We start from the raw sequence: 72,089 nt of genomic DNA, 5'->3' as shown, positions 1-72,089 counted from the left end.
CTCTACACTCACACATTGCATCCACTATACACACACACACACATTGCACCCACTATGCACACACATACTGCATCCACTATACACATACATGCTCTGCATCCGCTATCCACACACTGCATCCATTACAAAATACACATACATTGCATCCACTATACACACACACACACACTGCATCCACTATATACACACGCACACATTGCATCCACTATACACACACACATTGCATCCACTATGCACACCCAAACTGCATCCACTATACAGATACACAATGCATTAATTACACATACTGCATACAATCCACAGCCACTGTACACGCTGCATCCACTACACAGACATTGCACTCACTACACACACTGCAAACCATATTGGATGTGGGCTTGTTTTGTTTGGTGTGGTTTTGTTGGGGATGGGAGGGGGAAGAGCAGAATTTCATCATTTGATCCAGGCAGCACAATGCCTTGGACTGGCCCTGCCTACAGGTGGAAGCACAGGTATAGCAAATAGAAATTACCAAGCACGGTAGTGGGGCTAGCCACAGAATGGTCCTCATCACAGCTACCTATTGGTAAAACCTGTATATCACTCCTAGATAACAGAGTTACAATCAGAAATATCGGGGCCCCTTACATAGCTATCGTCTGTTCCCTCACCCAGAATCACACTGTCAGATACACAGCCACATACACACCTTTAGACACATATACACATTATATAGAGCATTGGCTCTTTACAATTACTGAAATGCTTGATTTAAATAAATAATTTATTTAAATAATCATATATATATATATTTTTTTTACTTATTTAATATTTTATTCTTTTTCTTATTATATAAAACATATACAACATCATATGCATTACCATTTCCTCATATTGCATTACGTGATACAATTTTCAAGTGTATACATATCTGACATACAATACATTAACTATACATTAACAAAAATAAACAAAAAGTCCAGACTGAGGGCTCTCTTGAGTCAGAATAGATTTTAATTTAGTAATTTTACACTCCTATTATAGCATCTAGCTATCTTTATGTCAAATGTAAGCAGGGTTTATCTATAGACTAATTTTCCTGTATAATACCTACCCAGTTTTTCAAAGTACTTGGTTCTTTAACTAACCCTATCTCCATTTTCAGCTGATAGATTAATTGTGATTTTACTTCCTCCCATATTGGGGTTTCTCTGGTTTTCCATTTCCTAGCGATTGATATTTTAGCTGCTAACAATGTATGGATAATCAAGACAACATATTGATCAAAATTCTGAGACATATATAGTTGTAACAAAAATAACTGTGGTTTCTTGTCAACCTTAATTCCTGTCCATGATTCAATATTCATAGTTACCATATACCAAAATCTTTTTATCAAACCACATTCCCACCATATATGTAGCATTCCTGCCTTATGTTCCCCGCAGCGCCAGCATTTATCTGATGCATCAGGGTACATTTTAGCAAGTTTATCTGGCGTTAAATACCATCTATTCATGATTTTGTATTTGAGTTCCACTAGGTTCAGACAATGTACATTTTTTATGATCAAATTCAATGCTTTCGTCCAGTCATCGTAACTTATGTTATTGTCTATTTCCTTTTCCCATTTTGATATTACTAGACCAATAATTTCTTCCGGGTCAATTTCGATTAAATTAAAACACTTTGAAACTAACTTTTTAATAATAGTATGGTCTTTTAATAGTTGTTCCAGTATTAAATGTTTCGCTGAATAATTTTTTAATAAGTGCTCTTTAAGATACCCCTTTATTCTTATATAGGTAAATATCTCTTTAGAATGTAGCTTATATTCGTCTGTTAAAGTATTAAAATCTTTTATCTTACCATTATCTATTATATTGTTAATTTTGTTAACCCCTGCATTGATCCAGCTCTGGATGTTCAGGTCCATTATATTTTTTTGCAGCTGTCCAAAATCAATGCTAGTAAGCAGTTTGTCTTGTAAGTCTAGATCTTTTCTTAATTTATACCATATGGGGATTATATTGTTTAGGATCAAGCCCTTATCATAATTGCCCTGTCTAAGGTTTTTTCTATGATCTGTCTTCCAGAAAAGAGAATATATATCCTCCTTTATTTCATCGTTAAGTAGACTCTGTTCCATTTTAAACCAGATTTGTTCTTTTGCTAAATCGGATTGGGTTATTATTGCTTGTGCTATATTACAAACTCTCCAAGTATGATTTAATTGTGGAATTCCCAGTCCACCCGATTTTATCTTTAACCTTGAATGGTTTCGACTTAATCTAGGACGTTTTTGACCCCAAATAAATTTATTAATAATTGATTGTGCTAAAGATAGCCAGCTTTCTGAACAGTAAAGGGGTAGCATGCGGAAGAGATACACCCACTTTGGGTATATGTAGAATTTTATAATATTTATTCTCCCCCACCATGATACTTCAATTCCCTTCCAATTATTCAGGGTTTTTGCTGTATCTTTCATTAGCCTTAAAAAATTTTGTTCCATCATATTATTCGGTTCATTAGTAATTTCTATGCCCAAAACTTCCATGGTTTTTTTTTCACAATTAAATCCGAATTTGTCAAATAACTTTTGCTTAATATTTAACGTGAGATTGAATGAAAGTGCTGTAGACTTACTTAAGTTTAATTTATATCCTGAATAGAGTGAATATTCCTCTATAGAATCTATGACCTTTTCCATGGATTTCACGGGGTCTCTCAGAGTAAGTACCACATCGTCTGCATACATTGTGAGCTTTAATGATTCCTTCTCTAGTTCTATTCCTTTTATGGAGTCATCAGCTCTGATTTTGTGTGCTAATGGTTCAAGACTAATCAGGTATAAGAGTGGGGACAGGGGACAACCCTGTCTTGTTCCATTTGTTAACTGGAACCATTCGGAAGAAAATCCGCTTCCCACTACCCTAGCCGTTGGAGTTGTATATAAAGCCATGATAGCCCTGGTGATATTACCTTGAATTCCAAAGCCAGATAGGGCTTTCTCCAGAAACTCCCACCTTACCCTGTCAAAGGCCTTTTCGGCATCTAATGACAGGGCAAGGAGGGGGATCTTGTGTCTGGTTGCCAGATCTGCCACATCTATCAATCTCCTAATATTAGAAGTTGGGGCTCTACTGGATATAAACCCCACCTGGTCCTGATGAATAATACTTGTTATTACATTAGATAGCCTGTCTGCTAGAACAGAAGAGTAGATTTTAATATCACTGTTAAGTAATGAAATAGGTCTATAATTTATTACTAATTCCAAATTTTTCCCAGGCTTTGGAATTGGAACTATGTGGGCCTTTAACAGTTCGCTGGGGATATTTCCGTATGACATAAAGTCATTAAATAGTTTGGTAAGTGGTTCTATTATATTACCCCTAAAGGTTCTATAAAAGCAGTTACTGAACCCATCAGGTCCTGGTGCTTTATTTGATTTTAATTTTTTAATTGCAGATTCTACTTCATTTTGTAAGATAGGTTCATTTAATACTTTCAGTTGAGCCTCTGTTATGCACGGGAGTTTGAGTTCTGTAAAGAATTTGGAAATATCATCAGTACTATTTCCCCCGGGTAGATTATATAGTTCTGCGTAATACTTTTGAAATGCATTACCGATCTTCTCTGGCGACAAGACTACTTCTTCTCCGTTTATTTTTAATTTAGAAATAATTTTTTTAGTTTTTTCCTTTTTTAATCTATTTGTTAGTAGTTTATCTGCTTTATTCCCTTTATAGTACCAGTTTCTTCTTAAACGTTCTAACGCAAGATTGGATTTGTTTATCAATATATTATTAATACTCTCTTTTATTTTTTTTAATTCTTTACTTATTTCAAGCGATATTTTTTTTTTATTCTGTTTTTCCAATCTATCATGATCTATATAAAGTTGTGCCAAGTTTTGTAAGTTTCTTTTTTTTCCCTCTGTGCCCACTTTTATAAAGCTTCCCCTGATTGTACATTTAAACGCACACCAGAGCGTAGATAAGGAGATCTCAGAATTATTATTTTCTCTGAAATAATCTTCTATAGCTTTTTGTATTGTGTCCACATTTTGTTTTTTTTTTAACAAGTATTCATTCAATCTCCAGTTAGATCTAGTTTTAACAAATTCTTCTTTGATTTCTAGAATTAGAGCATTATGATCTGACCATGGGATATTAGTGATCAGAATTTTCTTGACCCTTCTAACAATGTTTATTTCTGTCAATATGTAATCTATTCTTGAATATACCTGATGCGGGAAGGAAAAACAAGTATAATCCCTTTCCATAGGATGCCATATGCGCCAAATATCCATAAGGCCTGCCTTTTTAATTACCTCGTTAAATTTTTGGGAGGATTGTTCTAACTGTCCCTTGTTCTCATTTTTTTTTTATTTATTTCTGTCCATATCAGGGTCTAGTATACAGTTGAAATCACCCATATATATTATTTTCCCTTGTTTAATTTTTTCGACTTTATTCACCAGTTTATTTAAAAACCTTATGGGAGCTTTATTGGGCGCATATAGATTTACAATTGTGTATCTCTGATTGTTTATCTCTCCAATTATTATGAGAGTCCTTCCTTCGTCATCTGGAACTTGGTGAATTAACTTAAAATCTATCTTCGCAGAAATTATAATTGCTACTCCTCTTTTCTTGTTCTTGGGCATAGAGGACCTAAAAATATGTGGAAATTCTTTGGAGCCAAACCTATCTTTGTCATTTTTTAGCCAGTGTGACTCTTGTATTCCACATATGTGTATTGACTCCTTCCTAATAAAATCGGTGAGGATAACTCTTTTCTGCGGTGTATTTAACCCCCTTACATTCAGAGATGCTATTCTAAGCATAACTTAATTCTATCTGACCCCTTTCCCCTCAGTCTGGACAACCAAAAAATAACATAACATACAAGACATTGCACCCCTACATTTAACATTAAAATATATGGTTCCTTTCCCATAGGAGCCATAAATATCCCTGCGTTCCTTCCCCCTGTGTGTCAGGAGGGAAGAAATTTACAAATTAACCACCCTATATGGTTAGGTGATGGGATATACTAACAATTCTGTCAAACGTATAAGAAATCTGCGAGTTACCCTGAGTTCAAGCGAGGATAATAATAAGAAAGAAGAAAAAAAAAAAAAAAAAACATTTGCTTTACATTCTTTACCTAGATTCCTTCTCTCTCCTCTCTCTTTTCCCCTGTATTATTTATCTTAAGTGCTCATGTCCAATATTATTTACTTAAAGTGTGATAAACTCTCTCTGTTTATTATTTATTTAATTTCCCTATCCTTCTCCCTTACTATTTATACTAATAATATCTGTTCTTTCAGTGCTCAAGTGCTCCACTCCCTTGAATTTCACTTCTCTTTACCTGGGACTACTATCATTTATTTGTGTGATATTCAAAAGTGTCTTATATTCCTTCACTTCTAACCCCCTTTGTCTTACTCATCCTCTTCCTCTCTATTTCCTTTCTTTCTATATATTCTTTTATATTTGTGTAAATTATTTAATCATGTGAAATTCTATTTCTATTTCTCTAACTTTGTTCACCTCGTGTTAGTTTCTATAAAAGGGATTATATTGACTACCCTACTTTCCTAAATTTCTTATTCTTTGTTTCAAAACACATCTTTAGATAAGCTGCTTATCAGTGTTACCATTATATTTCCTTCCAACCAAAGTCTCCCATCAAGGGAAAAAGATAGAGGGAAAGAGCTCACGCAGGAGAAAAAAAAACAAAAAAAAAAAACAGAAAAACAAAACATAGGGCTACACTAGAGTTACCTCCTCCCGTCCCCAGTTCCGGGGGAGGGGGGGGGGAGTCCAATGCAGACCCATGCATCAATTATTTAACAATTTCCGGAATCCGTTTCCACTTTTTCTCTATACCCTTTGTAGGGCTACTTAGAATTACCTCTTCCCGTCCCTTATTTAGGGGGAGGGGGAGGGGGAAGTCCAATGTAGACCCATACATCAATTATTTAAGAGTTTCGTGTATCCATTTTTGCAAACTCTGAACTTCTCTAAACACTTCCGCTTTTTCTCCATACATGAATCTTAATCCAACTGGGAACAACCAAATGTACTTAATTCCCATTTCTCTCAATTTAACAGTACATGAAATAAAATTTCTTCTAGCCATTCTGGTACTTCTAGATAGGTCGTTAAATATTTTAATGGATTCATATTTAGAGTCCTGTAGGGATTTGGATCTCATTGCCCTCATAATTTCTTGTTTAAGTCTATATGAGTTTAAAGCTGCAATGACGTCTCTTGGATGCTGAGCTGGAATATTGCTTGGGTTTGGGATTCTATGTATTCTTTCCGTGCAGTATTGACTGTTAGTCTGCTGGACCCCCAAAAATTTACAAAGCTCTTGTAGAAATTCCTCAAGTCCTCCTGAAGACACTTCTTCTTGGATTCCTCTTATTCTGATGTTGTTTCTCCTTGCTCTATCTTCGTTATCCGAAATCTTAGCCTCCATTAGCGCCATTTTTTTTTCCATCTGTATAATTCTTTCTTCATTTATACCTTGTTGTAATTTTATATGATCCATTTTATCTTCCATTAGATTTATCCTGCCCATTATTTTGGCTATCTCTGTTTTGAATTCCCCCATCATTAGGTGTATCTCTTTCTTTATGTTTTCCAGTTGCGCTTGTAGGCATTCGTTCAAGAGATCTTTTCCAATCAGGCCAGTGTCTTTACTTAGAAGGTCCAACGTTTCATGCTCGGGATTCATTTGTATTATAGGTTGCATTATGGGTTGGGCTACTCCGTTTATACTATTTCTTCTTTCTGCCCTCTCCTTGTCTTGGGGTGAGAAATAGTTTGAAAGTCTTTTTTCATTTCTTTGGTCGGACTTCTTTTCTCTTTTGTTTCCCAGCTTGAGTTCACCTTTTTTGTTTGCCATTCTTGCGCTTTATTGCGCATTCGTGTCAAAAGGTGATAGGGAAAAAAAAAAAAAAAAAAAGAGGAAAAAAAGAAAGTTTTTTGTTTTTTTTCCTATGTGTTATTCAGTCTTTCTTTCGCTTGATTTTATCCGATATCTTGGGTTCAGGGGCTAGTGACTAGGGTCTCACAGCGTTCCACGGCTTTCAATTTTTATCTGGCGTTTTATTCTTAAGCTCTAATTATCCAATTATCTTAACCTTCAATTAGTGAATATTAGAGCGTTTAGAAAGCAAAAAGAAATAATATTTTATCCAAACAATCCACAGGTCACCAGATGACTCCAGGACATTTACAAAATAGTACTTTTTCTTCTTGAAAGACTATTGAAAGTCTATTTTAACCATATGCAGTGAGGGTTAAAGATATTCCATATTATTCCATATATTCTGCATTATTCCATTTTTTTTTTCCGTCTTATATCCGTCTTAACTATTTATATATATCTATTAGCTTAACCGTGCTCATCCAGAAAATACAAATACAATCATATATATATTTAAAACAAAATATATGTATATATATTAAACTTCTCCTGACAGTGGGTGACAAAAAGTTTCACTTCTAATTAAAGTATTGCATATTACACTACACAGCTCAAAAATGGATCATTACCATTTTTGCTGTATCAAAAAAAAAATGTTTTTTTTTCGGGGCGGGGCCTGACTGTCATGGAGGACAGACGTGTTTCACAGGAGCTCCTCCGCAATCCTGGCATCGAAGGCGAAACACGGCCTCACTCAGACTAATTTAGGGACCACCTTGAGCCCACACCGAAGCCTGACACTGCAAGGCACGGTAGTAGGGGTCGGTGACCCGGTGAAAACTGAGCAGCCACACTTGCGACAGTAGACCTTGTGTGCACCGGACAGGGGAGGCGGGCTACCCAGCGACTGCAATTGCGGGGCAGGCATCCCGTTACCCCCCCCCCCCCCCCGGGACAGTTGGGGGTGAACACGGTCCAACCCAAGAGAGCTACACCCAGTAGGGGAGAGGTGGAGGTGCAGGCCGGCAAGCAAGCGACTAACATTACTGCCGACTCATTCCTAATGGCGGACACCTCGTGCCTCCCTCGCACCCACGCTCACAATGCAGAGATCACGCTCCAAACAAAGCTAGAGGCTATCCTGGCGGCATTCTGGCATAAGCTGGAGAGACGGGCACTGCAACAAGCCCCACCACAGGCAAGCAGCCCCTCACCAAAACGAAGCATGTCACGAACGAGGAAAACACCCGGGGCCCCCACAGGGAAGAGGATCCCATGGAGAAGGCGGACCAGGCCCCAAACATCACCCCGGCATAAGCAGCAGCACAATCAAAGTCAGTCACGCGTAAGACATACATCTGCACCTCGTCGAGGGTCTCCTGTTCTCCTGGCATTCAACATCCGAGGACCGTCCGGCCCCACAAGACGAGACCGGAGCCTGGAGGCTTGAAGTACTTCACCAAGCTGCCCAACAGCAGGATACCCGTGACGGGAGTCGGCTGATAACAGACCAGGAGTCAGGGGTACTGGGACTTCCTCTTAAATGTATGTGCCCCTCTCAAACACACAACACATAAGGATGACCTAAATCTTAATTTTGTTTTTTAGTTTTGCCATAGTAGCCTCCCTGCTTCCAGGACTTGATCTGAGAGGGAGCCTCCTGGGACATTTGAATCACCTGCTAGGCTAGGCTAAGAAACCTAACTTGAGCATACTCTATAAGCATATGACTGCATCACATTTTAATGTTAGTTAATGTAGCTCCTTGAAGTATATACAGCATGTTAATAATCCCATACATAATTCAATACGCCTGATTATAATGCCTACAAAATGTACACTAGCTTAGTAAATTAAGTCGCTCCTGGGTAGCTGTAAGGTCCCTGTGCAGATCCACGATGTCCTCTTCAGTAACACGGACTCGGTCTGTCACAGCCTGTACCTCCGTTTTTACCACTGCTGTCTCACTTACACTGATGACATACTCACTTAGACACGCCTGGCATATGTAGGGACATACTCTTTACCTTATTCTACTTGTATTCCTGTCTAGTATTGTTTTCAGGACAGCGACACACAATTTGTTATCTAATCTAGACATAACTGTACAGCATGAAGCACACATAAAACATAAAACTTGTGCACGCACTTTCAACGCCATGTTACTGTTACCACATGTATGAAACTGCATTGTTTGCCCCGCTGTTGTGGCGCTGCAAACTTAATATGTTCACTCTTTGTGCAACTAAAATAAAGAATTAAAAAAAAAAATGTTTTTCTTTGTGGGTGGGGGCGAAGTGGGGGGTTTGAGATGGAGTATGGTCTGTTCTCATCAGACTATCCCTAGGAGGTCATCCTCTCTTATTGACAAACATTGGTGGAGATTTAAAGGTGAGGAAAAAAAATACTTTTAGAAAAACATCATTTGGAACTCAACTGCAGGTGAAAGAATAAATGTAATACTGTCACTTGAGAAAGTTTGATTTATTGAAATAAGTTATATTTGCTTTAACAATCTTCTGTAGCAATATAAAATGACATGAATATTGCATTTAGCAATGTAATCTTGCTTAGATTGCTTAGCACAAATGAAATAAGATAACTCCTTGATTATAACAATTCATACTGTCCAGTAGACTTTAACCCCTTAAGGACGCATGACATGTCTGACATGTCATGATTCCCTTTTATTCCAGAAGTTTGGTCCTTAAGGGGTTAAACAGAAAGTAGGAGAAACAGGTCATTCCAGTTTTAGGAAAGTAACAGTCCTTAAATTGCAACAATAAATGTTGAATATAAATAGATCCTGAATTGGATAGTGGTTATAGTCCTTTAGAATGCAACAATTATAAATGAATCAAATTAGGAACGAGCAATCAGCTGTAATGGACTTTCAGTAGTGCAAATAGAAGAAGTAATTGAATCCCAGAGGGCAGACATTAGTATTCCCTTTATCCTTCAAAATAACTATAAGGTATGATCCAGTTGATAATCCTATTAACTGAAGAACTTATCCTGAATCCTTTGGATGCTGAGAATTGAAGTCCTTTCCAGTATGTTAATGAGGATTGTGGATCCCTGCAGTATACTGAGGAATAGAAGAATTTGTATTCAGGTCTATTCCGAGTCTGGGAGTGGAGAAGTCAGCGTAGTGAGGATCAGGTAGAAGATGTTCGGTACACAGGTAATCAAATAGAAGAGCTCTGTCGGCAATCAGCAACAAAGTAACAAGGTATGCGAGAGCAACAAATTGATTGAGCAATTCAGAGAAAATGCAGCGTCTACTTTACAGTCTAGTGATAACTCCACTGGCCACTCCACTGTGCACTACTGCCATTCAGTGTCTCCACCCTCTGCATGCAGACACTGAACTTTCCTCATAGAGACTTGTGCTGGCTCGGCCCCTGAACTTGAAACAAGTAAGATTTTAATATATTTAGGGAGGCAAGAGGAAGCCAGGGGGAGTAGATGGTGGAATACATGTTTGTGTTCCTATAGTGTTCCTTTAAATTCTTGAATGTGCAAGGTACCTTCTCATAAGATATGCCAATATATTCTAAATATTTGAATTAGTATAATGTGTGTCATATTTTGTAACAAAGGTTGTGCTTTCCACACTTGAATTGAGCTTTTGTGTTTGAAACAATTAAGAACAATTGAGAATGTGTCTCTTCAGGAATGTGCTAGGATAACCCCGGATAAGTCCCATTTCATGCAACCTACTTGCTCATGGCATTCATAACACACTCAAGTAGTCATTGGTGGCAATGGAGTCACAGCGAACAAAGCCCAAACAGGCATTCATAGATATGTGTAAATGCCCCATCATACTGTGCAGATCTTACTAATAGTGATCGCAGGAATATATTGTGGGTTGCGAGTAAAATGTGTTGTGTTCTGAAAAGTGACCTAAAGTGCTAAAAATTGGGCAGTCACCATGGAAACCACTGGAACCAGCAGGCACATTCCAGTGGTGACACCACCCTTTTTCCATGTTAGCACCACTTTTCAGAACAGAAAATTTGTATAGCTAACTCTCATAAGGAATATATATATATATATACATACCAGGTGTTGTTTATAAAAAGTGTCTGTGCAGAAAAATGGCACAAACATGGAAGCAGGGTTTCCATTGTGACTTCCTCAATTTTAGTACTATAGTTTTTCACACAACTGTACACAGAACTTGACTGGATTTAATTTTTTTTTTTAGTTAGCAGTGGTTTATAAGGAAAATTTACATCAAGGTAAACAGGAAAGGGCATTCGTTGACAATATGTTAATTGAAGGTCATGGACGTATAGGGAAATTAACTTTTATGATTCTTGCTGTTGCATAAAATCATTATCAACATATCTCAACAGAAGTATCAACTGAAGAATACAAATAATTTCTGAAGGGACAATTAACATTTCTTTTTTGTCAATGTGTATTTTTAATGCTTTGGTATGTTGGTTAAAAATATATCAAGTATTAAGAAACCTTGTTCAGCAAACTAATTTTTAACGTAAGTAAAAATGTATTTGTGCACAGTGTTTGTGAAATTACAATTAGGTCAAGCAACAAAGAATAAGCAAAACCATTCTATAAACTTCAGGTAGGCGATGTGGTACTCAGCTCTCTGTAAACAAAAGACTAGAGATCTATAAAACCAGGCTTATTGGATAGGTATAGAGTAAAGTGGCAGTGAAGTCCTCTAATAAAAAGTGGGAGATCGGGATATGTCCAGATGGACCACTGTAGCTGGGGATGATTGGAGGATGTAAATGTTTTGTTTGTTTTTTTAAATATATTTGCAGGAGAAGTACATGAAGTGGAATCACCTTTTCATTCCTTGTGATGTACAGAGCTGAAGGTCGCTTGGATACAACAAGACGTCATATCCTGATGGCCGACTTTCTGTGCATGATGGAGAGAAGGGCTGCAGGCCCAGTGCCGGCTCAAGACGTCATTCATATAGCTACTGGTAAAGAAAATATGTAATGTGATTGTCCAATGTGTGTATTAAAGAATTCGTAGTCCATGTGTTTGAGTATGTGTGTGTGTCAGTGTGCGTGTTAAAGAGTGTATAGTGTGTGAATGGGTCAGTGAGTTTGTATGTGTGTTAGTGAATATGTGTGTCAGAGTATGCAGTGTTTGTGTGTATGGGTCAGTTTTTGCCAGTGCATTTGTGTCTGTGTATTTGTCAGAGTATGCAGTGTTTTTTTTTTAATGAACATGTTTTTGTGTAGTCATAAGTGTGTGGGCTGTGAAAAGGGCAAAGTTTAATTAAAAATTCTATAATTTTACTTAATTTATGTGATGTCTGTGAGTATTATATATACAGGGGAGGGCTGTTGCAGGCTGCTGTAGTTACAAGGTGTCCCATCATATATTTATGCAGCATCAACCAGTATGACCTCCACAGTATGACAGGGCATTCACAGACATCAAATTGTTTTTCACTCCATTGCCCCCCATGATATCTGGCATGTATTGTGAATGTCATGATCACTGTCTCATTTTACAGTGTGGACACAGGAAAACACCTCCAGGGAAATCATACAAACTCATCACAGTCTGGCAGCCTGGTCAGCCTCAACTACCACAATCCAGTGGGCGAACTCAGGCCTGTAGAAGACTGAAAACACAGGGCACCAGCCTATACCCAAACCTACAGTGTCTAGCGAGCAAAGACCCTGCACAATTCCTGCCTGCTGCCTCATTCTTGCAGAACTGTGCAGACATCAGAGCACACCTCCCACTGTTTTAATTTTCAGAAGAATGATTTGAGAGTGCAGCCAACAACATACTTGCCAGCTCTCCCACACTTGTGACCCCTCACCAACCTTGCCAGCCCTGTAATCTATGCATATATATTTATGCAGTATATATACATATAGAAACGTATACTATTAATATTTACATGTATATGTGTGTGTGTGTGTGTTTATATAGATAGATAGTCAATACATTTGACACAGATCTGCACACACCAGTCAAGCCATAAGACTTGCTTTTCCCATAGAAATCTCAAATTTGCATTGTACTCGGCTGCTCAGACAGACCTTTAAGCAGGGCACATCCATCTAGCAGCGCTCCTTAGCCCCGCTGCCACTTGAGAAATTTTTAATATGATCAAGAGCCAAGATCATGCATTGACAATAAAGAATTACATCCGCTTGTTCAGTGGTAACAATATCTATAATAACAATGGTATATCAATGCATTTTATCACAAGGTCATGAGAAAAAAGAAACAAACATAACACAACTTAAAAGAAGCACTGCGACAGATGGAGGGACTTGGTGCTAAATTATTATGAACAAACATAGTCACAGTTCATACAAATAAAAATATTTTGCAGACAAGTTACACCAAAAAAAAAAGACAAGAAAACAATGCTACTCACAGTACTACCTAGCTACCTGTAAGTCCCCCTATAGCTTTTTATAAAGAAATGGCAATAAACTACACATTAGATTTGGTTCTCAAAATGGATTACAAAGTTTTCTAGGTTTCATCAGAGAATATATACACTTTTTGGGCTTAATATATAAAATCATATCAGCTACCCTGCATGTGTGGTACCAGCTATACTGGAAATCTTATTACAGTCAGGGCCGGCGCTACCATAAGGCGCACCGGCCCTGGGGGCGCAAAATCAGGCTGACCGGAAGGAGGGAAGCGCACTGCGCTCCCCTCCAGCCGGTTAATACTCGTAGCGTGGCCGATATGACATCATATATCCCTGCTCCCTGTGGATCACACAGTGCGGCTGGCGTCCAGTGATGAGGCTGGGCTGCAGGACAGGACTCCAAGGAGCCGGGCAGCATGCACCCCAGGGACACGCTTTAACAGATGTAAGTATGTAATTTTGTATGTTTGTATGTTGATGTGGAATTATTAAAAATTATTATTGTACTTGTATTGAATTATCGTACTAACTCCATTTTAACTTTACACTGTGACTTCTTCCTCCATTTTGTCCTCCTAACCTGACTTCTTCCTCCATTTTGTCCTCCTAACCTGACTTCTTCAGTCCTCCATTTTGTCCTCATGACTTAACTTGTTCATTTTAAAACTACCTTACGTGACTGAACTTCTCAACCCAATTAGTATAGTAGACAAAGACTGTGTTTCCTGCAAGGACAAGCACCAGGAGGTGCTGGCTACTCCTTAAACCTTGCCGGTTACTCCTTAGAACTTGTAAGATAATGTAGTTTGAAGGCCACGAGAACACAGTAGTAATGAAATGTTCTATTCATAAGAGACCTTGCACCTGGACATGAAGCCTGATATCATTGACCATGTAAAATGACGTTCAAGACCCCCTTATCCCCACCCGTGTCCAGAATAATCCCACCTCTGATGGGTGGGCACGGGACTAACCTCTTAATTTTTCGAACCAATAGGTAAGACACTAACCCCGACACTTAACAATTAATCCAATTGATGATGTTTATTTGCTGATATTCTAATAATCAATGATGACGCAAAATGCCTCTTAAAAGGGCCTGCGCGCCCGCTTTTACTCCACTTGCCAATAAACTTTCTCGAAGTTATTTTAACCTGAACCTTGTGTGTCAGACTTAATTACTTCAGCGTATATACGCAATTTAATTTTATTGATTTGGACAGGAACAGATAGACATTTGAACATTTTGGTTTACTTTCAAAAAGTACCATAACAACTTGGCGCCCAACGTGGGGCATCGGGCTATGTCCGGCCGGTGAGCCGTCCTAAGGAAGACAAGGGTGGACGGAGGAATCCGGGGGGAAGGAAAGGAGATTGATCACCTCCAGGTACACGGTAGAGACTTCTGCAGAGCCACCGGTATGTTCCGGCCCCTTTGATTGACCCGTCCACGTGTCTGTGACTGCTTCCCGGGAGGACATCAAAGACAGGTAATATCTTGCCCGGTGCCTCGTTACTCACTTGTTTACCTGCATTTTAGTCTATCTGTTGCCTGGGTGTGTCTGAATTGTTTGCCTGTTTTTCCCCATTTTGAGATAAAGGGGGGCGGACCTGAGGGGATTTGCCTGGGTCTTCTGTTGCCTGTTTACCCCTTTTAGGAACCACGGTGCTGTGGTTGTAGGGAAAGAGGGGGGTTGACCTGTGGATGTGTTCCTGGGGGTCATCTTTTCCTGTTTAACTCTTTTAGGAGCCTCGTGGCTGGGGCTGTAAGGAAAAAGAGGGGTGTTGGAACTGTGGATTTTGTGTAGACTCATAATTTCCTGTGATCCTTCTTTGTGTCACTTTGATAGCCTAGCTAGCTTCACTGTGCGCTTTGGAAACCTCCGGCTCTAGTTGAGTTGGGGGCTCCCTGACCGAAACCTCCGGCTCTAGTTGAGTTGGGGGCTTCCTGACCCGGAACCTCCGGCTCTAGTTGAGTTGGGGGCTTCCTGACCCGGAACCTCCGGCTCTAGTTGAGTTGGGGGCTCCCTGACCGAAACCTCCGGCTCTAGTTGAGTTGGGGGCTTCCTGACCCGAAACCTCCGGCTCTAGTTGAGTTGGGGGCTCCCTGATTATTTTAATTGTGGTAAGGGACTTAGTCTTGTGGCAGGAGACTTCGTTTCCTGGAGGGATTCAAGTAGGTATTGCTTGTTTTCCGTATCACGTGGTAGTGGGACTTATAAAGAATATAGGGACACTACGAGTTTGAGGGAGGTGACTTTGGAGTAAGCACATGTAGAAGGAAAGGGATTATTGTTGATTTCATTCGAACTGTAATGCATGCACTGTATTTCGACTGTATTGTTGTCTTGTTTGTTTAATAGGAGTCTCATGAACTCCTGTGTCTGTCTCTAAGGATTTTCCTTGCCTTTCATCTTTTCTGTACTTCCTATATTATTATACTATCCACTCCCATTCCTCTTAAAAGAGAAGTGATTGGTCACACACTTCTCACCTCGCTCCAATCCGTGTCTACCACCCCGGGTAGGCGGATTCAGTGACTAGTCTACGTTTTGGGAAGACGCACCTGAGAAAGTCCCACGGTTCTCAGGCGGCAGTCGAGCATTGTAGACGTTCTTGTTCAGTTTTCCCTCTCTCTCTCTATATCTAGGACGCTGGTATAGGGGTAGAGGGATTATGGGGCAGGATTTAGGTAAGCCCAGTAAGGGCTGGTTAGCATGTGATTTGGTAGAAAACAGAGAGGGTGAGGAGATGGTTAAAGGTGTTGTAAAGATTGCAAAAGTATGTAAAATTACTGTACCAACGGGTGGAAGATTGCAACCAGAAAGTTGGCGTAAGTTACTGGCAGAAATGAAAGGCAAGCTTACAGATAATGGTTTATTAAAGACTGCTGAAGCATGGTACAGAGTAGCGAAGGCTATTCAGCTAGAAGGTTGGGTTGAGGAAGAAATAAATCACAAAGGTGTGAAATTGTTTGTGTATCATAATAATTGTGTTACTGGGGTTTACCCTCAGCCAGCGCCCCAAAATGGCGCCCAGGGGACATCTATCCCCAAGGTTCAGTCAGCCATAAGTGATAGTCAGCTGACTATGTTCCCCACTCCCAATCCTCCCAATACCCTTCCCATCACCTCCCCTGTCTGCCCGGTCCTGAATTCTGACGGATCTTTCTTTTCCCCTTCCCCGTCTCTAACATTCCCATCATCCTCATCCATCCCTACGCTACCTACTGTACCTTCCCCTAACATTTCATCTGCCATTCCTTCCCTACGCTCCCTCTCCGTTCATGATCCCCTCCCCCCCTCATCCGCCCAGCTAATCACCTCTTCCACCCTCGCCCCGGCTCCTCCCTCTACACCCACCCCTACCAATCCCTCTCCGTCCCCGCCCATCTCCACCCCAGTCCAATACCCCACCTCCTTCCCCTCCCCTGCCTGGCCCTACCCCTTCCCGTATCCCATGGCCCTGCCCTATCCCGGATATCCACTACCCCTTCCCCAAGCCACTCCCCAGATTCCGGTCATGCCCAGTCCGACACAGTCTGCTCCGGATGTGCCCACATCCAACATGGCCGCCACTTCTTCCCTTAACCCTAATACAATACCCTTTCCGGCCACTAATATGGCGGCCCCCAGTACAGCCCTGATGCCGGTAATTCCCGGTGACTACCTGTCCCCCGGTTATGACTCGCTAGCCACCCCCGCATCTGGGACCCCCGCTCATCCTCCGGTCCTGTCACCTTACCCGGGCCCTGCACGAAAGAAAGCTCAGATCATAGAATTAGATGAGAGAGATGAGGATAGTTCATCCCAGGACTCGTCGGAGGCTGCAGGAGCCGCTGCAGGAGCCTCAACTCATCGTTCCATCGATGATCCCTTTGGACACAAGGGCCGGGGTGAACGGTCCCCTCCGAAATATGTCGCTTTTAACCCCACTCAAGCTAGCGCTTTAATGAAATCGCTCCCTGACCCAGAAAAACAGCCTATGCCTTTTTACCGAGGGATAGTTCAAATTCAAAATACCTATTCCGCCGCATGGCGTGATTTGCTGAGCATTTGTGCTATTAAAGCCGGGGATGCATACTGGCCGAGCATGGCCCGTCACCTCAGTACAGATCTGCTTTCCAGTGATGTTGATTACCCCTCCGGGGTAACCTTTTGCACCCAATTAAGAGAATGGGCTAAAGACAAACTTGCAGATCAGGCCGCTGGCCTTACTGATGTTATTCAAGATAAAGGAGAATCAGTGGAAAGGTTCCATGCAAGACTGTATCAAATGTTTACAGATTTAGGATTTGATCTTACTGACAAAATTCATTCACAAATGCTGTCAGGTGCGTTTGTCCAAGGAGTAAAAGACTCTATACGTAAGGGAATCATTGCTGCACGCCCTGAATATAAGGTTGTTCCCCTGGATACCCTGCTTTTAGTTGCTAGAGGTTTGGAATCTGTTCAGACCCCAAGAAGACCCAATCCAGCTCCCCTCATGGTGGCCCGCGCTATCCCCATCACCTCTGGCACCAAGGGAGTCAAGTTAGAGGATGTAATTTGTTTTAATTGTGGGGCTCAGGGACACTACAGAAGTGACTGTCCGGAACCTAAAAGGGAACCAGGGGCACCCAAAAAGTTCTCCAAGCCTGCCCCAGGCCCCAAGACCGAGAAAAAGGTTCCAATTGTTGAAGAACCAGATGATTAGGAAGCTGGCAAGCCTGTGTCTGTAACCCCTGTAATGGCAGTGTCTACAGGGGAAAAAGGGGGGCCACTTGCCACAGTGACTTTGCCCATTGAAGGCCACCCTACCACATTCCTTGTTGACACAGGTGCAGCCCGTAGTGTTCTGCGAGAACAAGACCTGCCAGACCCATCTTTTCTGTCAAATATCGATGTCTCTTGTGTTGGAGTGGATGGCCAGCCGAGACATAGCCCTCTAACGACTCCACTACGAGTTGGTTCTAGCCTGCTCGCTCGCTTTGTAATATCCTCCACATGCCCAATTAACCTGTTAGGTGCTGATGTTCTCTCACGCCTGCAAGCATCCATCACCTTTACCCCGGATGGGCAGGTAGAGATGTTTACACCTCTATCTGTATCGGACACTTCAGCCCTGTGCTCCTTGCCTCTGATGCTGCATTTAGAAAAGCCCCGTGAGGAAGCAGCAGAATTAAGGTCTAATTTCCCAGAGGAATTAAAAACACAGGTGCCCGCCAAGTTATGGTCCTCAGGCCCGGAGGACATAGGTCACCTAAATGTTCCCCCTGTGATGGTAAAGCTCATTCCAGGAGCTAAGCTACCAAGAAAACCACAATATCCCTTAAAACCAGCACAGACTGCTGCCATTTCTATTCACATCAAGGCACTCTTAGAGAAGGGTGCCCTGGTAAAATGTAAATCTGAATGCAACACCCCATTATTTCCTGTGAAAAAGAAAACTCCAAAGGGTGAGCCAGAGAAGTACAGGATGGTCCAGGATCTCCGTGCTGTCAATGAAGCTACCGTCCTGGATACCCCTCTTGTACCAAATCCCCATACTCTGCTCTCTGGAGTCCCACCATCTGCAAAATTCTTCACAGTCATTGACCTGGCCAATGCCTTTTTCAGTGTCCCACTGGACCCTTCCTGTCAATACATGTTTGCTTTCACTCATGAGATGCAACAGTATACCTGGACTGTCATGCCCCAAGGGGCACAAAATTCTCCAAGTCAATTTGCAAAGGCCATGGGTACCATCCTTGATCCATGGCAGGCCGAGCACCCAGAAGTTGTTCTGCTCCAGTATGTGGATGATTTGCTACTCTGTGGAGATGATATACCCACTACTGAAAAGTGTTCAATTAGTCTCCTTTACTATTTGGCAGAACAAGGATGCAAAGCTTCGCTCATCAAGCTGCAATTCTGCCAACCTTCAGTAATTTTCCTTGGACATTGCCTATCTCAAGGTACCAGACATCTTACTCGGGACCGGGTGAGAGCTGTGCTGGACATTCCGCCTCCAAGGACTTCAAAGTCTCTTCATGCCTTCCTAGGCCTCATTTCCTACTGCAGAGCATGGATCCCAGAAGCCTCTCTGCTTATGCAACCTCTCTATGATGCTCTTAAGTCTGACCCATTCTGTCTGACCGATGAAGCTCTGGACAATTTCAATGCTCTCAAACGTGCCATTGCTTCTGCTCCTGCCTTGGGCCTACCTGACTACTCCAAACCTTTCAAATTATTTGTCTCTGAAAGACAAGGCCATGCAACAGGAGTTCTCACCCAAACTAATGACTTAAGAGGCCGCCAGAGGCCTATTGGATATTTCTCATGTCAACTGGACATTGTGGCCAGAGGGACTCCTTCCTGTCTCAGGGCTGTTTTTGCTGCGAGAGAACTCATAGAAAGAACCTCAGACCTGGTCCTTGGCCACCCTCTGGTTGTTTTGGCCCCTCATGACATTTCTGCTATTATCAACCAAGTCCAGCTCAAGCACGTGTCTCCAGCCAGACACCTGCGCCTACAGTGTCATCTTCTTTTGCCTGACAACATTTCCATCCAAAGATGTCAAGTGCTTAATCCGTCCACTCTTCTTCCACTCCCTGAGGGGGGTATCTATTATGGATTTATCACAGATGAAACCTACATCTACCTGCTCTGTGGATGTATCAAGAAAGTCATGCATCCACATTTGTCATTTTATGAAGATGAGACACCTCTTTGTGAAGGCCCGGATTACGCCTTCTGCACCATGTGGTACAAGCCGAACATTACTCCTGAACCTTGCTATGAAGATGAGCTTTACCACTGGACCAATGTAAAGCTCACTGCACAAGACTTCTATTGTGACTCTGAAGGCAATAGCATGGTCTTGGTCCAGCTACCTCAACAACTTAACTACCTTTACCGTCATTGGGATACCGCTATCCCACATATTCCTGTTACCAAGTTGAAGACAAGGTCATGGAATGATCTTGGGCCCATGGCAAAACTATGGGCCACCATGAATGAAGAACAGCTACAGGAAAATGGTATTGCCAAATACCCAACAACTGACCTTCTAGAAGCATGGCCACGCCATTTCCTGGAAAAGGAATTTCCAAGATCTGGTCATAAAGAATGAATATGACCCAGAAACACCTCATGACTGTTTCGAACAGATGAAAATGGAAACAGTGCACTTACCAACTGTGCATGAGAATCCATTACCAGATCCGGATTTTACCCTGTTTGTGGACGGTTCAAGATATGCTGATGAAGAAGGAAGATACCATACAGGATATGCCGTAACCACAACAGATGAAGTTATCAAATCATCATCCTTACCGCCAGCAATGTCTGCGCAAGAAGCTGAATTACAGGCTCTGACTTCAGCATGCAAAATTTCCGAAGGAAAACGTGCCAACGTCTATACAGATTCAAGATATGCTCTGGGTGTGGCACATGACTTCGGCCTAATTTGGAAGACAAGAGGATTCCTTACCACCGCCGGTACACCAGTCAAACACAGCACTGCAATCAAGGAGCTAATGGATGCCCTCCTACTCCCCAAAGAAGTGGCCGTTTTAAAAGTCAAGGCCCATGGGAAATTGGATACAGATGAAGCAAAGGGCAACCATTTGGCTGATCAGGCTGCTAAGCTAGCGGCCAGGGATCTGCAGGAAGTGGACGAAGAAGTGTCCGGACAAGAAGAAGAAGAAGTTCCTATTTTTGCTCTGCAAACTCTTCCTACTGATTTACGAATTTTACGAGAACAGCAAGCTGCAGTCACTCCCGAGGAAATCCAGAAATGGAAAAAGAAAGGAGCTGTCCAAAAGGACGGAATATATTACAACAACTCCAAATTTTGTCTTCCCAGAAATTTATACCCAGCAGTGGTCCAATGGGCACATGGGCCTGCACACCTGTCAAAAGAACTGATGGCCGCCCTCATACAGAAGTATTATGAAGCACCTGGAATCACAACATTGATCAGCAACTTCTGTAAAGCCTGTGTCATTTGTGCAAAATGCAATCCAGGAAGACCAGTCAAGGTGCCTGCAAAACACCTGGCAAAGCCCATGTACCCCTTCCAGCGAATTCAAATTGACCACATCCAAATGCCCAAGAGTGGGCCCCATGAATATGCACTAGTCATAGTGGACATGTTCTCAGGATGGCCAGAAGCATACCCAGTGGCCAATATCACTGCAAAAACAACCGCAAGACGCCTACTTACCGAGATAGTATGTAGGTTCGGACTTCCAGAAGTCATTGAAAGTGACCAAGGCCCAGCCTTCACAGCAACAGTGACTAAAGAAATTTGGACTGCTCTAGGGGTGACTCTAGCCTTCCACACCCCTTACCACCCACAAAGTAGTGGTAAAGTGGAGCGCATGAATGGCACTCTAAAAACCAGAATGTTAAAAATGTCACAAGAAACAAAGATGCCCTGGCCAGAAAGCCTGCCAATAGCTTTATTTAGCGTTAGGCACACACCTAGAGGGAAGCATTCACTGTCCCCATATGAAGTTCTATTTGGGACAGCACCCAGACTAGGTTGTTATTATCCGCAACAGTTACAGCTCCAATCAGATGTTTTAGTAGATTATGTAACCGAACTTGCAAGTGCTTTAAACAAAATACATGCCCAAGTTTTCTCTTCAATTCCAGATCCCGAATTGGATACAGGTTCCCATAACCTGCTTCCCGGAGATTGGGTCCTGGTCAAGAAGTTTGTGCGGAAAAATACCCTGGAACCAAGATTTGACGGTCCATTCCAAGTTCTTCTGATTACCGCAACCTCCGTCAAACTGGCCGGTAGGCCAAATTGGATCCACGCTTCCCACTGCAAGAAATCTCCTGCCCCAGAGGAAGCGAATACCGCACAAACATGTATCTCTGGTACACCTTCTCCCTAATTAGCCTTATAAAGGCCCAGCAAGTAGCCATTACCAAAGATATTAGTGGGTACACCTTCTGGTATAATTCATCGTGCACCCAGGTGGCTACTTATACCTTTGATTACTGTGATATTGTAGAATGCCCATTTCCCACACCACAAATCCAGAGCATCTATAGAGATATTCCTCATTCGAAAGACCCATATGTTTGTGTAGTTGACAAGCAATGGGGGCACAATTGTGACCATTGGGGGGCGGCGGGATGGAATGCCGGGCCTGCCTGGGGTTACAAACCAAAAAGTGCCGTAGCTAAAGTAGATGATCATGGTAGATCTCTTCTCCAGAGAATGACTTTGAGAAAGCCTGGGGGGAGTACACCAATGAAATTAATCCTTAACATTGAGCATCCAAGCCCAACAGATGCAGACCAGTATGTGATGGGAATGTATTGGAAAAAGGGTTCCTACCAAAAATTAGGGCATTTCTACCTCAAAGATATGTGCAACTCTTCTGAGTGGCAAGGGGCCACCCATATGGTCCCTAACCCATTAAAACCTCATATTCAGACCTTTCAAGACATGATGGCCATTGCTAACCCCACCTTTGAAGATACCATGGCCGCAGAAACAGGTTTTAATGATGTAAATCTATGGTTAGAATGGATGAAATATAATGCTAATAAGCATAATAGAACTGCATGTTATGTGTGTGGCGGTGCCCGGCCTCACCTGGGTACCGTGCCTTTAATTCTACCAGTAGATATAGAAGAATGTGTTTTAAGCCTTTTTGCCTATCACTATAATTTTAACAGGTCCATATGTATTGCATGGACAAAGGAGTATCCTCTCCTAACCCAGGATGTCAAACCCCCAGATGGTATTACTGTGTATAAAGGTAATTACACCTGTTATGCTAATTACGATGGAATAGGTAAATTCTTGGGTAACTTCTCCAAGGGGTACTGTGCTACCTACAGAAATGTCTCTATGGACTTGTTGCAGTTTCACACCAGGTCATTAGGGGCAGAGGCGGCTCTAGACTTTATGAGGCCTTAGGCGAAACTCAAACATGAGGCCCCACTAACAAAAAAGTGTCAGTGTATGTGCCTGAGAGTGTCTGACAGAGTATCCTTGTGTGTGAATGTATGTTTTTGTCTGAGACCCTATGTGTATGGGGTAGCTGCTTGAAGTGTGTTGTGTGTATGGGGGGGTGATGGTGAGAAGGAGAGGCGGGTGAGGGTAACAGGGAGGTGATGGTGTGGGGGGTGATGTGAGAGGGGTGATGGTGATGGTAATGTGAGAAGGAGGGGGAGTTGATGGTGAGGGGGGGTAGATGGTGAGGGGGAGTTGATGGTGAGGGGGGGTAGATGGTGAGGGGGGGTAGATGGTGAGGGGGGGTAGATGGTGAGGGGGGGTAGATGGTGAGGGGGGGTAGATGGTGAGGGGGGTAGATGGTGAGGGGGGGTAGATGGTGAGGGGGGGTAGATGGTGAGGGGGGGTAGATGGTGAGGGGGGTAGATGGTGAGGGGGGGTTGATGGTGGGGGTGGTGAGGCAGAGGGTGGTGGGGTGGTGAGGCAGAGGGTGGTGGGGTGGTGAGGCTGAGGGTGGTGAGGCTGAGGGTGGTGGGGTATGGTGAGGCTGAGGGTGGTGGGGTGGTGGTGAGAGTGAGGCTGAGGGTGGTGGGGGTGATGTTGAGGGTGGTGGGGGGGTGATGTTGAGGGTGATGCTGGGGGTGGTGGTGAGGCTGAGGGTGGTGGGGTGGTGTGGTGGGGGTGGTGGTGAGGATGAGGGTGGTGGGGGTGAGGCTGAGGAGGGTGGTGAGGCTGAGGGTGGTGGGGGTGATGTTGAGGGTGATGCTGAGGGTGGTGGGGGTGATGCTGGGGGTGGTGCTGAGAGTGGTGGGGGTGATGCTGAGGGTGGTGGGGTGGTGAGGCTGAGGGGGGTGGTGAGGCTGAGGGGGTGGGGGTGATGTTGAGGGTGGGGGGGCGGTGAGGCTGAGGGTGGTGGTGAGGCAGAGGGTGGTGGGGGTGATATTGAGGGTGATGTTGAGGGTGGTGGTGGGGTGAGGCTAAGGGTGGGGGGTGGTGAGGCTGAGGGTGGTGGGGGGTGGTGATGCTGAGGGTGGTGGGGGGGGTAGTGAGGCTGAGGGTGATTGGGGGTGGTGATGCTGAGGGTGGTGTGGGGCTGAGGGTGGTGGGGGGGTAGTGGGGCTGAGGGTGGTGGGGGGGTAGTGAGGCTGAGGGTGGTGGGGGGTAGTGAGGCTGGGGGCAGGGTGAGGCTGAACCTACCTTAATTTCCCTGGTGGTCCAGTGGGCTCCCTGGTGGTCCGGTGGCCACTGCTTCCGGTCTGCAGCTCCGCTGAGCTGCAGACCATGTAATCTCGCGAGTGAATCAGAGCTTTGCCGTGGTAACCCGCGGCAACGCTCTGATTGGCCGGTTCTCGCGAGACACATGGTCTGCAGCTCTGCTCACTGCGGAGCTGCAGACCAGTGTCTGCGGTGGCTGGCCGGGCAGCCAGGAGGGGCCTCGCACCCGGCGGCATACCGGGCAAGCCGCCGGGCCCCCTCCTGGTGTCAGGTCCTCGGTCACTGACCGAGGACCTGACACACTCTGCCCACAGGCGGTTTAGGCGGCCGCGAGGCCCCAGCCAGCGCGAGGCCTTAGGCGGCCGCCTAAACCGCCTAATTAGAGAGCCGCCTCTGATTAGGGGATATTTACTGGTTGTGTGGGGATTTACAGCTAAGATCCAGAATGGACAAGCAGTGGTGGGGGGAGTGTACTCTGGCTAAAGCTATTATGACTATACATATCATTTCTGACACACACCTCGTCACCCATGGGTCCAAACACACTAAGGTTAAGCGTGACGCCCCAGTGAAAGGAAGTTTTGATCCTCATGTGTATATTGATGCCATTGGAGTGCCTAGGGGGGTGCCCAATGAGTTTAAAGCAAGGGATGAAGTTGCCGCAGGGTTTGAATCAATCTTTACCATAGTTACCGCAAACAAGAATTTAAATTGGATAAATTACATTTATTATAATCAACAGCGTTTTGTTAATTACACCAGAGACGCCCTCCAGGGGTTGGCCGAACAGCTGCAGGCCACATCCCAAATGGCTTTTCAGAATAGAATGGCCCTAGATATGATCTTAGCCGAAAAAGGAGGGGTTTGTAAAATTTTGCCCGACACCATGACATGTTGTACCTATATCCCAGAAAACACAGGCCCTAATGGTAAAGTTACATTAGCCATAGAAAAGTTAAATGACCTGTCTGAAGAATTAAAAAGGAATTCTGGGATAAAAGATCCCTGGGAAAGATGGTTTGGTTGGATGACAGGATGGCAAAAGGCTTTAATGCAGATTGGTATGGCTATACTAATTTTTCTTTTTATTTTTGCTCTTCTCTTTTGTTGTATCCTCCCATGTCTGAGAAAATCCCTCATGAAGACTGTTGACCAAGCGGCACCCACTTTCACCCATCTCGAAGTTGATGACCAAGATTTCCAAGACGTCAACTCACCCTGTCTGCCGCTGCAAACAATCCCTTTTGTTGATAAAGTGCAGGAATTCTAGGAAGGGACTAGCTTAGGGACAGCATCTGTCAGTGAATGGTAAAGGCCCCGTGCGGAGAAGTGGTGGGTTAGCTGCCATGGGACACCCATGGGTGTGAAGTGTTCGAGAGCCATACTGACGGATGAGTTAGCCTATTAGGGTCAGCTCTAGGGACAGACTTGCACTTTGCATTAACACCTAGCTAGCGGCCACGGGGTTTCTGTGCCTTTGGGTTAACACGTCTTCTGATACTAACATAATAAAGTTTTATCTCTTAGAATCTAACATTTCATAGGGGGGACTGATGTGGAATTATTAAAAATTATTATTGTACTTGTATTGAATTATCGTACTAACTCCATTTTAACTTTACACTGTGACTTCTTCCTCCATTTTGTCCTCCTAACCTGACTTCTTCCTCCATTTTGTCCTCCTAACCTGACTTCTTCAGTCCTCCATTTTGTCCTCATGACTTAACTTGTTCATTTTAAAACTACCTTACGTGACTGAACTTCTCAACCCAATTAGTATAGTAGACAAAGACTGTGTTTCCTGCAAGGACAAGCACCAGGAGGTGCTGGCTACTCCTTAAACCTTGCCGGTTACTCCTTAGAACTTGTAAGATAATGTAGTTTGAAGGCCACGAGAACACAGTAGTAATGAAATGTTCTATTCATAAGAGACCTTGCACCTGGACATGAAGCCTGATATCATTGACCATGTAAAATGACGTTCAAGACCCCCTTATCCCCACCCGTGTCCAGAATAATCCCACCTCTGATGGGTGGGCACGGGACTAACCTCTTAATTTTTCGAACCAATAGGTAAGACACTAACCCCGACACTTAACAATTAATCCAATTGATGATGTTTATTTGCTGATATTCTAATAATCAATGATGACGCAAAATGCCTCTTAAAAGGGCCTGCGCGCCCGCTTTTACTCCACTTGCCAATAAACTTTCTCGAAGTTATTTTGACCTGAACCTTGTGTGTCAGACTTAATTACTTCAGCGTATATACGCAATTTAATTTTATTGATTTGGACAGGAACAGATAGACATTTGAACATTTTGGTTTACTTTCAAAAAGTACCATAACAATGTCTCTGTATGTTTGTATGTAACTGGATGTATGTTTGTCTCTGAATGTCTGTGCATATGTCTCTGTATTCATGTATGTAACTGTATGCCTTTATGTCTCTGTATGTCTGTATGTATGTGTCTGTATGTCTTTGTATGCATGTTTCTGTGTGCCTGTCTGTATGTATGTATCTGTATGCCTCTGTATGTATGTATGTATGTGTCTGTATGCCTGTATGTCTTGTACATATGTTTCTGTATGTCTCTGTATGCATGTATGTAACTGGATGTATGTTTGTCTCTGAATGTCTGTATATATGTATCTGTATGCATGTATGTAACTGTATGCCTTTATGTCTCTGTATGTACGTATGTGTGTGTGTGTGTGTGTGTGTGTCTCTGTATGCCTGTATGTCTTTGTATGCATGTTTCTGTATGTATGCATGTATGTGTCTGTATGACGGTATGCCTCTGTATGTATGTATGTGTCTGTATGACGGTATGCCTCTGTATGTATGTATGTGTCTGTATGCCTATATGTCTCTGTATGCCTGTATATATGTATGTGTCTGTATGAAGTTATGTCTCTATATGCATGCATGTATCTGTATGTGTGTATGTCTTTGTATGCCTGTATGTATGTATGTATGTTTCTTTATGCCTGTATGTCTGTATGTATGTGCCTGAATGTCTTTGTATGTATGTTTCTGTATGCCTGTCTGTATGTATGTGTCTGTATGACAGTATGCCTCTGTATGCATGTATGTCTTTATATGCCTGCATGTCTCTGTATGCATGTATGTCTCTGCTTGTATGTCTCTGACTGTATGTGTCTGTATGATTATTTCTGTCTTTGTATGACAGTGTACCTGTATGACTTTGACTGTGTGACTGAAAAATGATGCATGTGTGCCTGTGTCTTGGGAGGAAAGACACACAGGTGAAGATGCATTTTTTTTTTTAAATGAGGGTTGGGGGCGCCAAAATGCATCTTCGCCTGTGTAACTAAAAATCCTAGCACCGGCCCTGATTACAGTGTCTATATTTTGACATGTGCCAATTTCCATTCAACCAGAAATAGAATATGAGCAGAATTTGGATGAGATTATAGGAACATTGCTCATGTGAAGTCATGCATGCATTTTAAATGTGTGCCTTTTTTCTTCAGATAGCTCACTGTAGTGGGTATGGTGCCTGGAGTGTTCCTTTAACTAATTTAAGTTGATTTAGTAACATAACATTTGAGTTGGTTTGTGTGATTTCATATTTTTCCATGGTAGAATTCAAATTTTTTTTAATGGAAATCACAGAGAAAAAGGCTCATATTAATCTGCCATTCCCTAATATAAACCAACTGCTGAAATTACAAAACTTCATTAAAAGCAACTAATGTGAAAGGCAATAACTGGCACCTTTTTTATACAATGTATAAATAATGCGTAATTAAAAATAATAATGGGAAAGAAATGTCCACACATTACATCACACACATTTGTGCTGCTCTTTTATACATTAAAAACGAAAAATGTTTCACACCCCCTAAAAAACCAAAAAAACATATTTTAGTGCAAATAATGGATTAAAACTTGCAAATAGGTAAAGTACCAGAAAAATACATTAAAAGTCAACATGACACTTCTTAGATGCATAATAGCTCACCATCTATGCTGTTTATAAATGTTTTAGATGGCAGGGCCACAGTAAAATAATTGCAGCCCTGCAGAGAGCATACTCTTACAAGTCCCACTAATTAAAGTGATAGTGTCATACAATTACAGAAGATGATTTAGTATTTCCCCCTTATGGTAGGTTTCAGCTGTCTTCATTCCTAACAATAACCTAATGCAACCCCAAGATTAGTTGAAAATAATAATAATTTAAAAAATATATATATTAGTTTTCCTGTATTAAAGCGTGCCTCTAGCAGGACTGTTCTTTTAATTGCATTGGGATCAGGGAGCAAAGGATTAGGTATCGGGGGTGCGGCTAAACCAGGAGCAGATGACCATATTTACATAAATATCACCTCCCTCGCTTCAGACGTGATCATTCATCGACATCACTGCCAGGGTTTGAGGGAGGGGAGAAAAGTTAGCCGAACTTAGAAAGTTGGTGTAAGGGCTCAGGGGTGCCTGGCAGTGACTGCTGCCTTACAACACGATGGATGCATTAAAGTCTGCAGGAAGGGCGATCATCAGGAGCCCTAGCCTAGCCAAGCAGTCCTGGGGATCGGGCAAACACAAGAGTAAGTCAGGGCGAGTAACAGAGTTGGGGATTTAAAGGGAAGGGCGGGGGGCAGTATGGGGGGGTGAGTAATGCTGCCAGAGGGAGTGGGTTACTTTGCCTTATTGAACACATTCCTGTAATGTTTACTCTGCGTGTGCGCATGGGTGCTAACAAGCCCTTTCTCTCTCTCTCTCTCCCCCCCCCCCCCCAAAAAAAAACTCTAATTGCTGTGAACTGGATTGGTTAACTGTTTGATTGCTGCGGTGCAGAGTTAAAATGTCTTGTGTGTTTTCTGGTAGCCACTGGGCTCAGTAAACATGTATTTATTATTCCCATCAGGGATCGATGACCTGGTGTGTGCCACAGTTGTAAATAACGCACTCTCTACATTCACTGCAAATTGATGACCAGTTTGTAAAATGTAATGACCTCCTTAGAAGTGTTCGTAAAAAGATAATGAACTTGATTATTTTAATCCAAGTCGCCACACTCCGTATGTAAAAGTTGGTGTGTTGGTTTTAATGTTGAAAAGCGCTTACTGGGTCTCTAGTATTTGTTGTACATGACACTGCATCCTCTGAGAGGCAGAGGGAGAGGTTCTGGAATGATTTTGGTATGTGTAGATCAAATGACAAAGGCTGTTGACAAATGTCAGTTAATAGAAACACTGCATTTCTATTGGTGGTCGCCTGATTGGTTAATGTGTTTTAATGTTCACTGAGACTGTGTTAATGATTTAAATGGCTGTAAGCTATGTATAAAATCATGGCGTAAGTGTACTCCTATAAATCGATGTGCCTATTGTTTGAGAGGTAAAAAAATGTAAATGGTACGCTGTTATGGCTTCCTGTTTCATTTGGTGTTACCTGATGAGATGCATCAGTAGTTTAAAGTGAGTAATAAAACTTTCAGACATCAGGGGGTAACTGTAAACTTTGTTCCGAAAAGTGAGGCTTCTTTTCAGCCCTTATCTTGATTGTTGGTGTTTCGTTTTATAGTGAACTTGTCTCTTCAGAAGACTACAGCATTTTGAATGGCAGAAAGTTAAATAGAACGTGGTGGTGGACTGACAGGCTGTTAAATCATCGCATAAAGTTGAAAGCAACTGGTAGGACAAAATACAGATCTAACCTACTCAGTGACACTTTGACTATTTTCATCCATGCTATAAACTTTTTTTTTTTTTTTTTTTCTGCTAATGACCAGACTTTGCAGCTTCTGAGGGGGTCTCTCACCAAATTTAATAAGTGGGTTAACCCATATTCTAAGGTCTTGGCATGCTCCATTAACATGCACAGCCATGTGTTGACTTTCTCTTAAGTCAGTGCAGAATATTTTCAAGTGTTAACTATTCAATGTCATGGTGCAACATTACCACATTGCACTACTTATTGTGACATGAGGTGCCTGAAGTACCTGAGAAGTTCCCAGCTGTATGGTCCCTTTTGAGAAACAGGTCTCCACATGCACCTTTCGATTAATGAGTTTTGTAAACAATCTCTTTCCTGCAAGCTGACATATAACACTGCATAAAAAGTTCAACTTCTGGAATAAAAGGGAATCATGACGGAATATATCCATCATCTGTCCTTAAGGGGTTAACTCAACCTGGCCAATTCAGATAGATGTATCTGTCTTGTTGAAGGGCACTAAAGGCTTCATAACCAATACAGCAGGTTGTTCTTTAGTCTATCAAAGCAGGATTGGAGACAGACCAAAGTCAAGATGAAACCATTGATTTAAATGATGTGCTTTTTCTTTCTTTTGTGTGTTATGTATAACCCAAACTGTGTTCTTTACATTCAACATCAATGTGAATTGTAAGTGACTAGGAGAGAATTTTGTATTTACCATCAAAACTAAAATCTGCCTGAATATTGTCTAACTGTGCAACATTTAAATCTACCCAGTAATTTAGAACCCAAAATACACCATATAAATCCTACATAGCACTCGTAATTAAGTTTTCTGGTGTGTATATATAAACTTATGCCTTGGCACCAAACGCTGCTGACTGCCTCCACCCCAACAATAGCCAAGATTGTAATTGGGGCACTGATCTAATTGTTCACGTAATAACTCTTAATGTTTCCCTGTGAAGAGTAATTCTGATAAGCGCCCAGTGCAATTATCAAACGTGTGGACATCCAAAGCGGTTTCTGATCCCAGTGAGTCTCTTCTTAAAACTGCTGAAATTAAATCAGATTTCTGCAAAATTGTACCATGCTCTAATGTATGAATATCTACATACAGGTCCTTTTTTGTTTATGCATTGCAGCATCCCACAGCTATATCTATTATGTGAGTAGATTAAAGGGTCTTTGTTCTACTAGGTCTCAGCTGAAACTGAATCTTTATTTACTATGAACAATTGACATTTGTTGCATGCACACAAAAATCTGACATTTGTTGTCTTCATTGTGTTCGTTTATTCAGGGATGGTTTTTTTGTGCACCTTGCTATGCTTATGTCCCAGTATTGAAAGGGAGGCATCTATAATTTGTGTGAACACTTCTCTCGGATAATGTGGCAGGGCTATTTGTTAGCCCGTTCACAGGTCTCAGAAGCACTTAAAGTGGAACTGTCACATGTAGAAAAGTGACAGTTCTTTGTTCCCTCAACACCGTAGTAAAGCTCTTGCAGCATTTACTGGGATTAAATAAAGCAGCAGAGGAAATTTTATTTTGCAAACAAATTTGGGGGTTTTGAAATTCTCATGTTGCGTTGGTCATCAAGGAAGAAATTCCATATGAGTGAGCTCAGTGCTGTGTGCACTGTGGGTTAACGAACTTGCATACTTTGCAGTGTTCATGGCATATAAGCTAGAATAGACTTGACCGTTCTTTACTTAATTCATACATAAAACTGTAGAAGCACATAATTTTTATTATATTTATACCCTTTTTTTTTTTTTTGGTTTGTTTTTTGTATCAAAAAAGCACTTCTATGATGAGCCAGTGCCATTGGGGTTACATTTGGTCTGTGTAATTAACTTCAACTCTCAAGGAACTAAAACAATTACAAATCTGTGCTCAATCAGTCACCACTACAATGGTTGTTTTAAATATTTTTTTTTTTGTGCACTGTCTTTAAGATTTAATTTCTTTAAAGTTCAGCCAAGTATATAAATACAAAGTGCATTAACCAACTGCAAATACATGTCTACACTTCCAATATGTGTGCTGTAAATTCACTCCATTTAACATGCCATGAAACAGGAAAAAATGTAATACTGCAAGTTGGATTTCTAGGTGAGTATGTGTGTAAAACTACTCCCAAGCATGGTGCAGTAATATGCAATAAAAACAAAACGGTTGTGTTCAAAGCTGGTTTGTCACCTTAAGCTAAAGAAAAACACTTGCCTCTTTAAAGCATGGGTAATCAAAACATCTTTACGTCTCAAGGTATAGATATATATACTGGTTTTTTTTTCATTTTTAAATGTAATTTTACTTTTATAAAAGTTGGTCTACTGCCTCCTATCCTTAGACCATCCACTGGTTCAAGAGGGTTTTACCACACTATGGTAAACTACTTATAAACTTCGAGCCAGTTCAGTATAGGCTCCCAAAGATGGTGAGCAAACCTGTGTTTTTTTTTTTTTATTTATTTATTTTTTTCCCCACAATTTGCTCTGCTTCCCTTGTGTCTTCTATATAATCTGAGGTGTTCTGCATTGAAGAAGGTTGCACTACTGACCTTAAAGGCACAGGGGCCTACACATTTTAGAGCCTGTCGGCTTAAAAAGGCTCTTTAAAACGGGAGTGTATTGGAAGCATTATATCTATACTTTAGAGTTACAATATTACTCTCCTCTTTATATTCACTCATCACTGTTCAAAAGTAGTTTGTCACCTAAACAGTTGATTTGTGGGTTTATTAAATTTTTTGGTAGTACCCATAGTTTAAGTGGTGGAATATATCAGTGCTTGTAATCTTGCTGCTAGAACTTCTCTGGAACCAGAGTCTCTTCTTTTGTGGCAGAACGGTAGATATAATAGGTAGTGCCTGTGGTAGAGGACACAGAGAGAGGACACAGATATAGTGTAGTATGTTAATATATCTGTCGGAGAGGACACAGATATAGTGTAGTATGTTAAATTGCTGATAGTGGTAAATAAAGAAATTTGCACTTAAATTTTTCTGGCGCTTGTATTCAGCTCCAGATATGCGCCTGGGCGGTACAATCCCAGTCTATGGATATGATGATGGTCCTGGTACGCTCTAGGAGGCGTCTTCAAGGTAAGGGTGTACTTGTGCCAAAACAGGTATCGGAGGAGGAGGAGAAAAAAAACTCAATATAGTGCTCTCTATGGTCTGGAATAAAACTAGGATAAAGAGGTATACTCACAAGCGGGGACAAAAGGAATATTGCTCAGTATAGGAAGCGTAGGTGGAATAATCCCCACCAAGGATATCACTTGCGAGTCCTCCAGTTCTTGATGCTAAAAATCATGATGTTTAAAAGGATAGGCTGGGAGGCTCCAAAATAGCTTTAATTCGCTATCTTTATTGGAAACAAAATAAAACGCATTTCATCTGTTAGCATGTTTTTTTTCAAAGTGTTACCGCATGCAGGTCCTATCCTGTTTAAGTAGCATTGCAATTACTGACATCATTCTAATTAGTGACATCATAGATCATGTGACCAAACATTCAGGTAAAATTTAATAGAAATTAAAATAAAAACATGAGATTAAATATGTACTTAGAATCTTAATAGTATAACAATAAAATAGACTTTTTGTTTTTTTTTTGTCAAATAAAAGTTAAAAAGAATTGGATAGCTTTAAGAGGGGACACAAAGATAGCTGCCACCAGGGGGCGGAGCCTGGCCAGGGAGCCGAGAGGAAGCAAATCTCCTCCGCTCTCTCAACCTGAAGCGTATAGAGCGGATTTCACTGACCAAAAGAAGTCTTACGACACACAAACGTCACCAACAGAAAGGTGACCGCCAGAGGCACAAGTGAATACCATCCGCGACACACAGCGAGTAATATTTCCCTGAGATGAGGATGAGCAGTGGTGTATCCTGGTTTTGTGCTGCCCTAGGCAGGACAAAACTCAGGCGCCCTGCCTTCTAAATGCACACTCACGCACACACTCGCATTAACTTTTTTTTTTTTTTTTTTTTTTTTAAATAACCCTCCCCAGCCTCCTTACGTTTGGGAATCAGATACATGCCGATTGAGAGGTATGACTGTTTTAGTGTTTTTGGTCGATAAGATTCTGTAATTAGGACATCATAATTGTCAGCACCAGGCCCACAGGGCTCTTAATCTGGCCCTGACTATAGGCACTCGAACCACTTCAGCGTATTGAAGTGGTCTGGGTACAGTATCCCTCTTTACATAGCTGCTCTAAGCCACTTGAGGCACATCCTGATTCCATACGGACCTTTGGTCCGGTATCTGACACTGGACGGCCTCACGCTCTGCATGAGTACATCCAGTGAAGTTTTTCGCTATAGAAAAGCATTAATTTAATGCTTTCTATGGGGAGATCTAATGCGCTGTCCGTTGGTGCTGGGATCAGATAAGTAAAGGTGTTTGTGTGTTTTTTTTTTTTTTGTCAATCTTTATTTTATTTGTGCATATAGAGAACAAACACGTTTGCACTGCCACGACAGCTGGTGCAGACAATTATGCAGTCATAGTTTAACATTGGTTGGCATTTAGAAACTTTGCACTTTTTTTTTTTTTTTTTTTTTTTGAGAATCAGAATATGGAACAAGTTGAATATTAAACAATAAGTATAACCAGGCTGATAAATGTTCCGCTCATAAGTGTTAAAGAGAACTTATGTGGAGTCAAAGGGTAAGTTGTGTGTTAGAGTAGTAAACATGCCTAAGCAAGTCATGTCAGTAAGCACAGCGTATACATATTGATTAGTCTGACAATAACATCCACATAGGAGAAGACTTGGAGAAGACATGCTGATCTAGGATTGTCCTGTAGCTTAGTAGTCGCTAGGTGCTAGTCATAAGGTTAAGGCACGGTTTGATTTTTTTTATATTATTTAGACATTGTCATACATGCTAGGTTCAGCTGTAGCGTATAAGTATGTATATTAACATATTGCTTAAACTACACTTGTTTATACACCATTAATGAGGAGTAAGCGTGTTAGCTGGGGACACAGGTCTACACTGTAAGTCCAACCGAAAAGCTGGGCCTAGAAAAACATGCTGGTCTGTAGTGTCATATCTATGTACATACTTTGAAAAATTAGTGCCTTGGGTCATCAGAGTAATATTATTTGTGATAAGACATAAACAGTAAGTGCTCATCAAAGCTGGATCAGAACAGTTATGTCCTTACAACAATTTGCCTGCTATATTGTCCACCAAGAGTCCATAGCTGTGGGTGGCATGTGGTGGGGTTGCGGGCTTACAGGCCATCTATCAGCCAATACCCCTGCTGGAAAGTCTGAGCCATGTGCCGGACGGGTCAGCGAGAGGCCGGTGAGCCGCTGGTTCAAGGAAGGAGTGCTCCAGCCCCAGGCCGGAATGAAGGCCAGCACCTGTTGTCCACGGACTCGTGCTCTCATAGTCGAGGCCGGGTCTACCCTCTGTCGGGCGCCGTGGGGAGCTCGGATGTTCTGCCGTCGCCTGCGACGGTCGGACTTCTGGCGGTGTGGTCGGTGCCGTGGAGGTGTCCTCCGGGAGGCCCTCAGCCCGGGAAGGATTGTAGGGCGGTCTGCGACTTTCGCCTTGCGTGGTTTGCCCGTTACGGGTCCATGCCAGCTCCGCACCTTGTCCCTCCTTACTGTGCCCACCGGGTCGGGTGGTTCCCATCTACAGCGTAGCATCAGTCGCTCCCAGAGCCTTTGGAAGAGCCTGTCTAGCCTCTCAGCGTACTGTTCCGCCGTGTAGTAACTCTGGCTGCTTGGTTGGGCTGGCGCGGGCTTCTGCCGTTGAGTTGCGGCCGCCATCTTGAGTGGCCCACTGCCCGCGTTGCTTGAGCTGCGGAGTTTAGCCGGGGCTTGTGATGTTGCTTGCCCTGGTTTGGTGGAGACCGGGATGACCCCATCGGTCCAAAGGGGGGGGGGGGGGGGGGGTCGAGGTCGTAGCGTAATATGGTCCCAGGAGAGCGGCCGTGGTCCATTAGTCTCAGTGAGTGGTAGGCCTTGCTGCTATGCTCCGGTTTCTGTGGTCGGAGCTGCATGCTTCGCGTACCGTTAGGTGCCGCTTCTGGTGCTGGTTATCCCCCTCAGGCTGGTATGCAGTTCTAGTCTCGGTAGGTCGCCGTGAGGGCTCAGATTATGCCCCTTGCCACCGCAGCATGTGCGTCCGGCCGTCTTGGCGGTCAGGCCCCGCCCCCGTGTGATTTTTTTTTTATTTTATTTTTTTTTTATTTTTATTTTTTTTTTAACACCCATTTATTGACCCGGGTTGCGAGGGGAGGAGAAGGGAGCTATAGTGTCAGGAATACAGCTTTGTATTCCTGGTACTTGTAGTATCCCTTAAGTGTGATACTGCTTTAATTTTTAAATTACTTACTGGCATATTTAATCATGATGTGGGGCAGCATTAAATTGCAACAGTTCTTTAATGCTAGACAAACATTCTCAAACTAAACTTTATCACAACCTAATGGCAAAGCTGTACAAATTGGTAAAATTATGCAGAGGCACAATGAAGCGATTACTCTTCACTTGCAATAAATGTTTGTGTATATATTTTTTTCGGTCCCTTAAAGCACCATAAAATAGCTTTTGCTTATAAGTGCAGACCTAGTATTTTTGTGACACCATTTAAAGCATAAAGGATATTTTGATTTGTGTGGTGAGGTTTGTCTCACAATGGATATTAACAGCTGAGGGCAGTGACAAAATTTGCTGGAAATGGCTACTCTGGCTTCACTCTCATAACATTTCACTTACTACTTTGCTTTGTTAGTTTTATCCTGTAAGTATTTGTTTGCATATGTAGGTAATGTCTCACTGTAGCTTTCAGTAGACTGTGTCCCTAAAATAATAAACAAAACAAAAAAACTTGCACATTCTAGTTTCTCCAAAAATATCTACAGGTTTTTTTTATTGTAAATCTGGTATTAAGGAAAATGTCATTGCTATCTGTTCAAGGCTTGACCCTTTTGGTCTGTCATGGCCTCCAGAGCCTTTACAAGGGTACTGGTCTTTCCAATCTAGCTGTTGGCATATTACATGGGACACCAAATTTGGTTCCCTCAGTCATTTGATTTAGAAAAAGAAATGGCTTCTACCAACAGAAAAGCAAACTGAATAAGATATGTCTAAAACCGTGGTAGGGTGAAGGTAGCAACACAAGCTTTAGGACTTAAGTCATTCTAGTAGCCGTGTGACCAAACTACAGAATGAGGATGCTGTGCAGGGAATATATTCTGGCATCAGATTCCCCGATTATCCTTTGACCGGAAACTAGTTGAAAACCACTACTTAAAGGAACATTATAGGGTCAGGAACACAAACCTGTATTCATGACTTCTTGACCCTATAGTGTGATAAAACCATAATTTAGATGGTTGAATTGCATATTGCACTGTTGTGTTTTTTTTTGTATTCTTTTTTTTTTAACTCCGATGGAAGTTACAATTACTGCTGAATATTAACAAAAAATTGACAATGTCTTAACACTTTAATGGTGTCACTGACACTTTAAAAGTTTGAATGTTTACTGGCATTCATTAAATGTGTATATACCCTTCTTGTGTGCTACACTAAATGCACTTTAATGGCAATTTTATGCACAAGCACTACCGCGAAAAAATAAATTTGTGATACTCAAGTCTTTATTTGAAGTGCTACAGAATCTTTGAGTTGATAGACTAGACTAAAGAATGCAAATTCACACACTTTGCCTTAGACTAAATCTCCTTTCTTCCAGTTTAAGGAAAGGGGTTTTCTACTGTAAGAACAATAAGGATGTAAAATTCTCTACTTGAATAGGTGGTTTTATCAGTCTATACAGAGTTTTAAACTGTAACTGGATGAATTCTAGCAAAAGTGTAATATTTAGGGATATAATTTTAATGTGGGGTAATGGCTTCTTGATTAAAGTGTGTGCGTGTGTGGCCTATATAACTCCTGTCACCTTAACAGCTTGAGCATATTGAAGTTATGGGGGCAGGTGTCCAGTATGGATTTACAAAGGTTGTATATGGCATACACTCCACTAGATGGCAGTACTATTGTCCAGACTCTAGGCTAGGGGTAGGCAACCTACGGCACGTGTGCCATGCACGGCACTTGAGATGTCTTTCCACGGCACTCAAGGCTGCTAGAGCCAAACGGGTAAAGGGCAATTGTTACAGGAACACTAGTTCGAAGTATGTGCCTTTCAATTACTTGGGATCAGCATTGCAATAGTTGATCCGGCACTTCAAATAACGCTGAAGTGCCGGCACCGTCGAAATCCCTGAGGTAGTCGAAGCGGCCGCCATTACAATCGAACACGTGGCGGCGGCCATTTTAATGCAGTCGAATGCGGTCATCGGTAACCAGTGTCTTCTTCGACACGAGCCGAAGTACGTTCGAATAGTCCAACCCCGGCTTCGGATGGAACTTTACCGATTTTCCGACCGAACATCAACCGACCACACAGCCTGACTCTGTGGAACTGGTTCTGGACTTGCAAACAGGCGTGCGGTCGGTCCAAAAAGGACTTTTTAATATCTTTTGAACTACTGGACGGATTCACACGAAATTTGAGTATGTTGTTCCCCACTGTATGTTGTTCACAAAAATACAAGTTTTATTAATGTGCTAGGTAAAATAAGAAAGTTATAAAAGTGTATAAAAATGTATAAGTTTTAGCTTGGAGATAATTGAGTAGATACAGTAGGAAATTCAATTATCTCCCAAGCAGAGGGGAGGGCATCAGGGGGCTGTACTATGCTGTTATTGGTTATTTTATACCTCCCCCTGGGAGGGGTCTGCGTGTACCTGACTGTAATAAAAAGCAGGCTGGGTGTTCCAGACCTCAGTTCTTACTTGACCCTCAAATCGCTGCTTTGACTCGTTTTGTGGGCAGAAAGGTATCCTAGCTATGCTATAGCTAGTGGGATGATTCTACACTTACAGGACTCATATGGAATACTATGGAAATCGGCTTCCCCTCTCTTCAGCAGCTAGGAATCCAGACGTCCAAACGGTCCAACTCTCAGCAAGCCTAAGGGTAACCGTAACAGCAATCCTCAATTTATGCATTGCAGCACATAGCGGAAGTGATCTCAGATCACTTCATTCCAGCACTTGTGAATGGGAATCCACACTCTAGTAGAGCAGCCCACAGCAGCTCCAGTTCTTGACCTGTACCTGGTCAGCTTAGTCCCCACTGGAACCCAGGAAAGCCACCCACACTGTGTAGATATACACAGAAAGGCAGAATAACCCTCCCCTCATACAAATAATACGAACACCACTGACAATCCACATACATGCACACAATGCCACATGCAGCCTCTCACATGCAATAACTCAAACAGCCCCTCACATACACACAACCAAACACACAATGTGACATATCCATCCACACACACAATACCACACACAGCCCCTCACATACACACAATGTGACATATCCATCCACACACCATTCTACAAGCAGCCCCCATACACAGCCCACATTCATAGGTATCATACACGATATCACAAACTACTCATGTACATATACAATATAATATCTTATAAACGCACAAATACAATACAAAGCAACTGCAGTATAAATAACAAGCAAAATACGGCAACATGCACACATCAATAAAAATGTATTTTTTTTTAAAAAGACCGTCCCGCTATGGGCCATCACAATCCTATTTCGGCAGTGCTACTAAAAGGTTGCCTACCCCTGCTCTAGGCTGTTCCTACACTGCTGCCATGGGCACTAAATGTCCTAGAGCTGTATAGTACACAATGGGCAACTTACTGAAGCTACTCAAAACTGGCTCGTTCTCTGAACTACCAACATCTCTCCCCCAACACTCACTTTGTCACCACCCTAAATGAACACTTTTGCAGAAGTGGCAGAATGTGACAGAAAGCATTGTGAAATGCTGAGGTAAATGGTAGGAAACGGAACTGTTCTACAGGGTAGGATTCGGTTTGCTGTGAGAGGCCATGAGCGAAAAATGCTGGGTCACTGTTTCTTCAGCGCTCAAATTATTTCATCTCGTGGCAAAGGAAAACAATACACCTACTCATGCCTGCCTCTCAACTGACTGTTCAGTGATCTATTACCTGTCTGATAAATATCTTGCAAATTGGTCTACAGGCACACTTTGCCAATATAAACTTTTACTGTATGGTAGTGGAAGATACAAATTAAAACTTGTCTTTTATTTGGAGTACTGACAAAATGTTAATATGCATCTTTAATGGGTTGGAGGTCTGTTTCTTAAAACCTATTCTTTGAAACTTCTTTTTGTTAGAACTACCAGAAAATTGGACCGATACCAGAGAAACCTTGTTAGAAGGAATGCTATTTCATCTCAAATATCTGGGCATGACTCTAGTTGAACAACCTAAAGGAGAAGAATTATGTGCAGCTGCAGTAAAAAGGATAGTTGCAACAGTAAGTGTGTGTGTACATTTTTGTAAAACCTTAGGTTTTTTTTTTGTTTGTATAGGCAACCTTCGGCACTCCAGATGTTTTGGACTACACCTCCCATGATGCTTTTCCAGCATTATGGGTAATGTAGTCCATAACAACTGGAGTGCCGAAGGTTGCCTATCCCTGGCCTACATGTAGCTCCTAGCTGCTGGGATACACTTTTCCTACATCCTTACTAATTGATTCACTGATGGTGAGTCCCAGGTAAAGGATAGTCCACAACAAATCTTGCACAACTTTATCTGTATTCAACCAGAAGTGTCAGACTTTATCTGCAGCCATCTAAAGAGTAGCATTGTTATATGAACTCGAACCTGCTGACCCTGTCAAAATAGAAATGCAATGTTATCTACATGTTGACTGTCCACAGTGGAGAAGCTGTAAATGCAAAATGTTGGAGACTTCACTTAACCCCTTCAGGACGGAGTCAATAGTGCACGTTCTGATCAAAACAAAACGTAAACAAAAACTGGAATTTGCGCTATATGTCTGTTCACCCGTAGTTCCCCTCTCATATTATATGCACCCACACTTATTATATATAATTTTGTTCAGGAGAAACAGGGCTTTAATCTATCATTAACTATTCATATATGGAACATCATTTATTATGAATAAAAGTAAAAAAAATGTGAGAAAAATAAGATTTTTTTTTTATAAATTTGCATTTCCGTCTGACATTTTAACTGTGAATGTCATAATACTGTTAGGTTTTACTGCAAAAAAAATGCACATATTTGTAATCAGCGATGTCTCACGAGTACAACAGTACCCCCCATTAACAGGTTTTATGTTGTTTTGGAAAGTTACAGGGTCAAATATAGAACATTACATTTTCAAACTGAAATTTGCCAGATTAGTAATGTTACCATTGAGACGGTGTGGTAGCCCAGGAATGAGAATTACCCCCATAATGGCATACCATTTGAAAAAGTAGACAAGCCAAGGTATTGAAAGTGGGGTATGTTTAGTCTTTTTTAGTAGCCACTTAGTCACAAACACTGGCCAAAGTTAGCGTTCATATTTGTTTTTGTGTGAAAAAAGCAAAAAACGAATATTTGCCCAGTGTTTGTGACTAAGTGGCTACTAAGAAAGACTGGACATACCCCACTTGCAATACCTCGGGTTGTCTACTTTTGCAAATGGTATGCCATCATGGGGGTAATTCTCATTCCTGGGCTACCATACGCTCTCAAAGGCAACATAACCAATCTGGCAAATTTCAATGTGAAAAAAATGAAATGCAAGCCTTATATGTGACTCTCTAACTTTCCAAAACACCATAAAACCTGTACATGGGGGGTACTGTTATTCTCTGGAGACTTCACTAAACACAAATATTAGTGTTTTAAAACAGTAAAACATATTACAACAATAATATAGACCATAAAAGTGCAGTTCGCTTGTAAAAAAATGCAAAAAACGTCACTTTTACTTAAAATATCATCGTTGTAATACAATTTACCAGTTTGAAACACGAATATTTGAGTTCAGTGAAGTCTCCCGAGTAAAACAGTACCCCCTATGTACAGGTTTTATGGTGTCTTGGAGAGTTACAGGGTCAAATATAGTGCTTGCGAATTAAATTAGCTGCACTTTCTCCCTGTGTTGCCAGGCATGTCAATCAAATTTTAATTAATCAAATCACATAATTACGTTAAAAGATTATTTAAATATACATGTAGAATTTTAATATATATGCATTTATAGGTATTTAAATTCTACGTGTATACTAATGTAATCTTTTATGTAATTATATGTATTTATATATATATATATATATATATATATATTTATTTGCGGTTATTTGTATTTTATATATATATATATAGAATGTCATTCTAAGTGTATTTTGTTACATATATATATATATATATATATATATATATATATATATATATATATATATATATATATATATATATATATATATATATATATATATATATGTAACAAAATACACTTAGAATGACATTCTATATATATATATATAACAAAATACAGTTAGAATGAAATTACATATGCATATATAATCTATATTAAATTTTGTTTCAATATTTTATTTATTTATTTTATTATTTTATGTATTTATTATTTTAATTATACATATTTATATATAATATATATGTACATCTATTATATATATTATATATACATATTATATATATGTAACGTCATTCTAAGTGTATTTTAATATTAATATATATACTTATATTAATATTAAAATACACTTTGTATGACGTTACATATATATAATATGTATATATAATATATATAATAGATGTACATATATATTATATATAAATATGTATAATTAAAATAATAAATACATAAAATAATAAAATAAATAAATAAAATATTGAAACAAAATTTAATATAGATTATATATGCATATGTAATTTCATTCTAACTGTATTTTGTTATATATATATATATATATATATATATATATATATATATATATATATATATATATATATATATATATATATATATATATATATATGTGTGTAACAAAATACACTTAGAATGACATTCTATATATATATATATATATATATATATATATATATATATATATATAAAATACAAATAACCGCAAATAAATATATATATATATATATATATGTAAAAATATATTTAATTTATTTTTTTATACTTCCCACCAGCAGGGGGACTGTCTGATATTTCAAACAGTCCCCCTGCTGGCAGATCCACAGCCAGCTATAGGGGGCCATGTGATCGCTCTTTGAGAGCGATCACATGGCCCCCGGGGGCCTGATTTGCCGTGGGAGGGCTGCCTGGGCTGTGAGGCAGTCCTCCCGAAGCGGATCGCGGCGGAGGTAAGTACATCTTACCTCCTGGGGCTGCAAGCCGTTACGGCGTGCTATGCCGTCATAACGGCTTTAAAGCCCACTTAACCCGTGACGGCATAGCACGGCGTTAAGGGGTTAAATGAACTAATTGCCCAAATCTCACTGTCTTTTCGATTTAAACTAAATACTTGAAGGTTTTCGTTTTGTGTTTAAGGGACATTCCAGGCACCCAGACCACTTCTGCCCATTGGAGTGGTCTGGGTGCCAACTCCCACTACCCTTAACCCTGCAAGTGTAATCTAGTGGCTGTCTTCACCCAAAACATTTCAGCAAGTTGAAGTGATTCAGTGGTCCATAGTGTCCCTTTTAAAAGAATAAATATTGATGGACTGTCAAATGCATTCTTTTGGCATCAATGTCTGAGATACATGGCCTTTTGTGTCTAAATTATTTTTTTTTATATTTTTTTTTTTTGTCTTTATTTCAAAGGCTAAAGCCAGTGGGAAGAAACTACAGAAAGTTATACTTAAAGTGTCTCCTCGAGGAATTATTTTGTATGACAGTGGAACAAACAGTTTAATAGAAAATGTTTCCATTTACAGGTAAGTCATATAAAATATCCTTGTCACGAACATGGGCTACAGGCTCAGCCGAGACAGTGGGCAGTGTGGAAGTAAAAGGGTTAATGACTCCAGATCCCTGGTTAGTCCCAGCAACCTCTTAATTAACCCCTGCAATGCCTCCTACACCAACACCCTAGTACACAATTTACTGCCACCACCAAGACTTTATATCCGGGCATCTTAGGTTACCCCACACACAGTAGAATTAAAATATTAAAACATTACTTTACTGATCAGACATATATAATTAACCCTTTTGTAATATGCTTTCCTCAGGAGAGTGATCTCCTAGAGAACAGACACAAGCTGATGTAAGTAAACATTTAATGACCAAAAGGATTCACAGTGCTGTATACAGAAATGACCTACCGAAACAGATAAGTTGAAAACAGTCCATAAAATAGGAGAAAACACAAGAAATCCTTGCATATATTTACACTTTTTATGTGTCCAAAAGAACTCACATTGGATAATCCGACATACTGGTTGTTTAAGTGGCCAGACCCCTGGATGGATCTGGCAATTGATTGTCCACTCCATCAGACCTGTGATGGGCTCAAGTGTGAAACCCAATAGGCTTCTCAAAATGTGCCGTTTACAGTATACCTCTAGAATTGTTCTCATCCTCCCAATTCTTGCAGTTTTAGAGATCACACATGCAAACTTTAATTCCTTAGAAAGTGTCCATAATGGTTTCCCATGACCAGCACACCTTCCGCTGGGCATGTTTGGTACTAAACAAATGGATATAACCTGGGCGATCTCATAATATATATACATGTTCTCCATATTTCCTTACATGATGTCGTCTGAATAACCCATAGTCAGAGCATATGCACAAATACCTTTATGACGCCCTATTTAGAGCTCTTGTGATGTTTATCTAGTGTTTAAAGATTATGCTGGCTTTAGTGTACTAATTTTTTTATTTTTTATTAAGGACAGGAGGTAAATATTCTGCATAAACTTTATTTACTTACTCCATAGCAGCAAAGCATAAAGAAATCAAACGTAAGGTTCAGGTATTATAAGCCCCTCCCACTGTCAAAGCGACATCACAAGTCCCATAGCCATAATAACTTAATAGAATGAACGATAAGAACTGCAGAATGTCCATGACAATCTTGTAGAACGAGTAGAGTCCAGTTGTCAACATGGATGAAACACACCATTCATGCCGTGAAATCCACTGGCATAGTCTGTGTCAAGTTAAGCTGAAAGAGAATTGTGACTAATTCCCCTTTTCAAGTTAATTTGCCACAAGCTCCTGGAGGAGCCTGCTTGCCAGCCTCCTGTCCAGGCTATGGGCCCTGCAGTGAAACCTGTAAAAGACTACCATACTTGACAAACTGTTGGCACTGATTTCCCTGGAACTGTTCTTGGCATGAGGCCATGTGGCCAGTCAAAACTATGACTTCCAGGAAATTCCTGAACCAATCTGGGTGATTTTTTTTTTTTTTTTTTTTTCATATGTTGTTCACCCAGATTGGGGCTATCAGGGGATGTGTTGGATTTTGGGGTACTTTCTGAACTTTGTGAATATTATTATTATTTTTTATTTTTTTTTGCCTGGAGATAATTCAGTTGCTTACAGGACTTTACTCCATTATCCCCTTAGCAGAGGGGAGGGATTGTGTGCTGTACATGGGCATGTCAGACTGTCTGTTCTGATTGGTTTAGGTCCTTTGTGTTCCTGGGGGGGGAGGAAGCGAAAGACGTAGGCTCTGTGAGTTGGCCATGTTTGTAGGAATGCATCCACTACTGCACTGTCCGGTAACCAACTGTAGAATAGTGATGGTTGGTGCAGGATGCAAAGAGGTCTATCCCCAGTGGTTTGCAAATAGTTGGGATCCAGTTGCCAAATGCTGGTGTCCAGTGGCACAAAAACCAACCTGTTGTCAAGTTGGTGTTCCCCGAGAGGTGTTCTGCCATCAACATGTTAGGAGGGAGGCAATAATTGAATATCTCCTTTGTAAGCTCTGTCAATGTTTGAGAACGTGTGCCTCCTTGATGGTTGATCTAGCGGACTGCGGAGACACTGTTCATGCAGAGGAGAATACAGCAGTTCGATCTTCCCTGCGAAGGGCCCCTGCCAGCAACTCTACCTCAATTTGTGTAAGAGGTCTTGTGCCCCCCTTCCCCCAAATCACCCATGGATATTCCTCAATCGGTGGTTCCCCAGCCCAATCGGCTGGCGTCCGACTCTGCACAAAATGCATCTGAGTGCCGAATATCGCTCGACCGTTCCAAGCAACCATGAGCGTTCTTGGTTCACTCCCTCTGCAACTGGAACCGTGGTCATACGTAGGATTCTTCCTGAAGTAGCGCGCTTTCAACCGTTGCATGGCTCGATAATGCAATGGACCGAGGAAAATCTCTTGAATCGAGGATGATAGAAGTCCCACGACGCATGCAAGAAGTTGAGGGGAAAGTGTCCTGACATATCTAGCAAATCTCAATTGGCTGATATTTTCGCAGAGTGTAGTTGTAGTGTACAGGATTAAGCATCTATTTTGAATCCTAGGAATTGGATACATGTAGAGGGGGTCAGAAATAAATAAAAGTGTGGGTGTGTCAGGAGCAGAATGTTGTAGATGTAAATTTATACATCGAATTCCCCATTGACAAAGGTGGGCCACCACTGGCTTCAGGATTTTGTAACGCACCATGCACTCCAACAGTCAGGTGAACTGCCATAGATCTCCATTTCACAAAAAGCAATGCATTATCTTGCACTTATCCACATTAAATGTCAGATTACCTAAATCCTTTGCCATGTGGCTTATCCCTCCTGGAACATCAACTCTGTTACATATCTTACTATCATCAGCAAAAAGACATACCTTACCATCAAGACCTTCTGCAATATCACTAATAAAAATATTAAAGAGAATGGGTCCAAGTACAGATCCCTGAGGTACCCCACTGGGGGCAAGCCCATGCTTCAAATATACTCCATTGACTACAACCCTCTGTTGCCTGTCACTCCGACTGCCTTACCCATTCAACAATATTTTAATCCAAACTTTGCAGTTTATTGATCAGCCACCTATGTGCAACAGTGTCAAAAGCCTTTCTAAAATCTAGGTAAGCAATGTCTACTGCACCACCCTGACGTATTATTTTAGTCACCCAATCCAAAAAAAACCATAAGATTAGTTTGGCATGATCTCCCTGAAGTAAACCCATGTGTTTTTTTTTTTTTTTTTTTTTTTTTCTTTTTTTAATGTTCAGCAATCCTATCCTTTAACATGGTTTCCATTACTTTCCTCACTACTGAAGTAAGGATTACTGGCCTATAGTTGCCAGACTCCTCCATACTACCTTTCTTGTGAGTGGGGACAACACTCGCTAACTTCCAATCTTCTGGGACTACTCCTATTAACTGAGAGGTAATCATCCTTGAGGCCTAGGTGGATGAACAAATCTCCATCTTGGATAAGGTTCCTGTCGTGTTTTTTTTTTTTTTTTTCTCTTCTCCCTGTTCTAGGAATATGCTGCTGAAGAATACCCCTTTTGTCGTAGTTTGCGCCTCTCTTCCGCAGTTCATTTAACTCTTCCATTCTGTGCGTCTGTGGTTGCAAAGTTCAATGGGCAGTAACGCGGAGTTGTCTCTCTCTCTCTCTCTCTCTCTCTCTCTCTCTCTCTCTCTCTCTCTCTCTCTCTCTCTCTCTCTCATTCTATACGGTATCTGCGTATGGTTTGTAAAACCCATGTCTTCCAGTTTCTGGTAGAAGGGGTTAGTCGGCCTGCGGAGAGTGTCTTGGTTGGTACAGGTGAAATATCTAAAAAAAAAAAAAAAAAAAAAAAAAAAATTAAAAAAAAAAAAAAAATTGTGGCGAACTGTGCTCTAGCTCGTCCTCTACTGCTACAGTCTCTATCCAAGCCCATGGAATACTGGAACGGTTGTCTTCCTTCCACCTCCAAGTAGAATGGTTGGTTGTGTGCATGATGTACAGGGGCCTGATGGCCAAAATCAGCTGGTGGCACGACCATGTTACCGACGAGCCCTTCCAAAAGCACCCTTCTGGGTATTGCCTCAAGACTCTGCGCCTAGATGATAGCACTTTATTTAGAGATGAAGAAAAATCTACATGTTTGTTCAGCTTTTTTTTTTTTTTTCTTTTTTTAAAATGCTTCTCCAAATAGTTTGCCTCAGGTTTGTGTGCCTAGTTCCTTGGCCCCCAAATCTGCAAGTTGGTGTCGATCCTGAACAGTGCTGCACAGCACTTCAGATGAGGGCCACACTCGTGTTGCCCAAGAAACAAAAGCAACGTTGGGTCCACTCGCAGATGTTGTGCACCCATTCACACACTGTCTACTGTAAATTATTCCGCTTGGGCGTCGTCAGCCAGTGTCATAACAAGAATCAGTAGCCCGATAGCATCCAGGAGTTTGTTCTGCGCTCCCCGAAAACCACCTTCCACCCTCCTCCTCCCTCCCCCCCTTTTTTTTTTTATTTTTTGTGGGTCTCTTACCCCTCTGACCATAAATTATAGCATAAGCTGATCAAATTCTCTTTATCCAGGAGGGAGGGGCGTGGGCGTTCAGAGCATAGCCTTTTTTGTACTTCCTTATCAAGAGTGGCTTTTATTTACTTTTTTTTTTTTGCATTAAGTGTTCTTGGGGTGTCCAATCCCCGGAGCGCGGAGGTGTATATTCCTTGGGTCAAACATGCGTTGCCCTTTAATGTTGCTGGAAAATCTCCTTCAGGTTGACCGATGGTAACCGAGGTGTCTGGGGCTCACCCAGAAACATTTCACTGACCTAGGGATTGGAATTCCACAACTTGTCTTCCGAGTCGGAAGCGTCTTCTTACCATTCCTCTAGAATGGAGAGGGATGGGGGTACATCTTGTGGAAAAGTCAAAGGTTCTGGGTAAGATCAATGCTCGCGTCTGCAGGCTTTGCCTTTAGAGGGACCTGTCTTAGATTCTTTGCCCTTTCGGTGGCGTTTAGTCAGGTGGGATTGGCCTTTGGATGAAATATCCGATTCTTCTGCTGCGTCGTTGGATTGGGCGCGTTTTGTAGTTTGCTTAGAAGTGTCTAGACTCATGGTTAGGGCTTTAGCCAAGGCCTTTGACACAAAAGCCGCGTTAATTGGGGCTTGCAAATCAGTGGAGAGCTGGGTGTCTTCTATGCTACGCTCCATTGTATAAGATGTATAACTATGTGGGGCTCACCCAAGTATAGCAGAATATATCAACAAAAATAGTGAGGCAAATAAAGCGTTCAGACTGCTAGGGGGCACATAATGGCGTTATTAAAGCCACGTGTGTATGTATATCTGTATCTATATCAGTCACCCCGAACCAGGATTCTGCCTAACTGGCCGTCCCACACCCTAAAGGTTAACGCCAACCTTAACATTCAGTATGAACAACAAATATCCAATATTTCTCTAAAATTTGAATGGAGAGATCAAAATCACCATCCGAACAAATCACCATCCGAACAAATCGCCTATAAAACTCCCAACAAAATGGCTGTCTGCAATCGCACAATATGAGATCCAGGATGGCTGTTGGAAATCCCACAAAATATTAGTGCGAGAACGAAAAGAACCGAACGCCTAGTTAAACGTTCTGCAAACTCACGAACGGAATAGATCGTAGGATGTCGATCGTTCAGTGGAAATGTGTACGAAAAGTCTGAAACAACCGAACGCAGACTGCGTACGCGGTTTAACCCAATTGGAATAGGAAATGCAAGGGTTTGTCACGTTCAACGTGCGCACAAATATACGATTAAACAAACTTAAACTCAGCGTCTCAGTGTATAATGTTCAGCGCCGCGAACTGGAGCATTCCCGGCATTCGACGGTAAAGTGTAATGGGGGGCACAATAAGGAGAGGGAGCCAGAGTTGTGACAAGTGCAGGAACCCTTTAAGGGCAGGAATGGACTCCTAGGGTGTCCAGGACCCGTGATAACCTCCCCAGTGCCACAATTAAATAATTTACCAAAGAAAACCCACAATAAAGGTGGATAAAAGCATGGAATAAAGTAATAAACAAATTACTTTTGACTTTACTATTGTAAATTTATATTTATGTGGTGGAGCAGCAAATAAAGAGGAAGTAGCTCAGTGGGAGGAGCTTATTATACCATATCCTTGAATAGAATGTTTTTTTTTTTTTTCTGTTTTTTGTTTTTTTGGTGGGGGCAGGGGGGGGGGGGGGGTTCTTATTTGTTGCTATGAAGTAAAAAATAAGTGTGCAAAATATGAAGCCTCATGTCATGGTAAAAGTCAATTTTATGACCTAGGCCTGTTTGGTCAAAGCCTGCAATAAATGTTATCTCAAAATGTACAAAAACAACTTGTCACCTTTCATATGCCAACTCATGCGTGTGGTTTATTTATTTTTTTTGAGATCACTGCTCCAAGGAATGCTGGATTGTCATGCCACTGTTTATCAGGTTGTGTGACTATTTAGATTTGGTGAAACCCTTGGGGTGAGATGCATGATCTTGTTTGTTTGAGGTCCCATCCAACTGAGCCACTACTGCATAGATCTGCTTTAATTTTGGGATTTAAAGTATTTATCCCACTGAACAGGGCTTAAACAACTAATCTAACCAGCTTTCTGGATACTCAGTGGTTTGTATTTGGATGTTGAACGTTTTGAACCTGTGGTATTAGGTGAGATGGACTGTATGACCATATAAATGTCTCCTTTCTTGTAGGATATCTTACTGTGCTGCTGACAAAATTCATGATAAGGTCTTTGCTTACATCGCTCAGAGCCAGCAGAATGAAACATTGGAATGCCACGCGTTTCTATGTACGAAGCGGAAAATGGTAACGTTAATCTGTTGTACTAATCACGATCTGTATCGCAAACAATGATGCCAATCACTTGGGTAGTGAAATAGTTTTGGTCTTAACTGGCTTCACATTTTTGTGGGGTGCTGAAAAATCTAATCTGTACATGTTCCATACTCCATTTTGGTATTTGTTGGTGTGGCGAAACCAACCTCGCCACTGGACCCTGGAGAAGCCTGTTTGCCCGCCTCCTACCTGCTGACTATGGCCCCTGGATTATTTGGGGCATATTGTATTTTATTGTGCGACTGCTGGCCCTTTAAGTACAGTGAATGGTATTTTATTGTACTGCTGCTGGCCCTTTAAGAACTGTCTGGGGACATATTGAGACTTCGGGTAACAATACCCTTTAAGACTATGGCCCCTGAAAAGGAATGGACTTTTATTGGGTGTGTATGGCCCTTTAAGAACCGTCTGGGGACATCTTGTAACTTCGGGTAACAATGCCCCTTTAAGACTATGTCCCCAGACCTGTAAAATAACTTGCCCCAGGCTTTCTCCCTCTTGGTTCAGTAATTAGGGCTTACTGAACCAAGTACCACACAGGCGGACCACCCAGAAGTTAAAGTGTGCAGGCAATTTACCTCCCAGGCTGTGAGGTTACTGCAGGTTAATTGCACGTGGCGGCGGCCATCTTTGTTCAGTCGAACGCGGTCAGCGGTATATGCTAAAGATTCTGTGGAACTAAAATTGGCTACACATTTTGCCGAACACCGCTGACCCTTACCTTCTTCCATACTGAACTTGCAGCTCCAGAGACTAAGTCCCGTTCGAAATGGGACTTAGTCGTTTTTCGGCATGAAATTGACCGGCCGCACAGCCCAAATCTATGGAACTGTTTTGGGCAGGAAAATGTGCTTGCGGTCGGTCATAAAGGGACCTCCAGCTAACTTTTGATCCACTGGATGGATTTGTCTGATTTTTTTTTTTTTTGGAAGGGTTTATGTTTAAAGTGTGCTGATTCCAAATATGTGGTTTTTGGGAAGATTGGATGTATGGATTTAAAGTTATAGCACATGTATAAAAACTGTAGTTTTCCTGGCTGTATAATTGTTAACTGGTTATCTGAGGGGAGGGGATGTGTGGGTTGTACCATGTATCTGATTGGTTATTTTATGCCTCCCCCTGGGTGTGGCCTGTAAGTGTACAAGTGTAATAAAAGCCAGGCTGGATGAGCCAGTCGAGAGTTCTTGTTTTACCCTCAAAGTGAAGTGTCGTCTCATTATTGGGGGAAGGATTTATGGTATGCTGTTCCAGTTGACTGCTAGGAGTGTAAGCCTATTCAACGGTCTACAGCATTCATATGCTTGGGAGAATTTAAAAGGTTTCTCGGATTCGGTGATTGTGGTGTCTGCCAGAGTGCTTGGAGTCCTCAGGAAGCGCTAGGAGCATCCATTAACGGAGGTACCAAGTCGGGGTGCCAGGTGATCCGTTACAGTTGGCATAGTTTTTTGTTTTTTTTTAAACACTGTTATCGGTCTGCATTTCCATTGTTGGTTATTAAAAAATATATTGTGGCACCCTTATAATATCAAATGGGTTAACACTGTACAATGGGACGTTGCTAGGGTATTCCACGCACTATATAAGAATTTTTAATGATACACTGCTTATGGTATCCATTTCTTTATGAAATGCCCACATTAAAAAGAATAATAATTAAGTAAACATGCGGTTTTCTTTTGAGGGGGAATTAAAGTTACATGCAGGATTGAAAGTAACTGGATAATAAACTTTTCCTTACTTGCTAGTAAGTAAACTGTCTGCTGTAGCACATTTTTAATAGTCTCACAGATTAGATTTGCAAGGTTAGGTGTATGCTACATACGTAATCATGCCAAAGTTGTAATCTTTCAAGGCTAGCCCATCAAAAGACCATATGTTCAATGCCACAATTGGTATGGTTCAGAAAAGCTTAGTTTGAATGTTTTACTATTACAATGTGACTAAGCAGCACATCTCTAAAGTGTACAGTAGCAGACTTTTGTGCCAATGGAAGCTTTTCTATGTTACTGTTGGATAACATTGCATTCTATGCTGTCAAACAAGCTCTAAATCTTAGACTGTTTCAAGTGAATTTGATACATGTGGTGCTTAATAGTATAGGCACCCGGAACACTTGATTTCCTCCTTGAAGTGGTTTGTGTGCAGTGTCCCTGTCCCTCTTAGTACAGCAATGTAAGCCTTGCATTTTCTCTAAAAACGGCAGTGTTTTAGATTGCAGTACTAAGAGGAGCTTTCTGTAGTTTCAGAGTTTGACTACATGAAACACCGCTGTGTGTACTCAACACGATGGATGTTCTCAGGCAAAAGGGTGATTTCTCCTCCTCCCTTTTTTTTTTTTATTTCCCCCTTTGGCCATTGTGGGTCAAGGAAGGAATAGAGGGCACTATAGTGTTATGAAAGTGTTTGCACCCAGACCAGCTCAGTGCATGGAGGCACGTGGCAGATGAAGCTATAGTGACAATAATACAGCTTTGTATCCCCTTTAACTGCGCATAGTGAAAGTCTGTCATAACTTGCATCTCACAGCAATTTCTCTGTGAGCCCCATGTGTGACTTGTCCATGATCTATTGACATTTACAGGCCTGTGGATTTCTCTGGTTTTGCCTGGACCTTCTAGTTTATAACTCATTCTCAACACTTTCTATGTATTAAAGTGATTACATTCAAAACTGCAGACTTTAACTGTCACTTTTCAGAACCTCAGTAAATGTTCCCCCACGGTTCCATACAGAGATGTTTCTCTGGCCACCCACCACCTATAACTTTTCCAGTTCTTTACAAATTACCCAAACCTCAAAGGGCACTACATGGCCCAATATAAAATATCACTGTTTAGTAGACAACCGATGAGAACATAAATCTATTTTCATTGGTGTATATATCTAAAAAAAAAAAAAAAAATTGCAAAAGCTGCAGATCTCTTGTCAGAAACTGTTGCAAGCCTGCCCAGACTATCTATGGTTGTCCAAACTTCCCAGTGCAGCTTAAGCAAATTCTTTGAAACGTAAGTGCTCTCAGCAATTACCGCCACTGTAGGTTGGCTCCACTGAGCTAATCAAACCAGGAACATGACTTTAGGTGGGTGTGGTGGTGTCCCTTAACACTTTTTATTCTTGACAAACCTAAATTCACATGAGTCCTATTCATCAGTCTTTACAAAAACATAATCTTGTGATTTGGGTAAAAACAAGTTGGATGTCTTCAGCCAGATTCTGAGATATTTCACTTTGCAATTGTCCTTTACCTTCCTTTCAGTCTGGAGAAGATGTTGCTATTAAACCTTCTTACATCTTCTGATGGTGTGAATCCAAAGAGCACAGTAGTGTTTTTTTTTTTGTTTTTTTTTTTTCATGTTGGATGTCTGTAGGACACAAATTCCTTATATCTCATGGGAATCTAATGTTGATGTCTTTCAAGTCTAAGTGTTGTGTATTGTATAATATTCAGAGACTTACAATAACATGCTATCCTGCAGGAATTTGAATCAAAGTGGTATTCAGCAGTATTATGACTTCTGAACAAGTCTCTGCAGTTCATATTCAGCCTAAAATAGAACATCTGCTATTAGTGCTGTATGGGAATGAAGCCAAAAATAGATTATCACATGACAGTGGGGGGGAGGGAGGCTAGTAAAAAGGGTAAAAGAACTGCAAATAGTTCACTCTACAGCAATGTAGTGTAAGGATACTGTAACAGTTCACTGCATTATTTTCCCCTCCATCAATCCTCTCAGGAAGAGGTTTGTATATCCTGATCTTGTAGGTCCAATTCTACTGTAGTGCAGAGTTAATGGAAAGGAATATAATTATGTATCAGGAGCAATAATAGTAACTTCGCTATACTAGAAGCCAGTATAAAGCCTCAAATTAGATCTCAGCAGTGTGAGAGCTGTGTGTGCAGAAGATCAAAAATAGAGCATCATGTGTGCAAAGTAACAGGAAAGAGGAGGGCAGTGGGAAACCTCAAACAGCTAGTTTATAAAAGGTGTTAAAGCATGATCTTCCTTTTATTTTTTTATTTGTATCTTTTTTTTTTTTTTTTTTTTTTTTTTTGTCTGATTGCATCTTGGGGATGCTCACTTAGTGTTTATGATCTATATCCCTTACCCAATTTATTTTGTAGGGAAGTATTGACTGTATTTGGTGTAATGGACAAATCCGGTTTCAGTTTTCTCTTCTCTCTGCCTCCTCAGGCGCAAGCGGTTACATTAACTGTGGCTCAAGCCTTTAAAGTTGCTTTTGAATTTTGGCAAGTATCACGAGACAGTAAGTACACTTCATGTGGTTTTTTTGTTTTTTTTTCTCCTCCACTTCCCCCTCATCTGCTGTTTTGCACATCTGTCATAGGTACAGAAAACCAGTGCACAGGTATATACCAAAAAGCCTAAATTGTATTTTTTTTTTTTTTAGCCAAGGACTGTTGGCTTTACTCTTCCTTCTAAACTTTATGGCATTTATAAATGCCAAGACAGACATTTTAAAGCAGGGAGCTGGTCTATTGGTAATACAGCCAATTTGAACTGGTCAGCAGTGTCTCAACCAATTTCTGGGCTCTTGGAAATTAAGGACCAATTGCTCAATTGTTGTGGCACTGGCTTATATAATGAATATTAAAATTTTAACCAAGAAGTAACTAACTTTATAGTTCTTGATATTCTGGTTGAATGTGGGTAGGAAATACACAAAGCATTGTAATATTAAAATGTCACTTTAATATAATTATAGTAACAAACTGCTATAACAGCACAATGTCAATTTACCTTAATTACAGCAAGTAACCAGCACACATGCTAGCTGTAATAATGCATTACAGAAAATACAAAACCACAATTGTAATTTACAAAAGCCACAGCCCTTGGAGTCAGCTGATGGTGGTCTACTTTCTACACAGTCCAATAGTCTTACATTTGGTTTTTATTCCCAGTGGGATGCTGTCTGGGAGGCAACTTCCCTAAAGTAGGGGCTAGCCTTTGATGTCACTGCCAGAAGCACATGCTTAAGAAAATATATAATGAAAATGACTTTATTCCTACATACTGCCTCTAGAGGTAGATACCACTTTTTTTTTTTTTAAACTACAGCTTCAATGATGTTTTGTAATTCTAAAAGCATTCCAAAGGTATGCAAGGAGTTGTAGTTCTACATCTGGGAAATTAAGTTTTTGGGCACCCCTTCTCTAAAGCATTAACGTTATGTTTTAGTTATGGCATAAATCATTACACCAGTCTAAATAAAATAAATCCCTACCAGATTTTGTAATTTTAAGCTTGTCATGTCTGTACACCACTAACCTTTTTTTCAGTTTTTTTATTTTTTTATGCTTAAAGTAGCTAGTTCTCAATTTTTTTTTTTGTTTTTTTTTTTTGTTTTTTTTTTCCTTTCCTAGGTAAAGAAAAGAGGGAGAAAGCTGGCTCAGATGGTGAGGGTGCTAGTAGTTCTCAATCAGATGGTTCATCAAGTATTACCAGTCTTAAAGCAGGTGAGTTGTCTAGCGTGGTTTAACTTTGGTATTTTGCGTACTATATAGGCTATAAAATTGTTCAGGTGACTTGTCTGCACGTATAAAAAGATCACTACAAAATCTCGACTTTTGTGTGTGGTTTTTGTTTTTTGGGGTGGTGCGGGGGAGGAATAAAATTTTACTTTGTATTTAAAAGTGTTTAAAAACAGCATTACAGTTTAAAAACCTTTCGCTGACCTGCATTTGTGTCTTAAAGACATTTGGATCTTCATATCTAGAAATATATATATTTTTATTTTTTGCTAGAAAGGGTTTGTTTCCTGTGTTATTGCTTTTCTTTACAAATTAAAGCTTCATGGTATTTGATCTTTCTTTCAGCTACAGGTAACTTGCTTGAGATGGAAGACCAAACCAAAGCGTTAGAAATGTTAAACGCCAGCGACAATCACTTTGACGAGCTATTCAGACAAAATGCTGGCACAGAGAACAACAACATAGTATGGGTATGCATTTAACATCTTCACTTACACGTGTGTGTCAGGTCTGGCAAAATCATATAAATATAGTAGAAAGGACCGCACTCCAAGGTCTTTGATAGTTTTCAAATAAAATTTTACTTTTATTTAATCCATATAAAAGTCAACGTTTCAGCCCCCACATGGAGCTTTCATCAGGACAAGAAATAATATAGTGTGTATGTGTGTATATATATATATATATATATATATATATATATATATATATATATATATATATATATATATTTTTTTTTTTCTGCACATTTAAAATCTGCCTAAATATTAATGCTGATCTCTCCTCTCCCCCTATATTCTCTTATCTAGGAATTGGATGATGGACTGGATGAAGCATTTTCAAGGTAAATTTTAGAATCCAGCAAAGATTTGATGTATGGAAACACCATGTGTCTCTGTTAGAACCCAAAACTTCTGTGCGTCTATTTTTGCTTGATAGGTACAGAAAACTTGCTTGGCCTCAAGCTACTGACCAGGTTTGCTGTAGCAATTTCTCTTTAATGGTTACTCAACATAAAATAAAACGGTTTATAAAATGTTCATAGCAAAATATACTACTCATGCAAACAAGTAAACCTTTATATAATGGGTCACAATCTTTGTCTTACAAGAGTAACTGTAAAGTTCAGTGACCCTGTTTTGTTCCTAGTTATGCAAATGGACCATAAACTCACCACTAATAAAATGTAAACTCAATATTTGCACATAAAGCATTGCTCTCCTTCCCTATTGGGTATTGCATAATGTCTTTTCTTCACTGCAACATGTGTGATCAGTGTCATATTGTAGCATATAGTGATTACTAAAAATGCAGATGGTGTTTCTTCAGTTAACTTCTGGTATTTACTTCTGTAGTAAATGTAAAATATCAATATTAAAAGCATCAAAACCACTTTAGCTTATTGATGCAGTGTAGGAGTTAAATGACCCTTATTTCTGTTTGTTGCAGCTCCAAATACACCTTCTCCATTGGCTATGACTGAAATTAAACCTTTTCATGCAGGCTGTCAATCAGATGGCAACTTGCTTCAGACTTTCTCTCCTGCTCTATAAATTAGAGTTTAATTACTCACAGGAGGCTCCTGCAAGGTTAATAAACAGTGCAATAAAAGAGGTTTAAAGGACCAATATAGGCACCAAGACCACTTCAGCTTAATGAAGTGGTCTGGGTGCCTGGTCCGTCTAGGATTAACCCTTTCTGCTGTAAACATAGCCATTTCAGAGAAACAGCTATGTTTACTTATGGGTTAATCTAGCCTCTAGTGGCTGTCTCATTGACAGTCGCAAGAGGCGCTTCCCACTGTGATTTTCAGTGAGAAGATGCCAGCGTCCATAGGAAAGCATTTAGAATTCTTTCCTATGAGACTGGCTGAATGCGCGCAGCTCTTGTTGCGCATGCGCATTCAGCCGATGACATTAAAGAGGGAGGAGAGTCCGGCGCTGGAAAAATAAGGGGTTAACCCATTCCTCTCCCTTCAGCGCCACGAGAGTGGGACCCTGAAGGTGGGGGCACCCTCAGGGCACTATAGTGCCAGGGAAAAGAGTTTGTTTTTCCAGCGCTATAGTGGTCCATTAACCCCTTAAGGACACATGACATGTGTGACATGTCATGATTCCCTTTTATTCCAGAAGTTTGGTCCTTAAGGGGTTAAACAGACTTTTTACAGGAAGTTTTAGGAATTCTGCATGGAGGTGTGACTTGGCTCCTCAGTTGCAGATAACTGAGCAGCTGCATGATCTCTACACCAAAACTTCATTAAACTAAGGTTATTTTGGTGACTATATAGTGTCCACTTAAGGGTTTGTTAAATGGAATGAAAACACTAGCTTGTTGCACAGAAGCAGGTGTTGCATGTTCAATTTATGCTACAAACACATATATATATATATATATATATATATATATATATATATATATATATATATATATATATATATATATATATATATATATATATATATATATATAATAATTTTTCTTTCGTTTCTTCACATTTAATCTTTAAACCTATTGGAATATCTATTTTGGGGTGTAGTGGTTTTCATTAAATCTTGTTTTTATGTTTTGCTACACTTCTCTGAATTGGACAATCGTCTTTTTTGTAATTACAAGATATGTGGAAACCGATATGGCAATCTAATTCCAGAAACTGTTCTAGAGATTTTGACCTGCTGGCCGGACTGTCTGGGCTGCGCAGCAGGAAGCCGGGCAGATGTGCTAAGCTGGTAGTGGGGAGCTGTGATCTCCCTGCTCACGCACTGCAGAGTGATGTTGGGAGCCAGTGACGTCACAAATCAGTGCTCACTGGCTGCCTGCCCCAAGGGGCTCAAATGTGGCCAGCCATCCAGCTCTTGGGGCCCCCTTAGAGGCTAGGAAGGCATTTGGGGGTGGCTATTTATTTATTTTTTTTCCTTTTCTTTGCCGCCCAAGGTAAATGCCTTTTTAGCCGTGTGGAAAATAAATCTCTGCACAAGAGCTTGGATGCCAGATATTGCCTGCTTTTCAAACTGTGTATATCATATTTTTTTTTAATTTTTAAATATAGTATCTACATGCTTGGGTACTATGTAAATGCCAAATAAGTGACTTTACCCTTTATCAATTTTCAGACTTGCAGAGTCCAGAACCAACCCACAAGTTCTTGACATCGGATTAACTGCAAATGACCTTCAGGGTGAAGAATGCTTATCTCCTTCCACCTGGGACAAAGTGGAGTTAAGTCCTACAGATGGAGATGAACTGTTCATGTTCTGACCTTTCAACTCTACCAATAAATGCAATACTCCAGCAGAGGATTTTGTTTAACCTGCAGAATCACAAAATGCACTTATAACGGGACCGTAAAACCAAAGCCTTGGCACACAAATATATATATATTTTTTTCTATTTCTTTGTTGAAAGAATGACCAATGCAAACACATATTGTAGTGAATACAGCTTGTTAATTTTTGTTCTAAAATGCTTTTAAAGCAAGTGTTAATAATCTGCTTAAAGGGCCCTTTACATTTTAGAGCACAATCAATAATCTACATCCTTTTAGCAGGAGTATCTGTTACAAGTCGGGTTTTTATAACACATCCTCAGACAAGTCCCACAAAACCGCTTTGATTCCATAACCTTTAATAGACATCTTAAAAGTCTTATTCTGATGCACTTGTCTTCCCAGAAGAAAAATATGTTGTATTCAGTGTACAAAGAATAAATTCCAACTAGGCATTTGGCCCTAAAATGACATGTGCATTAATTTGCAACACTTTATTTACTTGAAAACTAAACACCGTGTGTGCCAAAATTGCAAGTTTAGAATAATTCATCTACTCTGCTATAGTCACAGCTTGACTACTTTAGCCACAATTTTGTAACTGGTTTTGAAATGGCCAGTCTTGCAAAACAAACCGTTTTTTCTAAATTTCCAGTTTTTCTCAAACCTTTGTTTACATTGTTTCATCAGGTCTGTTATATTTGTCACTCCTCTTCTCCCCTCCTCCCCCACTCCCCCCCGTTTTGAAAATCTCACATGGTAATTCAAACGTTCTGTAACCCGCACAATTTATGTAAATTATACACTAATGGAATACACGGCTAAATTTGATAATGCTATACAAACGATTGGTTAGATAAACAATATTTTGAACACCAACAGACCAGATCTTGGTTGGAGGGTTTTTTTGTTTTTTTTTATCCAGTGGTTTTCCAGTAAGTACATATAAAACATGGAATGATTGTGCTCTGTGGTCTGTATACTGCTGTGTCATTGTAGTTAGAATTTCATATTTGATATATGACCACATAACGTTTATATAAACTTGTTTTTAAATGTTTCTTTTTAAGCATATTCACTCATTGGTCACTTAGGCTATCCAAATGTCAGTAAAAGGTAATTTATTAATTTTTTTTTATGTAGCACTTGATCACTTGACATACTGTGACACAGAACTATACTGATCGTATAGTACAGAGACTCTGGTTTATGTAATCTCTCTAAATTTGTTTTACTATCCCTCCCCTTTCTCTCACTTTCCTCAAGACAAACAAAACATTTTGTGGCTTTCAAACACCTTAAGTAACACTAAAATGTGTAGGTGAACTTTTTTTTTTTTTTTTTTTAAGATACTTTCAGTCAAATTTTTTTGCGCTTTTTTAGGTTTTTGTTTTGACTGAAAATATTTAATGCAGGAGACAATCATTTAGCTGTAACAAAGATGCTAAAATGTATTTTGTTTTATTAAATCACACTGGCTGATCTAACACTGTAATCTCTTACTGACAAAACCAACTTCAGCAGTCTGCTGTGAATCATGGGGAGGTATAGAGCAAGCTGTGTAAACCTGCACTACTGGAATGCGTTCTTGAATAAGGTTGCTATCCTGGGAATCAAACTGTATAAACTACCATTGTGCAAAGTAGTGGAAACAGGAAAGCTAAACCCTTAAAATCCATGCAATTTGGATATTTGAAATGGGCAAAATATCCAGATATTCATAATGTAGAGTTGAAGAGCATTTTCTGTGCACGGAGTTAAGTGGAGAGGGCTTTTTTTTTTTTATTTACAGTTCATTTTAGATTTAACTAATGCAAACAGGATCTGAAGACTCCAATGCATTAAGGAATCCTGTTAAAAGGCAATTCTGCATCTCTGAAAAGAACCACTAACTATGCTATCTTCACTATTACTATGTACTTTTTACAAAGTTTAGGCTGAACTTGATGGCCACAAGTTTTTTTTTGAGACATGGTTTGCATACATTACTGTCTTAACCCCACTGCTAGTGTCTGGAAATAAGGTGAGCAAAACTTTGATTGGGATTATGGGGCCTATTTCTACCACTAGACTGTTTCTTTAAGCACTGACAAATATTTAATATGGAATTCAAACCTGTCACATGCTTGCAGGCCTGTCTAACTTCCTACGGAGTTGGAGAACTGCTTTTGCTCATTCATATCAACTTTGTTTCACAGAACACAATTTTGGGTACTCACAAAATCTACATACAGTAGGAGAATGTCATTACAAGACAAGAGCTCTCCTTGTTAAAAGTATCATGTAATTAAACCTATTGGGGTGTAGAGAGTAGGTCTATACATTTTGTATCTATTTCTAACAGCCTCCACATAGTGACAGTTTTTGAAGAAGCTATTGCAGTCTTCCATAAATTCCCCCCCCCCCCCCCCCCCTTTAAGTTGAAGTATGAACTTTCATGTAGATGTATTTCAGGGCTAACATCAGCTCCGAACTTGTATTAACATTTTACATCTAGGTTCTGATTCTGCAAAACATCTATTCCTAGATCTTCAATCCTTCGTGTACTTTGCATACTTGTCATGGCTTGACCATTTACAGGAACCTGGGGTCTGAGAAGCTTTCATCATAAGTGAAGAAGCAAACTTGTTGCCTAATGAATACTGCATCCTTTATTTGATATGCTCCATGCTATTATACAGTGCAAATATGGGCTTTGCTCTTCACTTTCTCCATCCTCATATAGATAACTTACACAAGCTGCTTGTTCCTCCAATAGGGATGGCATCTGGCAACTAAGCTCCAAATTCTACTACGGTAAATCTAAGTGGTTACTCTGGGGCAAAAATACCTGAGATTTAATTTTAAAAAGTCTCCAACTCTGCTACAATCATAACTGCCTATTTATGTCTCATTTTAATTTGTAAGAGAACAGAGGGTGAGCCACTAAAAGTTTTGCAAAGTGTGTATGGGGTGGCTGTAAAATGTGTACTTTAATGTAACCGTGCTCTTTACTTTTATGGTGTTTGGAGCCTGAGGTTTACACCTGTCAGATGCACACCTCTGAAATTGGCCAGGCACTTGGTAAGTGCAGGCTGGGAATCTGAGGCTGTGCTCTGACTCTCTAGAGAAAGTGGAACCGCAAGGGAACCACTGATTTGTGCACCAACCGAAGGTGCAAATCTCAAGCTGTCCCAGACCTGTCCTCCCCAGTAGATCAGCTGCTTGCCAGTGGCAGGGCTAATGGTGCCCAGTGTCTGGAACATGTGTTGGGTGATAGAAATTTCACATGCTTGCAAGGTCTCTGCCATTCTTGGATGGGGTGTCTGTAAAAGTATCAAAAACCTCAAATTACATAGAGATCATGTATTTGACCATCTTTGTGGTGTTACTTTTTGAAGGTGTGAATTATCTGATCACTGTTCACGTTAAGAAGAACAGATAAAAACACATCCGCTCTGCCTTGCTGTATAAAGTGTAGTCACATGATGTCTGCTTTAATCGTGGTGCAAGGCAGATTCTGGAAATCATAGCAAATAGTTATTAAGTGTGGATGGGGAGTTGATTATTTTAAAAAAAAACATTACTTATACCATCTGTGTCTGTCAAACCACAGAAATAAATACTGGAATTAAGCTTATTTATTAACACCACGATCATTTTTTTTTTTTTCATACACTAATGTATGGACTTTCAGTAATGATATCAGGCAGTTGCCACTGGAAGTTCCTAAACTGCATTACAGAACTTCATACCATTTCTGTGGTATGTATCTAAGGGGGTATGGCAGTATTTCTGGCCTCCTCTCAAAATGCTTTATAACACTCTGCTGTTACTCTCCAACACTACCTGTAGAAATTTAGTTTAACCTGTCTCTTTAATACATATTTTCAATTGACTCGACAATGGTGCTTGTTGGTCAGAAGTTCCACTTGCTCAAGACAAGGCCTTAAAGGGATGCTATAGTCAGTCACCAAAACAACTTTATCTTAATGAAGCAGTTTTTGTGTATCGATTTATGTTCCTGAAGTCTCAATACTCTGCCATGTAGTAGTTAAATCACCTTTTGTTTTCTGTTGATGTAGCCCTTGCCACACCTCGCCTGGCTGTTTTTTCAAGCTCAATCATGTTAACTTTAATCACACACCGTAAGGTCTAGCAAGCTGCTGACCGTGCAGGAGATAAGATATATTAAAGTAACGCCGTTATTGCATTCTATGTTGTCCCCATTATGATGGGCTTTAAAGCCGTTGAGGCAGCATGGAACGCCTTTCAGCCTCAGAGCCTGCCCAACACTTGCATCTGCTGTGATCCATTTTGGGATGCATGACAGCCCAGTCCCCCCTCCTCCCCTCCCCCTGCTCAATCAGGGCCCTAGGGGCCATGTGATCACACAAACTGCACTTTAACAGACTATCTTGTGATACGTTTTACTGCTTTTTAAAACCCTAATATTTACTGTTACTGTTTTACTTGTAAGACATCGCTTAATACAAATATGTGTACTTAATTGCAGAACAGCTAACAGTATTCTGACATTCACAGTTAACATTCCATGCAGAACTAAAACAAAGAACACTTCATTTCTCACTTTTTAAAAAATATTTTATTCATATTGTTTTATAGCTAAATATTTGAAAAATGAAAGCCCTGTTTTTCATGAATAAAATGATATACAAGTGTGGATGCACTTGATATGAAACAGTTGACTTACGGTTGGACAGACACGGCACAAATTTAAGGTTTTGTTTACATTTTGTATTGATCAGACCTTGTACAATTGGCTCAGTCCTTAACCCTAGAACGCCGTAACTGCTTGCTGCCCTGGAGCCTCGGGAATACTTACCTTCCCCGTGATCCGCTTCGGGAGGACTGCCTGACAGCCCAGACAGCCCTCCCACGGCAAGTCAGGACCCCGGGTGCCATGTGATCGATCTCAAAGAGCAATCCGATGGGCCCCCTATAGCTGGCTGTGGATCTGCCAGCAGGGAGACTGTCTGGGCTGTCAGACAGTCCCCCTGCTGGTGGGAGGTGTAAAAAATGTAATAAATATTTAACATGTTTAAAATAAATATAATATACATATATATTATGTATGCATCTTATAATATATAGGCTATAATTGTGATACGTTTTACGGTTTTGAAACCCTATGTGTTCAGTGAGGTCTTCACCATAAAACCTTTACATGAGGAGAATGGTTTTACTCGGTTTTAAAAAGTTAGAGTCAAATATAAGGCTTGCGTTATGTTTTTTCACATTGAAATTTGCCAGATTGCCTTCAAACAGGCAGCTCGAGCGGTGGCAGCATGGGTCCGACCAGCTACCCGGCGGCACGTGTGAGTATCCACAACGAGCCCCCAGGGCGGCCTCTGGAAAGGGACGAAGACAGAAGGCGAAGCAGCGAGAAGCGATGGCTCGCCTCTCAGACGCCAATACTCACCTTTTCAAGCATCCACAACCAGCAAAGAGAGCCCGCGGACGAGCAACAGCCCAGCCCCAGCAATACCCCGAGGCAAGCAGACAAGCTAAGGGGCCAGCACAAGAGACTGCTCTCAGCCGGAATAATACAACCCCAGCACAAGCGGTGTCCCCCACGTGGCAAGCCTCGGACCGCTCTCAAACCCACGCCATCAGCCTGCCGCCCATGGGCGTAGGGTAAAAGGGAACATTTGCCTCTAGTTGGCACAATAGTATGACACTGTGCAAAACCAATAGGCTACCTAGCTCTCTTAGAACTTTCCACGCTATTTGTGTCTCTCCCAGATAGGCGTTTATTTTCTACCAACGTGCATTGGCTTATATCGGCATTTAAGACCGCAAGTTGAATAAGTTGAAACATGTCTACTAATATGCCTTCTCTTCTCTTCTTCTCACCTTCTCAGCCCTGTATTGCTGTAAACTAAATTGCGCTCAGGCTGCTTATAGACGAAATCACTTGGCATTGTATTACTTTAAATACCTGATTCAGTTACGCTGGTTACCTTACTATTTTAATATATGTCAATAAGTCTATCTGTATGTACACCTGCATGTGTAATCCTCCCTGACACATCAAACTAAAGCATAGCAAAGCATACATTAACATGCAAACTACTGATAAGCGAGGATATGCAACAGCAACGTTCACCCTAAGCTACTGTTACCGAGCGATGATGTAACTTACTATAACTAATGCGAATAACCTATGTGTACCTAGCCTGCCTTAGTAACATAAAAGTTGTGCTTGTTCTATCTAAATGCTATATAACAGTTGACAAATCTGTATGCTCAATGTGTTGGAATATGCTGTTGTGGCATTGCTGACAAGCGGTTGTTATTCATGCACAGCAAAAATAAAGAATTAAAAAAGAAATTTGCCAGATTGGTTATGTTGCCTTTGAGACTGTATGGTAGCCCAGGAATGAGAATTACCCCCATGATGGCATACCATTTGCAATAGTAGACAACCCAAGGTATTGAAAATGGGGGTATGTCCAGTCTTTTTTTTAGTAGCCACTTAGTCACAAACAAAATTATTTAACTCCTAGATGGCAGAGAACTGAGCAGTGAGCCTGCAGGGTAGGGATGTGCATGGGCAAAACATTTGGTTTGGCAATTTGGGTAAGAAAACAATGTGTCTGCTTTGGCAATTCTGTCCAATGGCATTCAGTAATTCAGACCCGAACCACATGTTTTGCCACTTTTCAGAAATACAAAGCAATTGGAACTAAGAACATTCCGAAGCATCCGAATGTCTGACTTGCACCAAATTCGTCCGAATGTACATTTGGAACTAAACAAATTGCACATGTCTACTGCAGGGGCATGATCTATACATCAAAACTGCTTCATTAACCCCTTAAGGACACAGCTTCAAAAGCTTGTCTTTCACTTAATGACACAAGCAATTTGTGAATTTTTTTTTTGTTTGCGTACAACTGCAATTTCCATTTTACGAACTTATTGCACCAACACATGATTATTACTATTATTTACAGTTTTTTAAAGGACAGAAAGGGCTTTAATTTGAGATATATAATATATAGAGAATGTTCCTGCACTCAAGCTGTAATGTTTCAAGAAAATTGCCGGGTGCCAGCCAGGGCTCAAGTGTATCCAAAAAATAGCAAAACGTATATATGTGCACTCACGGTTGAGAAATAAAATCTTCAATACTTTATTTTATATTTATATATATATATATATATATATTTTTTTTTTTGTGGTCAGGGAAAAAAGTATTAATGTTAAACCTTGGAAATGAGCTAAAGTTGCTTGGGGTGTGCCGAAACCAAATGTTCAGGCGGGCTCGGGCCTGTAAATAAAGTGGTCAAAAATGATATTTAACCATGTGTGACCGAAAGCAAGGAATTGTGCTGGAAGGAACCTATATACCTCCCCAGATTTTGCAAGGTTCTTACTTTGTGTAATTAGCCCCAGGGAAATGTGTTATGTTATAATGAATGTTGCGCTTTAAATATGTGTATATTTGGGCCCTGGGGTGGAGCACTTGGAGAGTAGGGAGGGCCAGTGCTCCACTCCACATTTTGGAAGTTGCTTGTAACCTACAGGTGAGAAGTCCAGTTCCAGAGTTTGAATCCTAATCTAACTCACCTGAAAAGTATTGTCAATTAGCAGTGCTATTCATAGGCGTGCGCAGCCTGTTGCATTAGGGTGTGCACCCTAAAGCACAAACACACGCTGCGTGTATATGTATTTTTATATACACATACACACACATATATATATATATATATATATATATATATATATATATATATATATATATATACATGCATACACACAAATATACATAGGTGCAGTGTGTGTGATTGTGAGCAGTGCAGCGTGTAAGGGGTGCAGTCTGTGTGATTGCGAGGGGTACAGTGTGTTGTAATTGTGAAGGGTGCAGTGTGTATGATTGTGAAGGGTACAGTGTGTGTAATTGTGAGGGGTCAGTGTGTGTGATTGTGAGGGATGCAATGTGTGTGGGGTACAGTGTGTATGATTGTGAGGGGTGCACTGTGTGGGCGACAGGGGGTAGGGGGTGGAGGGGCAGTGACAGAGGGTAGGGGGGTGGAGGGGCAGCGACAGGGGGTAAGGGGGGGTAGAGGGGCAGTGACAGGTGGTAGCAGGGGTAGATGGTTAGTGACAGGGGTTGGGGTAGAGGGGCAGTGACAGGAGGTAGCAGGGGTAGAGGGGCAGTGACAGGAGGTAGCAGGGGTAGAGGGGCAGTGACAGGAGGTAGCAGGGGTAGATGGTTAGTGACAGGGGTTGGGGTAGAGGGGCAGTGTAAGGGGTTAGGGGTAGTGACAGGGGTTAGGGGGTAGAGGGGCAGTAACAGGGGGTGTGGGTGAGTGGAGGGGCAGTGACAGGGGGTAAGGGGGTAGTAACAGGGGATTGGGGTAGAGGGGCAGTGACAGGGGTTGGGGGGGCAGTAACAGGGGGTGTGGGGGAGAGGAAGGGCAGTGGCAGGGGGTAGTGACAGGGGTTAAGGGGGTAGAGGGGCAGTGACGGGGGGTAGTGACAGGGGTTAGGGGGTAGGGGGGCAGTAACGGGGTGTGGGGGAGTGGAGGGGCAGTGGCAGGGGGTAGTGACAGGGGTTAGGGGGTAGGGGGGCAGTAACGGGGTGTGGGGGAGTGGAGGGGCAGTGGCAGGGGGTAGTGACAGGGATTAAGGGGGTAGAGGGGCAGTGACGGGGGGGTAGGGGGTAGTGACATGGGTTAGGGGGGATTGAGGGGCAGTGGCAGGGGGTAGGGGGGTAGTGACAGGGGTAAGGGGGGTAGAGGGGCAATGAAAGGGGTTAGGGGGGGTAGGGGGGTAGTGACATGGGTTAGGGGGGATTGAGGGGCAGTGCCAGGGGGTAGGGGGGTAGTGACAGGGGTAAGGGGGGTAGAGGGGCAATTAAAGGGGTTAGGGGGGGTAGGGGGGTAGTGACATGGGTTAGGGGGGATTGAGGGGCAGTGGCAGGGGGTAGGGGGGTAGTGACAGGGGTAAGGGGGGCTAGGGGCGTAGTGACAGGGGTTAGGGGGGGTAGAGGGGAAGTAACGGGGTGTGGGGGAGTGGAGGGGCAGTGGCAGGGGGTAGTAACAGGGGGTGTGGGGGAGTGGAGGGGCAGTGGCAGGGGGTAGTAACAGGGGGTGTGGGGGAGTGGAGGGGCAGTGGCAGGGGGTAGTGACAGGGGTTAAGGGGGTAGAGGGGCAGTGACAGGGGTTGGGGGGTAGGGGGGTAGTGACAGGGGTTGGGGGGGTAGGGGGGTAGTGACAGGGGTTGGGGGGGTAGAGGGGCAGTAACAGGGGGTGTGGGGGAGTGGAGGGGCAGTGGCAGGGGGTAGTAACAGGGGGTGTGGGGGAGTGGAGGGGCAGTGGCAGGGGGTAGTGACAGGGGTTAAGGGGGTAGAGGGGCAGTGACAGGGGTTGGGGGGTAGGGGGGTAGTGACAGGGGTTGGGGGGGTAGGGGGGTAGTGACAGGGGTTGGGGGGGTAGAGGGGCAGTAACAGGGGGTGTGGGGGAGTGGAGGGGCAGTGGCAGGGGGTAGTAACAGGGGGTGTGGGGGAGTGGAGGGGCAGTGGCAGGGGGTAGTAACAGGGGGTGTGGGGGAGTGGAGGGGCAGTGGCAGGGGGTAGTGACATGGGTTAGGGGGGATTGAGGGGCAGTGGCAGGGGGTAGGGGGTAGTGACAGGGGTAAGGGGGGCTAGGGGCGTAGTGACAGGGGTTAGGGGGGGTAGAGGGGAAGTAACGGGGTGTGGGGGAGTGGATGGGGCAGTGGCAGGGGGTAGTAACAGGGGGTGTGGGGGAGTGGAGGGGCAGTGGCAGGGGGTAGTAACAGGGGGTGTGGGGGAGTGGAGGGGCAGTGGCAGGGGGTAGTGACAGGGGTTAAGGGGGTAGAGGGGCAGTGACAGGGGTTGGGGGGTAGGGGGGTAGTGACAGGGGTTGGGGGGGTAGAGGGGCAGTAACAGGGGGTGTGGGGGAGTGGAGGGGCAGTGGCAGGGGGTAGTAACAGGGGGTGTGGGGGAGTGGAGGGGCAGTGGCAGGGGGTAGTGACAGGGGTTAAGGGGGTAGAGGGGCAGTGACAGGGGGTGTGGGGGTGTGGGGGAGTGGAGGGGCAGTGGCAGGGGGTAGTAACAGGGGGTGTGGGGGAGTGGAGGGGCAGTGGCAGGGGGTAGTGACAGGGGTTAAGGGGGTAGAGGGGCAGTGACAGGGGGTGTGGGGGTGTGGGGGAGTGGAGGGGCAGTGGCAGGGGGTAGTGACAGGGGGTGTGGGGGAGTGGAGGGGCAGTGGCAGGGGGTAGTGACAGGGGTTAAGGGGGTAGAGGGGCAGTGACAGGGGGTGTGGGGGAGTGGAGGGGCAGTGGCAGGGGGTAGTGACAGGGGTTAAGGGGGTAGAGGGGCAGTGACAGGGGGTGTGGGGGAGTGGAGGGGCAGTGGCAGGGGGTAGTGACAGGGGGTGTGGGGGTGTGGGGGAGTGGAGGGGCAGTGGCAGGGGGTAGTGACAGGGGGTGTGGGGGAGTGGAGGGGCAGTGGCAGGGGGTAGTGACAGGGGTTAAGGGGGTAGAGGGGCAGTAACAGGGGGTGTGGGGGAGTGGAGGGGCATTGGCAGGGGGTAGTGACAGGTGTTAAGGGGGTAGAGGGGCAGTGACAGGGGTTAGGGGGGTAGGGGGTAGTGACAGGGTTAGGGGAGTGGAGGGGCAGTGACAGGGGGTAGGGTGGTAGTGAAATGGGTTAGGGGGGGTTGAGGGGCAGTGGCAGGGGGTAGGGGGGTAGTGACAGGGGTAAGGGGGGTAGAGGGGCAGTGGCAGTGGCAGAGGGTAGGGGTAGAGGGGAAGGGGGTAGGGGCAGTGACAGGGGGTTGGATGGGGGCAGTGAGTGACAGGGGGTAGAAGGGGGTGGGGTGGGGGGGCAGTGGGTAGAAGGGGGTGACTGAATGGGGTGGGGGGGCAGTGAGTAGATGGGGGTGGGGGAGCAGTGAGTGACAGGGGGTAGAAGGGGGGTTTCTAAATACCTGCCCTGGTGGTCCAGTGGGCGCCCTCTCTCTTCAGTCTGCAGCTCCGCTGGGAGTGAGCTGCAGACCACATGGTGAGTCTCGCGATCTCCACTCAGGGCGTTGCCGCGGCAATGCTCTGACAGGCTGACGATCGCGAGACACCTCAGTCTGCAGCTCACTCCCGGCGGAGCTGCAGACTGAGGCCGGATCTCTGTCAGGGCAGACTGACAGGAGGGGCCTCGCACCCGGCGGCATTGTGGGCAAGCCGCCGGGCCCCCTCCTGTGTCGGTTCGAGGACCCGACATGTCAGTCTGCCCAGAGGCAGTGCAGCACGGAGGTGTGATTAGGGTGTGCCCAGGCACACCCGGCACACCCCGTGCGCACGCCGATGGTGCTATTAAGTACTCCCCTGCCAAGGAAGGAGGGAGATTGTGTTTGGTTTCTGTGAGTGGAAACAGAGAGCTGAAAACCCTGAAGCAGTAAGGTTGTTTATGTTTATGTTTATGTTGGGAAATGGACAAGCCATCCAACCCAGTTAGCTGATTATTTTGTTTAGTTAGTGCTCAGAAGAGCAAGGCTTTTGTTTGATATATTTTTGTTACCTTTATACCTTACTGTGCATTTATTTTGGAACCTCAATAAAAGAGCAAGTCAATTTACCTCATCCAGCGTGTGAAGTGTCTCTAAAGCCTGAAAAGACTGTGTGTAACACCCCAATCCCAGGACAAGGTACCAAGGGAAAGGAGTACTTTTGTCACACATGCCACTTTAATACGTATGAAATTGTTACAACGGACATGCAGAGGTGACTACTACTTAACTGGCTAACGTTTGAAAGGCTTGTCTTTTTCTCTGATTGTGGTATGTGCCGACTATTTCCATCATCCCAGTCTTTCTATTATGTGTACCGGTATGTTTTGGCTTGAGGCAGTGGTTGCTGGTCCTATTTGAAATGAATGGCCCATGAAGGCTGTTGGATCGCTCCCTATTTTCGTTATTAGAGTTTTAACATATGTCATGACTTTTGATGTCAATGGGTTACCATGTAAGCTTAGAAGGGGAGCAGTTTTGTCTTGACCTGTGGAGGTTGAAGGCGATTGGTGGAGCAACTGAACGAGACACCATTTATTACCTGAAGGAAATAGCCGTATGTCGATAGGCGGTCCCATTTGTTTTGGACGTGTGTAGGGTCAATATGTAGTGGTCCCCTACTTTGTTTAGGTCAGCCATTGTGAGCATGTTAGTATTACCTACTGTCAACTCGTTAGGCTCTAGAACGCCAGAAACATAGCGGTTTTGATGGAGTTTCTTTGGAAAGGCTGTGTCTGTTACGTTGGATAAAGCTCTGAACTTTCCCCGTCTATTGGTTGTCGTTTTGAGACCTCCTAACCATTGGATGCCTTTTTAAAATGTTTTTTTTTCGATTTTAACTTGTGTAGGAGGGATATCTGGGGTGAGGAACATGGAAGCTGGTGGTGGAGATTCCAA

The 72,089-nt window shown here is 42.0% G+C and overlaps 1 protein-coding gene across 2 annotated transcripts; it reads left to right on the top strand.

The window, feature by feature from the left end:
- Window positions 1-28,865: 28,865 nt before the first annotated feature.
- LDLRAP1 (low density lipoprotein receptor adaptor protein 1) lies at window positions 28,866-60,996 on the top strand. 2 transcript variants are annotated; one of them, XM_063444557.1, is made up of 9 exons: window positions 28,866-29,063; window positions 40,453-40,595; window positions 43,940-44,052; window positions 50,758-50,872; window positions 55,096-55,168; window positions 56,289-56,381; window positions 56,748-56,866; window positions 57,206-57,240; window positions 59,507-60,996. In XM_063444557.1, the coding sequence occupies exons 1-9, from the start codon at window positions 28,979-28,981 to the stop codon at window positions 59,649-59,651; spliced, it is 921 nt and encodes a 306-aa protein (XP_063300627.1). In that variant the 5' UTR covers window positions 28,866-28,978; the 3' UTR covers window positions 59,652-60,996. The 2 variants fall into 2 exon arrangements, with proteins under 2 accessions (XP_063300627.1, XP_063300626.1); XM_063444556.1 differs by having other exon boundaries at window positions 56,742-56,866.
- The last annotated feature ends 11,093 nt before the right edge of the window (window positions 60,997-72,089 follow it).

The sequence above is a fragment of the Pelobates fuscus genome, chromosome 1 (genome assembly GCF_036172605.1).
Source record: "Pelobates fuscus isolate aPelFus1 chromosome 1, aPelFus1.pri, whole genome shotgun sequence".
NCBI lineage: Eukaryota > Metazoa > Chordata > Amphibia > Anura > Pelobatidae > Pelobates > Pelobates fuscus.
Note: the sequence above shows the minus strand (reverse complement) of the source record. Positions and strands in the feature narration are given on the sequence as shown.

Excerpts from the sequence above, each read along its gene's own strand:
- LDLRAP1 (XM_063444556.1), top strand. The coding sequence starts at position 28,979 with ATGGATGCATTAAAGTCTGCAGGAAGGGCGATCATCAGGAGCCCTAGC. Across the intron at positions 44,053-50,757 it reads GAAAATGTTTCCATTTACAG|GATATCTTACTGTGCTGCTG; the intron begins GTAAGTCATATA and ends CCTTTCTTGTAG. Across the intron at positions 56,382-56,741 it reads TATTACCAGTCTTAAAGCAG|CTACAGGTAACTTGCTTGAG; the intron begins GTGAGTTGTCTA and ends TCTTTCTTTCAG.